At 39.4% G+C, this 72,089-nt stretch overlaps 1 protein-coding gene and 1 pseudogene across 2 annotated transcripts; one reads left to right on the top strand and one right to left on the bottom strand.

Moving 5' to 3' along the window:
* Nucleotides 1-17,383: 17,383 nt before the first annotated feature.
* Nucleotides 17,384-68,054, top strand: PWWP3B (PWWP domain containing 3B). Of its 2 annotated transcripts, XM_075539083.1 has the most exons (8): nucleotides 17,384-17,521; nucleotides 21,259-21,441; nucleotides 26,148-26,283; nucleotides 30,357-30,465; nucleotides 36,725-36,896; nucleotides 57,630-57,765; nucleotides 62,597-62,747; nucleotides 64,060-68,054. In XM_075539083.1, the coding sequence occupies exon 8, from the start codon at nucleotides 64,276-64,278 to the stop codon at nucleotides 66,322-66,324; it is 2,049 nt and encodes a 682-aa protein (XP_075395198.1). In that variant the 5' UTR covers nucleotides 17,384-17,521; nucleotides 21,259-21,441; nucleotides 26,148-26,283; nucleotides 30,357-30,465; nucleotides 36,725-36,896; nucleotides 57,630-57,765; nucleotides 62,597-62,747; nucleotides 64,060-64,275; the 3' UTR covers nucleotides 66,325-68,054. The 2 variants fall into 2 exon arrangements, with proteins under 2 accessions (XP_075395198.1, XP_075395197.1); XM_075539082.1 differs by lacking the exon at nucleotides 36,725-36,896.
* Nucleotides 37,282-37,742, bottom strand: LOC142433692 (protein phosphatase 1 regulatory subunit 14B pseudogene; annotated as a pseudogene).
* Nucleotides 68,055-72,089: the final 4,035 nt, after the last annotated feature.

The raw sequence follows: 72,089 nt of genomic DNA, 5'->3' as shown, positions 1-72,089 counted from the left end.
AGCACAGTAGACGATAAGAGAAGGGGAAAGTCAAGGCAGACCCCTCGTTTCTATATTTAGTTAAGCCTACTTAAAATCGGTTGACTCGACCTGGTACATTGCTGTGGGGTTGATTCCAACCCATAATGACCCTATTGGTCAAAGCAGACCTATCTCACGAGGTTCTCAAGGGTATATCTTTCCAGAAGCCAAGTCTCACGGTTTTCTCCCACAGAGCATGGGACGAGTTCAAACCACTGACTTGTTGCTTAGCAGTCAAGCACTTTGATCACTACACCACCAGGGCTCCTTGAGGTGCTCGTCTGCAACATGCATTAAGATGTATTCTCTGGGTGATACAAAAGGTCAAATGTGTGACCACTGACCCAAAAGTTGGCAGTTAGGAGCCCACCCAGAAAGGTCTTCGAAGACATGTCTGGTATCCTGCTTCCAAAAGGTCGCAGCCTTCACAATGGTATGAAATCGTTTTACTCTGCATACGTAGGGTTTCCAGGAATCAGAACCGACTCTATTGAGATGAACAAGCTTAGGCATGCTCTAAACCCACCTCTGTTGAGTTGATTCGGACTCATAGTGACTCAGACTAGATTTTCCCTATAGGATTTCCAAGGCTGTAATCTTGACAGAAGCAGACTGCTTCATCTTTATATCTCTCCCGTAAAGCACCTAGAACTGTTTCTCATTTAACAGGCTCTGGATGAACAGCTGTTAAAAGGAAGTTAGTTGAATGCATCTACAACTGTTGGTCAGCAGCTTTGACATTTAAAAAATATATTATCAAGTAGTGTCATGTAGTATTCTTGAATGCTAGAAGCACATGGTTAGTCGGAAAGCACAGGACTTTTTCATTCCCATTTAGTTGAAAGGGCAGTCTAAGTAATGAGGTTACCAATGTAGTGTCACTTGAGATGCCTTAGGTTTGCTCTGGTAGGTTGATGCTGGTGTCATTTCTTCTAATCGAATTTAAAATTAATATTGGAAGTATGTGATCCCATTTATGTAAAATATCTAGAATAGACAAATGCATAGGGAAAAAAGTAGATTAGTGGTTCCCACAGTGTGGTGGCGGGGGTGGTAGTGGAGTGGGGAGGAGAATGTGGATCCATTGCTTACAGGCTACTGGGTTTTTATGGTTTCACATCCTGGGGAATGGAATTAATGGCATGTGAACTGGCTAACTTTTGTTATACCTATTTTATAATGGATTATTCAAAAAATAATTTGTGAAACTTCCATAAGTCTTGTAGGGGTTCACACCATTCTGCAATTTAAAAGGTGCACCGACAAAGCTCTTGCACCTGGGCTTCTGCCAACACTGCTTAGTAAGACAATACCATTTTAGCCAGCAAGAAAGCCTTTACTTAAAGATATAGAATTATATCTTTTTTAAAAAAACGGATTACTTCCCTAAAGAACTGCCTCAGAACTCTCTGATTGCTTAACAAAGGATTTTATTGTCATAACCTTGGCTTCACTTTAGACTGTATCTTCCTGGAAGTCTCCTGGGTTTTCTTTTTATCTGGAAGTTGCGTCAGAACAGTAATGCTGTTGGCCATTCAGAAAAGCTGAGCATTGTCAAAACCCCCACCTCCTGTGAATGGTCATCTAAGGTGAAATAATTTGGCGCTCCCCACCTGAAACAGAAGAAGGAAGAAAATCAAAGGCATATGGAAACATTTAGTTCAAAGGACTAGTAGTCCGCATGCGTCATCACCTTCATAAAGCATGTGACTAGCAGAACCAGATAGCACCCAGCTGCCACTATAGACTGTTCTGGTCAATATCACAAAACAAAGTGCTGGACCAAGTAGGAAGAAAATGTAGGAACAAAAATCCAAATTATGAAGACCAGACTTATTTTTCTAATAATATGTATTCAATGCCAGTTGTTCATAGGTTATAAGCAACATGCTGCCATTGCACACATACTCTACTTCACCTGAACACAGTCATGCATGTCTCTAAGTATGAGCATGTCAGAGAGCTCATTCCTAATAATGAAGAATTAATTCGGAGAAACTGTTCTTAAAAGAGAGGACCCACTTTTAATACAGATTCCATTCCCATTTATTACTGCTATACCACAAATCATATAACAACAGCCATTTTATTTTGCTATTATGTTTTGTGGGTCACAAATTCTGAGTGTGCCCCGCATGGGAGATTTCTCTCTGTTCTATGATGTCTGGGGCCTCATATGGATATCCTTGAAGTCACTCAATGTGTTGCAGAATCAAGCAACAAAGAAAGCACACTCACTCACACAGCTGCCGCTTGAACTGAGTACTCAGGGTAGAAATGCTCACCAGAATGCACACAGCAGGTGAACGCTCCATGTGGCTTGGATTTCTTGGAGCAAGGTAACCTCAGGACAGTTACACTTCTTACATAGCAGTTCAGGGATTCAAGGGCGTATGGACCAGAAAGCAACGTGGAAGTTGCATTCATTAATTTTCAGGTCTATCCCTGGAAGTACCCAAACTTTATTAGATGAAAACTGCCACAAACACCACCCCCCAAAGATGGCTCAGTTGTAAGAAGAGTAGCCAGTGAGGCCACCTCTCAGTGCAGGACAACCTGCGTCTTGAAGAGTATGAGGTCAAATGATGTGCTGGTCATTTTTAGAAAATACAGTCTGCCACAATCTGCTCTCTAGAAACTACTCACATCCTCCCAGCATGCAAACCACACACGACTCATCCATGACTTCTCAGAACGCTCACACATTGAGGACATCTGTTCTCCTCCAAGAACTCATAATCTAAGTCAGAGTTTTGGTGCACATGAGGGTCGTTCAGCATGTTTCAGGTATTCATCTCTTTGAGTGTCATTCCTCTCCATCTGAAGTCCTGTGAGCTAATGAGACAAGGTATTGCTCCCCTCCATTCTGAACATAAAATGTGAGACAGATGTAGGAAAATGGCTGCAGACACTCCCTAGAAGCCCATAGCAACCATGGACCATAGTAACTCTAACATCCAACTAGGTACCTTGTGTAGGTCTTTGATTGGATTAATCTTATTCTGTGAGAGCTGTTCTTGTGATTTCTTTTGTTTTGCATTGTGGGATCTTAGTTCTGCTCTCTGCATTATCATTTTTGTTTTTTTCTTCCATAAAAAGCCACCAATGTCTAAGAGTAAATAACTTCAGTTTTCTATTCTCCCATGAAAGTTTGAGGGCCTAAGTACTTGTTTTCATTTTGTGTAATCCCTGACCCTCTCAGTTCAAGCAAAGTCAATTCCTTGAGAACCTTTGTGGATTTTCTCTGTATACATTTATCATTAAGCAAAAACAAAACAAAACAAAAACCCAAACTTAGAAAATTCTTTCATACATAGGGCTTTATGTGAGGCAACATACTTGAGATTCGAAGAGGTGTCATCATTTCATTTGAAGGTTGCTTTTGTGATCCTCAAAGGGCCTTTTGTCTACGGGAGTATCTACAAAGTACCAAGTTCCAAGAGCAAGACAAAGGATCTTGCAGAGTGTAAATTTTGTGATGTGTGTGGGTTGTGTGTGTGTGTCTTGTTAAGGTTGTGAGCAAGTTTCAGCATATGTGAGATTATGAAAGTTTGGTAATTAGTGCATAAGAATGAGTATTGTGAGTATGACTGTGTAAAGCATGAGAGGAAGAGTAGGAAAAAACATGAATAAGGACCAACCAAAATATCCACAATGTTCCAAAATTACCGCCAATAATATGGAATTAAGCCAAACTGCTCCATCTACAGGTAAGCATAATCTTGTTTCTGCCGCAGCATTATTCACTCAGAAGACATCAAAAAGAACGCCGAACTGTTGTGGAGGAAGTCAGAACTGGAGTCCACTTTAGGCACCCCCACTTCCCAGCTGTGGGACCACCTACCCTACCCCACATTTGCAACTGCTTGACATTGGACATATGCCTGAGAGGTTCTATTCTTTTCACCCTTTCTAATGGTCTGTGTTATTCCAAATAGATAAATGGAATCATATTGTGATTTATTGTTTCATTTATTTCTGAACATGGGTTTTATATTTATGTATTTTCCCTTCTAAAATAGTGAGAACCATTATATTTGGCTAACTGTCTGATCTGGTCCAGGATGACTCTTACTCTGTAGGCCCCAGGAGTATGAGCTTGTTTTCATCTTGTTGAGAGTACCCAAGTATAAGAACAGAGGGGTCTCTAACTTTTCTGGTTAGTCACACCAAATACATGTCATAGTGTAGCTCTGTCTCTTGAACAGGGCTATCTTAATTTGATAGACACTATGTTTACTTGTGTATTTTGAGACTGCGTTTAGAAAGTCCTCAACTAATCTATTTATATTTTATTTGCTTGTGTCACCAAAAAATGCCTAGAACAACAGTGAGCAGGAAGTTGCAGCGTCTTTTCTGATTCATGCTGGTCCCATAAGTGTCAGAGGAAAGCTGGCCTCCACAGAGTTTTAAATGACTAATATTGCAAAAATGGATTGTCAGGCCTTCTGAGGCACCTCTGGGGAGGACTTGGCCCTTTGTGCTAATCAGGGGCTCCATTTCGTCATAGCATAATAAGAAATTGACTCATCTTCAGACATTATTATAGAAATGCTAATCTTGTGACCTGTGTGTCATTTTAATTTCTGTTTAAAAAAAAGCGAACTGCCATTGAGTGGGTTCTACCTCCTTGGGTTTCCGAGGCTGTCAATCTTTGCAGAAGCAGAAAGCCTCAACTTTTTCTCATGGAGTGTCTGCTGGGTTTGAATCGTTGACTTGCGTTTAGCATGTCAGCACCAACCCAACAGCACCATAAAGCAATTATGCCTGGAGGTACAGATATTAAGCACAGTCATGCTGACTACCTGTATTTTGACAAGGAATAATTAATGGAGCGACTTTTGCACATATCAGTAGGGGTTGACTGAGTGGAAATCAAAGGCCTACAAGACCTTTTGCAAAGTGTCTCAGATCTCAGGTCCAGTCTCAGACATGCCTCCATTCTCCTCAACTTTGACTTTGTTCTTTGTGACAAACAAGTGTGCTTGGATTGGGAAGCTTCTCTGGCAGGGTCGAAAGTGGTCCTTAAAAGGGACAGAAGTCCATGTCAGCAGTGTGTTCATTGAGAAAGTCAAACCTATTACTCTTCATTTGTGTCCTCCATAATTCAGTATTTGAAAAGCCTTTCTCTGAAAAATATATGTAATTGCTGGTATTGCCTCCAATAAATTATTTACTAATTCATTATGGGATTAGGAGGGAGATAAAATAAATAGCTGACACCTAGATTAAAGGTCTACCACTAATGATAAATTTGTATTCTTCAGTTTCCATAGAAACCTAAGAATAATGTGGAAGTTTATGACAACATTTTACTTTATCTTTCTATTCTTGAAGCAGAAATAAATTATCAGCAAGGAGAAATCCCACATTGCTCGTGGTCATTAGTCATTTCTGTTCCCTTTGGGGATTATAATTTATTGCCAATATAGTGAGGTAGACTTGCAGTGATTCATTTGGTCAGCCAATATGTAGATATTCACAGAATACTTACTGCGCTAGATGTATTTGAGAAAACACTACGGGTTATTTCCATGGAGGATATAATGTGCAAAAAGCCATGAGGGTACAAAATGGTAGAAGGAGTAGCAGAGCCAGCAGCTAGCAGTTGATCTAGTTTAGAGACAGATAGGACGGAAGCAGGGCATGGATGAGCCAAGGAGTTGAGAGTTGAAGTATGGCAGCGAAAAAGAGCCACAGTGTTGTGAAAATGCATGCCAAACTGTTAGACCAGCCATACTAAGGAGTTGTGCCGTGTTTTTTTAAAATCATCTTATTGGGGGCTCATACAGCTCTTATCGCAATCCATCCACCCATCCATTGTGTCAAGCACATTTTACATTTGTTGCCATCATCATTTTCTTTCTACTTCAGTCCTTGTGATTGGTTCCCCCTTTCTCTTACCATCTTCCTCTTAGCTTCCTGGTATCGATACTCTCATTATTGTTCCTGAAGGGCTTATCGGTGCTGGATTTCCTGTTTCCAGCTCTTATCTGTACCCATGCACATGCTCTGGTCCAGCCAGACTTGAAAGGTAGAATTGGAGTCATGATAGTGGGAGGGAGGAAACATTAAATAACTAGAGGAAAGTTGTATGTTTCATTGGTGCTATACTGCACACTGACTGACTCGTCTCTTCCTTGTGACCTTTCTGTGAGGAGATGTCCAATTGTCTACAGATGGGCTTTGGGTCTCCATTACGTGCTGCCCCTCATTCACATTGATATGATTTTGTGTTCTTGGTCTTTGATGCCTGATATCGGATCGCATCAATACCTCAGGATCACACAGGCTGGTTTGCTTCTTCCATGTGGGCTTTGTTGCTTCTCAGCTAGATGGCCATTTGTTTATTTTCAAGTCTTTAAGACCCCAGACGCTATATCCTTTGATAGCTGGGCATCATCAGCATTCTTTATCACATTTGCTTCTGCACCCATTTTGTCTTCAGCGATCGTGTTGGGAAGGTGAGCATCACAGAATGCCAGATTATTAGAAAAAGTGTTCTTGTGTTGAGGGAGTACTTGAGTCGAGGCCCAATGTCCATCTGCAACCTTAATTTTTAACATATAGACATAAGTACATAGACCTATTTGCCCCCTCGTTATATAAAAATATATTTACATATGCCCACTTGCCTCCTAGTTCTTTCCTCTATTTCCTTTTACTTTCCTCTTGTCCCACTATCATGTTCGACCTTCATTCAGGTTTCAGTAATTCCTCTCAGTTACATTGCCCTTGATCACACCCTACCAGGCAGGCATCTCACGACCTTCTCGCCATCGATTTGATATCACTTGTTCCCTTGTCCCTGGGTTTTTTAACACCCACTTCCTTTCCCCTGTTTCCCTCTCTCTTGTGTCTGCTCTGGAATCATCAGTCCAATTTTTTCTCCTCCGGATTTTTTGTCCTGCCTATCTTATCTAGATAGACATGCAGAGACAATAATAAGCAGAAATTGTGCAGTGTTGAGAGCAATAGAGTCTATTGAGGTTTAGTTGTGTACCCCCCCCCCCCACAAAATTTCATGATGTAGGGAGAGAAGTGCTGGAGAGCTGACTTGAGAGCCATGTCATCTGGATGCTAATACCAGCTTGGAGGCCAAGGGATTACATGGCGAGCATCAGTCTCTTAACCTCTCTGGTTCCTAGATTCTCCCTCGTGTAAAAAGAAGAGGTTGGGCTTGATCTTTCCAAACAACCCAAGCACACTCAGGGCAAGTTTTAAAATTAACTCCTGTCTCTCACCTTCTCATTCTTATTTCGGCTGGTAGAGAATTTGAAGAGTATCTTGAGCCCCAGTACAATATGAACTGGTGAAACCCAGGCCCCTCCCAGCTCGAAAGGGCCACGATTTTGTGTCGGTGTCAGCGGGGACTCTGGAGGCACTCTTGTCGTCCTGTGTGAAACTGGATCGGCAGTTGGCCCGAAGGTATGTGCACATCAGATACGGAGGCAGGGCTGGCCAAGTAAATGTCGCCTCGTTTTTTCAAAAAGCTGTATGCCAGTTCTGAGTGAGTCTGGAAATGGAATGGTTAAAACGTGAAGCTTAGGAATGCTAACATAAACAAGTAGGTTTTTTTTTTTTTGTTTAGTTAAGAAAGTTTCCTCTCAGAGGCTTTTTAACACATAATGTTCTTGCCAGTTGTTAAAAACGAAGTTTGTGTCTGTGCAGCGCATCCCACTATCAGAAAATACAGAACAACACATTTTAAGTAGCAAAGGTTGAGACTACATCTGCCTGTGATTCCACATGCAAGTTTTTGTCCTCCAACAATAGTATCTAACAGGGGCTTCTAACAGGAATGTCTGACGCAGTCCATAGCGATGAGAAACAGAGCACTGAAAAACAACTTTTTGCCAGTTGATTTTTTTAGAAACTTAAAAATATGCAAAATATACAGTTTGCCTCTTTCTTAGTTTGGGAACAGTTTTTGTTTTGGTGGGGTTCTTTCCACCCCTTTAACTGTTGCATTTTCCCCTCAAAACGGTAATAAGCATTATTACTATTATGACTTAGTATTTCAGTCATCACTATCATTTTTAAATGCAATACACTTAGACATAGGTTTGCTATGCATCCTCCTATTTGTTGTTATCAGCTGCTGTCGAGTTAACCCATGACTCATGCAACTCCATGCACAGTAGGTTAAGACTAGTTTCCTCCATATGATTTTCATTGACTGATTTCTTAAAAAGTAGATTGCCAGACCTTTCTTCCTAGTTTTTTAAGCCTGGAAGAACCCCTGAAACTTGTTTAGTGTCCTAGCAACATGCATGCCTCCACTTTCAAGAAAGTGTTTCAGGTGCATTGGCTAGGAAAAGAATCCAGGTCTCCCATGAGAAGGTAAGAATTCTTCCCCTAAACCAATACTGTCTTCAGTCATACTTTTATTATAACCTAGATCCTCAGCAAAGTTACCTTAGTACAACAGAAAGTTATTCATATTTATATTTTTACTTAAACTCAGTTTCAAACATCTAGTATCAGGTAGTTCCCAAACCAAATTCCCAAATAAATCCATTTGTGTGGTAACAAGTAAATTTTGTTTATGAACTTGGAATTTTGGAATGCATTAATTGCTCTATATACCCTAATATTTTTTATATGGGAATATCAAGAGTGTTGCTGAACAGATTGGTGGGACACCCTTCGTTAACCTTTAAGTTTGGAAATCAATAGTTCACCATGTAAGATCCAAGGGGCAGCATTTCCTCAAGAACAAAGTTCAGAAGAGTTAGGAAAGAAGGAGGAAATGGTGGGTGACACAGGGAGGAAGCAGGATATGCGAGGGTACACTGAGGGGGTTACAAGGAATGCGATGCAACAATATGTGTATGCATTGTTGAATGCAAAACTGATGACCTCTTGGTCAACTTCACCCAATTCACAATGTTTTTTGTTTGTTTTTTTAATGTTATTTTATTGAGGGCTATTATAGCTCTTTTCATAAACCATACATGTATCTATTTTGTCAAACATATCTGTACATATATTGTCATGATCTTTTTCAAAATATTTTCTTTGTACTTGAGCCTATGGCATCAGCTCCTCATTTCGCCCTCTCTCCCCACCCTCCCATATTCAATGGGAATGAAGACACAGTGGAGACCCAAAGCCCATCAGTAGTAAATTGGACACTGCCTGTTAGAATAGCCACAAGGAAGAGAAGAGCCAGTCAGGGTATAGTACAGCAGTAATTAAACACACAACCTTCCTCTGGTTCTTTAATTCCGCCCCCCCCCCACTACCATGACCCCAATTCTATCTTACAAATCTGACTAGACCAGAACATGAGTTCTTATCTATACCAGTATACATGTTCTGGTCTAGTCAGAACACAGGGAATACAGAACAGATAAACCCCAAAAGACCAATAAGGGGAAAAGTGATACTAGGAGGGTAAGAGTCAGATGGAGGGGGTTAGGGGGAACCCATCACAATGATTGACATATGGCCCCCATCCGAGGGGAACAGACAGTAGAAAAGTGGGTGATGTGAGACCGCAGTTAGTATAAGACATGAAAAAATAGTTTTTTTGTGTGTTTTAAGAGTGCTACTAAACATAATACAAGCCTTGTTATGTATACTTTAACAGTTTCATGGTGAGAAACAACTGCGACCTGATGAATTGTATCTAGATATTAGGAAAGGGATACAAATGGTCCTTTTTACTCCAGAGAAAAATTTTAAAACATCCTTATTATTCCAGGAAATTAAAAAATATATAAATTATTATGGACTTACCTTCTTCAAAACTAGAGTTTCAAGACCCAAACATTCATTCCTATTTTAATGTGAAATCACTCCACCCATTTCCAGGGTTTCCTTGGGTTTTCCAATGTCCCTGAACCTACAGAAAAAAGATATTCATTACCACTTGGAAGACAGAGACTCTTTAGGCAACAGAGTGTCAGGCAATTTCTTGGGTGGTATTTTAAGCATTGATATAAAGTGTAACTCTTGTTTTTTAATGGTAAGTTTTTTTTAATTTAGATTAGATGATTTTACCTTTACATGTGAAATTTCTGTCATGGCCACAGTTACACATTTGATTTAATTACAGCTGATTTTTAGTATTGGTTTGATATTTTTAATTAGCTCTTGAGGTAGGTATGAAGATTGCTCACATTTCATAGATGAAGAAACTGGGGTACACATGGGTAGAAGAACTTAAAGTCATGCAGCTCATATGTGTGCAGAGTTGAGAGATAAATTTGCTTCTGTCAGACTGCCTGTCACATTGAAAATATAAAACATGCCACCGTCCTGCTATTTATTACCCCTGACCATTTATATGAACTAAGCAGTGGATCTGGTGTACAGTTTCCACTACTTGGTATATCTAATGTCATCATCTTTAATTGGCTTTAGTCCCTTCAAAATCATATTTACAGTCTCTTTTGAAGTGAAAATATATTAATGTAAGCGCATGGAAAATTTCAAGTGTTCGTGATTCTGCTGGCTGTGCACATTACTAAAATATTCTGAGAAATGTAATGGTTGCATCCCAAATTGTATAATATGAGCTCCATCATATTACACTTTCCATGAGTTTGATTGGATGACTTGGCATTCAAACCTCTTTAAAGAGTGAATATTCCCTGCTACCCTGAGATTTTGAGACTTGGAGTTAAAAAGGAGAAGGAGGAAGAAGACGAGGGAAAAAAATCTTCATGGTATAATACCACTATCAGAATAATGATATCAACGGCAAGTAATCACAATTAGATTTTTCTCATTAGTCTCATTCAGTCTGATTCACTTAGTTTCATGTAATTAATTGTTATTCCATTTGTCTTGGGTTAGCAGTCTCTCTCTTGAACTGAACTGCAATAGGCCTGGAAATTATGACTCTCCGGTCCTTTGTATAATCCATTGACTTGTGGCTCTAAGGCTACCTTTTGGTGAATTTTTTTTATAAAATCCTCAACTATTGACCAAATCCAATCCACTGCCCTCTAGCTGATTGTGATTCAAGGGTACCCTGTGGACAAGGGAGAACTATGTCTTAGGGTTTCCAAGACTGTACATCTTTCCTGGATCAGACCTGTCTCATCTCTCCTATGGAGCAGCAGGTGGGTTCAACCTGCAACCTTTGGGTCAACAGCCTAACACTTTACCCTTTGTATCATTGAGTCTCCTGAAGTTTGTGATAATCCAAAATCAAACCCACTGTCAGTGAGTAGATCCAGATTCATAGGACACAGTCCAACTGCCTCTTTCGCTTTCCAAGGATGTAAATGTTTACAAGAGCAGGAAGCCTCTTTTTCCAGAAGAGCACCCAATAGACTCTAACTGCTGAGTTTGACTACTAACTGCACACAGTTAGTGGTTCAAATTCATCAACTGTTCAATCATAGAAAGATGAGGCTATCTGCTCCTGTGTAGATTTGCTGCTTCAGAGATGCTATATAAGGGCTCTATCAGTTGCAATCAATTCAATGACAGTGTGAAGCTGTGACTAGATTCCTTAAATTTACATAGGGACAGGATGCAAGGCTAACAGCCTTGGATTAATGGACAGTAGCAGAATGGAGAAACCTGGACTTCCCTATGGAGTCTAATATATAAATTCATGAACTGAAACATTAGTTTTATAACCATGTTGAACCACTTATAAAATATGGAGCACACCAAATATGTTGTTGTTGTTGTTAGGTGCCATCGAGTCACTTCTGATTGATAGCGACCTGATACCCAACAGAAGGACACATGGCCCATTCCTATTTCATCCTCACAATTGTTCCTATGCTTGAACCCATTGATGTAGCCAGGGTATGGATCCATCCATTGCCTTGAGTGCCTGTGTGATAGTCACTTAATCTGGTGTCAATTTGAGGATTAAGATTGTAGGGGTGGAATCTAGCCTGTTAATCTGGAGATACCCAATGAGGTCTCTGTGTGGGCATGGCTTTCTCCTAGGAATTCTGGGAAATCCAATATTCCTTCTTGGAGGCGGGAGACATTATTTCTCTCTCAGTTCACTCCTTTGAGACTCTCTACTAACAAGGCTGACTTTCCTGGGAGATATTGCAGCTGACAAGACACATCGAACTATACTAGTGCCCTGAGCCAGACAAGCCTTATGGATGCAACCAGACCTCTGCAGCTGGAGAAGCCACAGAGAGACCCTGTTAGTGTTGAGATGCTAACAACGCCACTGGATCCAAAGACTTTTTACCCACTGGCTTGTGATCATCCTGCATTTGGCTCCATTGCATGTGTTTCTTGAGTCTGAAGAGGTCTTTATAGATTGGTGTCAAACATATGTGCTAATAGCAGACTTATGACCTTGGACTACACTGGGTTGGGATGTTTCTTCAATGTTCAATTGCTCTTGTTTATAAATCTCTTTCTTATATACATGTGTGTTCATGGGTTTGTTTCTCTAGTCTCCCCAGACAAACACAGCCTGGATCCTCTACTTGATCACACATGATGCTCTTCTGCAGGGCCTGATCTCTCCTGACAAGCCCAACATATGTAAGGCAAAGTTTCACCCTCCGTGCCTCTAAGGAGCACCAGCTGTAGTTCTTCCAAGACAGCTGTTTGTCCTTACAGCACTCCACGGTACTTTCAGTAATCTTCTGCAGCACCATGATTCAAATGCATCGATTCTCTGAAGTCTTCCTTATTCAATCAAAGTCCTACATTTACAAGCATAGAAGGTGATTGGAAAACACCATGGTTTGGGTCAGGCACCCCTTAGTACTCAACGTAACCTCTTTGCTTTTCAATACTTTAAAAAGGTCTTGGGCACAGATATACTTAATGTATGCACCTTTTGATCTCTTGATTGCTACTGCCATGAGCATTGACTGTGGATCCAAGCAAGATAAAATCTTTGACAACAACATTTTCTCCATTTATCATGATGGCCCAGTTGTGAGGATTTTGGTCTTCTTCACATTGAATCATAATCCATACTGAAGGCCGCAATCCTGAATCTTCATCAACAAGTGCTTTTAGTAAGAAGGTTGTGTTACCTGCATATTGTAGGTTGTTAAGCCTTCATCCAATTCTAATGCCATATTCTTCTTCATATAATCCAGCTTCTTCAATTATTTTTTCAACAGTTTTATTGGCATATAATTCACATAGCACACAGTTCAATAGAGATAAAAGTTAACTATGGATAATTTGCATCCAGTTGAGGCATACAAAAGTGCTTGATATCTGGATAGAATATATAAGATATAAATAGTAAAGTCATTTAATCGCCTTGTGAAGGAAATTGTATATTCTAAGATCATTTAAATTTTTAGGTTTTTAAAATTTTTATTTTAAAATTTATTGGGAGTTAATACATATATCATATCATACCATAGTTCAATTATTTCAAGCAGAATTGTACAATTGTTACCATAATCATTTTCTAAACATTCTATTTTTCCTGGACTTCTTGATATTGTCTCCCTAAATTTTCAGTTTTTTAATCTTCTATTTTCTGTTATCTCTCTGTCGCTCTTATTTATTTAAATCAATAGCCACCAGATTTACATTTTGAACTTACACAGCCAGATAAACATACATAAATACATGTTATAAAAAGGTTTAACTTGAGCTTTAAAAATCTAATTAACTTTCTCAAAGTCCCAAAGATGATTAATCTGCCATATTCATTTTACCATTTTAACTAGAACTTTATCAAAAGCAAGAATCTAAATAAAATGATTACATTAAAACATAGTGTGCTTGATGCTCTATGTTTATAAGTTCTGATTTGCTTAAACATTTCTGGATCTCCAAAAAAAAACACATTGACTTATTGTTTTAGAGGACTCAAAATCAACTAAAGAACTTAAAAATTAAATTGAGCTGGCATTAATGAACAGCACAATCAGTGTTTGCTTTGAAATTTTGCTAGCCTCATGCATCCCAAACCCTCATAGTCCAAATGGAATTGCTGCAAGTCTGAAGATTTTGTAGCAGCATGTGAAGTTACCAAGAACCAATCAGTTGGGGGAAAATATGACTTGTCCTAATTCAATTTCGCATTATTTTTTAAAACATTTTATCAGGGGCTCATACAACTCTTATCACAATCCATACATATACATACATCAATTGTGTAAAGCACATCTGTACAATCTTTGCCCTAATCATTTTCTTTTCTTTTACATTTTATTAGGGGCTCATACAACTCTTATCACAATACATACATACACATACATCAATTGTATAAAGCACATCCACACATTCCCTGCCCCAATCATTCTCAAAGCATTTGCTCTCCACTTAAGCCCTTTGCATCAGGTCCTCTTTTTCTTCCCCTCCTCCCAATTTCTCATTATTTTAAGTGTTTAGTGGGAGTAATGTTAGCTTCTGTGAGCAGCAGAATCAGTACATAGGAAATCTAAGAAGTTTAGATTAAGTAATCTTTTATGAGACTATAATCTCAAATCATAGACACCAGGGAGAAAGAAGTCTATTGGGAAGGCTCTGTGACTGTGAGTCTTACATAGCAGAGATCTCCACATAGTCATATTTACTATTATCACCACTGTATAAAATGGTTGAACATACACCCACTAAGAGTCACCTATTTTTATAATGTGTATAATATACTAGAGTACTAGTAATTTCTTATGTGAATTTTAAAACAAATTCAATAATAGGAGCTCATAAGGGAAATCAAAATGAAAAACAGTTCATTTTGAATATTTACATCTCCTGACCCAGTGGATAGGATGAAACACACTGTCTGTGGAGACCATTGCACTAGCGCCACTCGACTGCTTCAAGCCTTGAATGGTTCTGTGCGATTAACCCCTTTATGTTTCACCATGAGGGAACAATGCCAAACTGTTTTCCAAAATATGTAATGCAACTGATGCTCCTGTCAACAATGTACTCATTGAGTCTCCAGGAGCCCCTCATGCTCACCAATTTCCAGCATTTCCAATAGTTTATGTTTATACCTTATTTTCCACTTTTAAAGAATTTAACAATTTTTTTCTTATGGAGGGTATAAGGAGCTCTAGTGGTGCAGTAACTAAGCGCTTGGCTCTTAACAGAAAGGCTGGTGATGCAAACCCACCAGTGGTTTCCTAAGGATTTTTGAGCCTCAGCAACCCTCCGGGCAGTTCCAGTTGAGCCTTTTAGTATTTATAAGTCACCATTAGCCCAGAAGCAACGGATCTGGACTTTTGGTTTGTTGAGAATATATGGTATCTGTATGTACAATTCAGGAGCCCTGGTGGTGTATTGGTTGGCTGCCATCCGCATGGTCAGCAGTTTGCAGCCAGAAGCAGCTCTGTGGGAGAAAGACTGGGCTTTCTACTCCCTTAAACAGTTATACTCTTGGAAACTTGCAGGTGGTCACTATTGGTCAGCCTGGACTCCGCGGCAGTGAGTTTGGTTTCGGTTTATATGTACAGCTCAGTGATGTCAATTGCATTCTTTGAGCTGTACCACCATTCTCCATGTCCTGCTCTGAGCTGTCCATCTCCCCCTGACATAAACTCACTGCCCTCTAAGCTTCCTGTCTGATCTTCCTTTCAAGTTGCTCTACTCCATTGGATCCCACAAAGATGGTTCTTAAAAGAGCATAAAAATCAAGGCCGTCATGTTTCACTAGTTCAACTAAATTAGTTTTTGATTTTAAAGAAGACTCCAAGGGATATTTTTGGTTTCAGGTTTCAAGATTATCTCAGGGCAATGGTTTCAGGGTTTATCCAGCCTCCATGGCTTTCTTTTTTCTTTTTAAATACCAAATAAAATACAAATAATATCAGGAACAATAAAATGCAGCCTCTTGAAACAGAATCTTTTTGTTCGGAACAGCAAGGTTTCTCATGGTCCTACGCTTTTACGGGACAAAGTATCTCAGTTCTTGGTGTTGATAATAAGGCTTCAGTGAGCAATGGCTCTTAGTATTCTGTCCTTGACACACATTAGCTCCACAACTTTAGAGATTTTCATAAACAGGAACTGTCTTTATAAAGAAGCCTAGGCCTGACATGATATAAGAGCCGACTTAAAGTCATATCATCAAAGCCAAAACTGATTAAAGCAATTTGCGAAGAAAACCTCAAAAAGAGCTTATTAGAGTCTCCCCCCAACCCCCACTTCAGTCAGAGTTTCTATTTTTACTTACCTACTAATGTATTAGGAACCCCAGTGGTGCAAATGGTTAAGTCCTGGGCTGCTAACTTCAAGATTAAAGATTGATGGTTCGAACCCATCCTCTGGTTCTGCAGAAGAAAGACCTGTTGATTCCCTGAAAACATTACAACTTGGAAAGCCCTGTTCACCTCTGTTACAAAAGCAGGGACTGTCTATTTATTAATCCTAATTAACTTGGCAGCACACCGCAATGACAATGATGCATTCCCCCCCCCTTTTTTTCCTTTGTACATACTGTCGATTTACATGGTACACAAACATTCACCTTCTAAGTGAGCATACCTTGAAAGTACTGAACAAATTGCTATAGAATCTAGTGAGTAGTCAAAGAGGAAAAGCAGAATGTTGGTTTTATTACTAGGAAAAGATAAATTGCAGGATACTGCTTATTGTAAGAGAGAGATCAGACCAACAGAGCCCCAAGCTGAAACAAAACCACCCATCAGCTCAGAGAACTGTCTCTTTCTTCTGGAAGTAAGCAGTAAGTACAGAATACTGCCCTAATTGAAATGCCTTTCCAAGAAAATAAAGATCAGAATCATGAAAAAAACATTGTGAATTGTCTGCTGTGTCCTTTTCCATAGTATTATTGACATATAATGGCAAGTTTCGGTAGACTTTAGTTTATTCACTCATATGCATGGGAAAGCACTTCCAAATTTGTGGCTGATGTTTAACAGTTTGGGTTGATGGTGATTTTACAGGTGATCTCTTTTTCAATTTCAGTGTAATCAGATTTTGTTTGAGGATTTAAAGGAAGTCCCATGAAGAGCTAAATAAAAGGAGAGGGCTATAATGCCCTCAATTAGAATCAAAATGGTAAAGAACAAATTCTCCCAGAAATCCAGTGTTACCTCCCTGCCTGCTTTTCAACTGCAGCTTACCCGCAGGGTTTTCATTCACCAGAGATAAGGTGCCAGAGAAGGAAGGAGGTGGGGGGAGAGTGGGGAAAGAAGGAATATGTCTACTTGAATTTTTATTGCATGGTTAAGGGATTTGGGGCCTCTTTTTCTGTTGTTTGTTTTCCAGAAAATCACCCACCCTAGGGGTTGAATGGAGATTGAAGGGGCATACGTTGCCATTACCCTTTAAAGTTCTGGAAAAGGAACATTTCCTCCCTGTAACTGTCTTTCGGCTGGAATTGGCGTCTCTCCTGCCTGGAAACAAGGAAAAGGCCCTCCTGCTTTCCCCATCACAGGGCGGGGGCGGAGCATCCTCTGGAAGCTTGGAAGGGAGCGGAGCCTGGCCAGTCTGGGGGGAGGAGCAGCATTTCAGGCGTCCGAGGCTTCCGCTGAGGAGAGACAGCTTGGAGGTTAATGGCTGTCATAAAAGGCAGTTATTTTCGGAGATTTCTTGAGGCTTGAGGGTAAAGGTAAAGACGGGATGACTTTTTGGGAATGGGGGGGGAAGCGGTGTCGGTCTGTGGGAGATGTTGTCACGATGCGGAGATTACCTGGATTATGTATTTCTGCAGAGATGCTAAAAAAAAGTCCACAGTAAGGAAAGTGGTAATTAGATTACACCTGCGGAAAATGCTTCCGTGGCTTGCACACGCTGAGTTTTGATTAGGGCATTTAATGTCTCATCCCAAAAGCAATGGTGGCTGAGAGTGATGGAAAACCAAAACGTGGGAAATGTGATGTGCTCATTTGGGGAGGGGGGTGGGTGTTTTTAATCCTTTTAAACAGAAATTGAAGTTGTTCATTGCGGGGGGGCGTATTGGGTTTTTATATCACTTTAAAGGCTCTGATTGTATTTCTAACAAATCTTACAGTCTTGATGGAGTTTGTGTAGCAATAACCTGAAGTAATAGGTAACTGAAAATTCCAGCACCTATGAGAATTAGGAGTTTGGCTGTTTGTCAGGGGATAGACAGTGTCTCTCCCAGCATTTCCTTTTCCCCCTGATGTACAAGAGAAGAGTTGTGCTTACATATATGTAATATGAGAAATAATTAAAAGATTAGAAACTAAAGAATAAGAAATAATTTCAAATAAAAAAACAGAGAGCAATATGTCTAGTAATAAAAGGTGCCTGGTCATGGGGGAAAAAAAAGGAACCTTCCGCCGATTTCTCCCAGATACCACTTAGCATGTAGTACCTATGTGAGCATAACAGGTAATCATTTAAAACCAGATGGAAAAAGCTTCTATCCCCAAAATGGTGTAATCATGTGTGAGCATGAAAAGAAATGGTAATGTGTTGGTGAGTACATGTAACATCAAATTGTAATTTTGAATAGGGGGAAAGAGACTCAAATGCAAGCAATGAAGGCCTCAGCTTGGCTTGGTGATTAATATGCATTTGGGGCTTTAGATTTTGTGTCGATTTCACCTTTTTAAAGAAAACCTATTGAAGCTGGAAAGAGCAATCGATTTTGCTACAGACATTTAAACAGATGTACACACATACAGCCTGTTGTCTTCAGGCAAAGGTGGATATTTCTGTCCATTAGAGAAAGCTGGTTGGTTGTGCTTTCTTTGCAATCCAAAGTCCAAATTCAGGCTTTAAGGAGAAGATCGTTATTTGCATGCGTATGTACATTTGAAAAGCAACGTTTACGGTGCGTAATGGAGACCATGCATGAAAGGAGGTCCACACTGAGCTCACCATAAACGTAGCAAGGAAAGGTTTTCAGTGTAAACTTTTAAAATAGAAAAGCTGCAGAATGGCCTGTATCATAACATCCTGTGTTTTAGGAGAAAAGGATGTGCGTGCATTAGTTTGATGTATGCAAGAAAAATCTGGAAATACACATGCTAATTAGTAACTGGAAATGTAAGGGGAGATGTAGAGAAAGGACATTTAAGTTTGTATACCATATTGTTTCCATTTTCGAAGGTTTTTTGCTTTAAAGAATAAGCTTAAATGATGGTCATTATGAGAACATGGGATATTAAATGTTAGAAACATGGAAAAATCTTGTGGACTAATTCATAAAAAGTAATGTGGGAAAATATTTGTTATTATGGAAAAGCATTCAGACATACTCATACTATTGGGAGGGATAAAATGGCTGGTTTTGTAAGTCATGCGTGTCTATAAATATGTATAGAAAAATCTAAAAAAAATCATGCAAATGAATGATCTTTTTGACCAGGATGTACTTTTTTCTATAACCTATAGTAATAGAAAAGATGAAGGATGATACATCATATTCGTTAGAGGGTGAACTGGGTGCAGTCTGTGCTGGGTGATGCTGTGATAGAAAGAATGCCAAAATGGCTATAAAAATGAGCACTGCTTCAGCAGACCTTTATGATTTTGCATACAAAGACACCTGTAGCTCATTATCACAATAAAAACATTTCATAAGCCCAGCTTCCACGAATCAATATACCTGCAAAGCTAAAAACTCTATGTCCATTTACTTTTTAAACCTCATTAAGTGTTGGGCCACTAACCATGAAGTCAGCAGTTTGAAACCACCAGCCACTCCATGGAAAAAAAGATAAGGCGTCCTGCTCCCCTAGAGAACTCCAGGCTCTGAAACCCACAGGGGAAGTTCTACCCTGCCCTGTAGGCCCTATTAGGGTCACCCATGAGTCAGAACGGACCTGGTGGCAGTGAGTTTCATCCATACCCCACCTTTGGAATGTGTTATGGTCAGAGCTAGCTTTTACCCAATTACAATGATGCTCAGAATCACGTGGTTTCACCTGCATGGAGCTGCAGTTGGGTTGTTGCCAGTGTTTTCATAGGTGCTGACTACACCCCTCCCCCCCCAATGTTCTGGTGGTTTAGTCACCATATTGTGCTTACTGGTATTTTTGCACCTATATCAATAACCTTTCTCAGAATGAAGTAGTAATGAAAGACAAAGGGGGAAAAATTAAAGGCTTCTACTCAGCTACTGTTAATTTATAACTAATACTGTTGTAATTCCACGTAGCAAGATTTTATTAGACAGTCTTGTTGGCAGTTGTCAAATAATCTAAGAAATATGCATTTAAGCAATTTACAACTCAGCCATACAGAATCTGTGTCAATTTTAATATGTGCTATGGCTAAAATTGATTTTTAAAATTCTGTATAGTTTGGTATGGGAAGAGGCCCATGGGGTGGGGGATGATCCCATGAGTTACCCTGGGTGACACCAGTAGTAGTGACGATGCTGATCTGAGGATCGGAAGTTATCGAAACCTGAATAGAAGAGTCTAGGCGTCTTAAGTTCCCACCATCCCCTAAAAAGGACCTGAGTGTCTGCGGTTCTGGTTCTTCTCGCAAGAGGGCGCTTGTCAAGTGTCTTAAATTTTCTCCAGGAAACCTTTTTTTTTTTTTTTTGGAAGTGGGCAAACAAAGCAATGACACGTACTAGCAGACGGGACAGCTTGTAGAGGAGGAGACAGCACGTACTGTGAGATTACAGTTCTGCTGAGAAATTCCACATGTGTAGCAGTAAATAGGCCACGTGAAAACTGAAGAGAGCATTTCAACAGAAAACGTACAAACCCTGGTCCATCATATAGATGGTGACTGTTAGTTCCTTTCTCTGTGATCCATCCATAGAGTTTCCCTATGAGATCATTTCAACCTAAACGAAACAGCATGCCCATGTCACAGAGCACATTTCAGATTGTAATATCAAGAAGGAAAATAATCATGGCATCTACATGAAATATGAGATTTCATCTGACTCATTTTCCCACATGGTATGCCTGCCAGAGTTTTTAAGGAGCCTTGTTGTATAGTTTGAAACTACCAGCCGTGGGAGACAGACACGGCTTTCTATTCTCCTAAAAAGTTACAGTCTCGGAATCTCACAGGGGCAGTTTTGTCCTGTGCATTGGGGTCTCCATGAGTCGGCATCGACTCGCTGGCAGTGCGTTTGTTTTTAGCCTTGGTTGGCGTGGGGCATATGCTAACTGCATGGGCTACAATTGGAAACCACCAGTTGCTCCAGGGGAGAAAGATGAGGCCCTTCTACTCCTGGCAAGATTTACTGCCTGGGACACCCCCGGGGGCCCTTCCACCCTGCCCTATTGGATGGTCATGAGTCGGAACCAGCTTGATGGCGGGGAAGTGAGGCTAGAGTTTTGATAGGGAGATTTCATTATGCCCTTTTCAGTTAAGGCAACTGAGTTCATTTCCTGTATTCTCTTTGGACAGCTTCAATTAATATCAAAGGTTCCTGTAACCAGATCATCTGCATGTGCATTGTCACCTGAGTGCTGGAAAGGTAGTGTCACTTCAGGCACACACAGGCGGGAGGTGGTTCTGCTGGACAACTGGAGTGAGAATCCGGGTAACTGGCTCACAGGGCCAGGCCCACCACCGTACCTGTGACACCAGGTAAGACTGCCCATTTGATGAAATATTTCATATTTAGAAACATGGAAAACTGAAAGAAGGCCTTATTTTGATTTTTGCTGTTCAGCTGTAGCACTTTTAAATTAAAAGCCACATTTCCTATAAAAATCACAGAAGGTTGAGAATTTGGGGTACAATCATTTTGCTCCCTGTTCTGCACACGTAACATTATGTAATTAAACTCATAGCTGCTGCTTGTGGGGAAACTATTTTGGACCAAAACATGATATAGAGTTACTTCAAGAGGCATTCATTTAGATGTGTAACTGAGGTTCCAACAACAGTCTGCCTGCAAACCTGCAAGATCATCCCAGGTTATCATGACATACTCGATACACAATGTTGTTGTTGTTGTTGTGTGCCTTTGAGTCCATTCAAACTCTGTCGTATAGACTGTAATCTTTACAGGAGCACATCGCTAGGTCTTGTTTTTTTTTCCTGCAGGGCATGCTGGTGGGTCTAAACCACTGAGGTTTTGTTTAGCAGTCAAACTCTTAACCGTTGGGCCATCAGATAGCATGATTAAGCAAATCCGCTTAAGACCAGCTCAAGGTCTTAAACCTCCCTTAGATAGACATCTGTGTACCCTGCTTAGGTAATAGTTTGTCTTGGTTGAACACATTTAATTATTGACCCCAAACCATCACAAATCTCTGACTCCTCACATCATGCTCTTAAGTTGTGTCCTTGAGACTTTGGGAAGATAGGGAAACATGTGTAGCTCGTTCTTAGGTGTCCTTGAGTGAGTTCCAACACAGAGGGACCTTGTGCACAGTGGGGTGACACACTACCCTTCCGTCAGCTTAGAAAGCATAAAAGTGCCATCCCCTATGATAGTCTACAGGGTTATAAAGGGCCCAAATTTTCCAGGACCATAAATAATATCTCTGAAACCTTCAGCCCCCCTTTGTATTATTTAGCAATCATATTAGAGATAGGATGCTGTGTAAGTTATCAGAGTATTTCTCTGACTTTATTTCCTTATGTTCCATGTCCCTGAACTCCTCTGATACTTATTCTACATTTTTTTTCACTTCCTTTTTTCTTCCTCTAGCTCCATTCTCTCCATTCCTATTGTCCACCTTCTTTCCACTTCGGCAAAGTAAATTTCTCTGATCCCTTTTCTCTTCCACCCCCTAACCTTTTTTATTTTTTCTAACCTTGTGGAGTTTTAGGTAGAGAAGGCAGACTACCACTTATAAAGCAATAGAGAGAAGCATCTTTAAAAAATACTGCTTTTCTAGAAAACCTGGCAGCTAAAACCAGACCAATGACCTAAGAACTTTGTCAGCATATTCTGTCTGTATTCTTATGAAGGGAGCACATGTGAATTCAGTTTGCCTGTGCAACTGACTGGTTCTTTCCCTCTCCGCAGTCTTCCTCTTCTACCTGCTCACTTGCCACACACTTAGACTGGTATAAACCATTTTATTATTATTTACCATTTGTACAGTTTCATATTTAAGAATGTTAGCAATTTAGTGACTATGGAGCCACTAGGAATCAAAAAGGAGCCCTGTTGGCATAGTGGGTATGCACTGGGCTGCTAGCCACAAGATCAGCACTAGTCAGGATCAGCAAGGTGAAACCACCAGTCACTGCACAGGAGAAAGACGAGGTTTTCTCTTTCCACAATGAGTTACAGTCTCAAGAACCCAGCGGGCCACTTCTACTCTGTCCTTTAGGGGCACTGTGAGTTAGAATTGACTTGATGGCAGCGAGTTTGGAAGTTGGCGGAATCAAAACTGGTTTGATGGCAACGGACTACTGTCCCAGATGCCTGTGCCCTATCATAGTTATCAAGTAACTGACAGTTTTTCCTCCACTCAGCAAGTAAAGGCCTGAAACCCACGTCTGCCTGTCTGATTGGCTCCCTGTGTAATAAAAATGTGTTTGTTTGTTTGTTTGTTTGTTTGTTTGTTTCAAACAATGCAACTTTGTTGTAATGTCTCTGTGACAAACTCTCACAAGTTAGGCATTGGGTTCTAACAATAGAAATCCATATTGCCTCATCGAAGAACCTTTGCTGTTTTTTATTCCAATTGGTTAATAGAATAATTCTGACCCTTATTGGTTAATGGAATAAATCTTCCTGCTACACTTTCATTGAATAATGGCTTCATTTCCCTAATACAGGCCATTTTGTTTCTTGCTGTTAATCCCAGCAACCACTGTGTCAGAGTGTGGCTTGGTTTCTCTAAATAGTAAAGGCAGAGAGTTTACCTGTGCATGTGATTATGGGGCTGTGGGGTCCTCATCATAGTTACAGAACATTTTATGTTTTTTTAATGTTTAAACTTGTTGGGTTTGGTTAAATTAGTTCCAGCTCCAAGCAATCTGTGTACAACAAGAAGAAATACTGCCCAACCCTGGGTATCCTCACAATTGTTATGTTTAGGCCGATTGCTGGCAGTTACTTTGTCAGTCTATCTCACTGAGGGTATAATATGTATACATTAAAAGGCAAACAAAATGCAAATTTGAATCTCAATTTCTTGCTTATTTTTGAAGAAAATCTCAATCAATACGTATGGAAATATAATTTTCCCATCTTGACTTGTTAATGGCTAACAAAGTATAAGAGAGAGTCAATTGTTATAAACCAAACTAAAAAAATCACAGTGCCAATGAGTTGATTCTGACTCATAGCGACCTTCTAGGACACCATAGAACTGCCCCTGTCGGTCGCCAAGACTGTAACTCTTTATGGGAGTAGAAAGCTTCATCTTTCTCCTGAGGAGTGGCTGGTAGCATTGCAGTTAGCAGGCCAGCGCATAACCACTGTGCCACCAGGGCTTGTAGTGAAAATGATCCTTCTCGACGTAACAAATTGTGTTCGTTCCTGTTCAGGGCCAGAGTTCTGCAGCACAAAGAGACTTCTCTCTAGCCAAGTGAATGTTACTGTAAAGGCAGACACATAGTGCACAAAACATTTTTAAATCTGCGACAAAGATGGAGAGAGTGAATGGTTAAGTATGGTAGTTACTGAAGATCACCAATCTGGGTTTATGTTTACCAATTTCCTCACAACATGAAGGTAAATGCTACCATCTTTGGTTCTATTTTGTAGTCTAGAAGGCAGTAAGTACTGATGGGCAGAGGTTGTGATGGGCTTAGTGCTTTGCCCTCATCCCAACTTTGAGACCCTGGGCATGAGAGAGAGTTCATGTTTCCTCAATCCATTGCCAATTGTTCACTATACCAATCTCGACTTCTTTATCAATAAAATTAGATAGGAAAGTAAGATCGTATTACTGTATATATTTGCCTCTCTTTGATTATTTGAGGAGGTTAAGATTTTTTATGGGTTAGTTAGTTTTAATTTTGAATGTATGAGTTTTGAGGAACCTCAATAAATAACACTTCTTTTTTTCCCATGGAACAAATGGATGTGTTTTGAATTGGAATTAAAATGGAGCCAGATTGTTACCTTTATTGAAGGGAAAGTAAATTGCAGGATGTTGATTGCTATTGCAAGGCAAATAGATCCTAGATTTAAGCAGAATTGCCCAATCACCTTAGAAGCTTGCAGCTCTGTAAAAAAAGAGAGAGATCAGTGTGTTTTCAGTGAATGAACTTGCTTCAAAGGAGAGAAAATATAAAGTTTAAGGGTGATAAATCCCTTAGAACACTGTGAATTGCTTGTTTGTGTTCCCCTCCGCCTTATCTCTTTGTTGTTTATTACTGAACTCTTACAGCTAATTCAGGTTAGAGATGTTCTACTCTCCATGCCAGTTTTGTCAGCTCTTCTTTGTAACTTTAGCTTCTTGTGCTTTTACAATAGAGTGGTTTGTAGAATTTTTTCCCCTGTTTAGATAGCTTTAGATACATACCTGTTTTCTTAAGGATTGCAGTTGATGTTTTATGTTTACAAAAGACTTTAGTTAAAAACCCTTTGAAATTTTCTACTAGATGAATGAAATTAACTTGCTAAAAGAGAGATTTAGCATGTCCCAGGGCCTGAAAAACAAAACTTATAATTCTCTCCAAAATAATATCTAGTTCACCGTGACCACAAAATAGGTCCCCGTTGGTCTTTTTAAGTGGAATTTGCTCAACTAGGTTTTAGAATCATTTCTTGAAAACCTTATTATATGATACAGGGATTTTCTACCTCTTGTTTTGAGGAATTAACTCAATCCTTAGTGGCATAGTAGTTATCCGTTGGGCTGCTAAGTACACATGTAGGTCAGCCATTTGAAACCACCAGCTGAGACATGGAAGAAAGACAGGGCTCTCTACTTCCCTAAAGAGTTTGCAAGCTCTGAAACACACAGAGGCAATTCCACCCTGTCCTACAGGCTCTCTTTGAGTCAGAATTGACTCCTGGCAGTGAGTTTGGGTGGTTTTTTTTGGGCTTGCAGTTTGTATTGGTATTGGTGTAATGGTGCTGACCCACCAACTGTTCTACAGAAAAAGAAGGTGACAGTCTGCTTCTATAAACATACACAGCTTTGGAAACCTTATAGGACAGTTCTCAGCCCTCCACGGTGGCTGTAAGTGCAAAGCAACTGGACCACAGTGGTTTGGTTGGTTGTTTGGGTTTTTTTTTTGGGGGGGGGGGCGTTAAATGGAAATGAAAGGGACATATACTGCTGTTCCACTTTAAGTCCTTTAAAAAAATGAACTTTTCTTCCTGTTTGCGTGCATATGTTTAACTTGTTGATTCCCCCCCCCCTTTAATTGAGGGGAAGGCCCTCCTGCTTTCCCCACACAGGGAGGGGCGGAGCATCCTCAAGAAACTTGGAAGAGAGCAGAGCCAGCCCAGTCTGGGGGGAGGGGTCGCATTTGTCCAGGAGGCTGCAGCTGACAAGAAGCTTCAAGGTAATGGCTGTCTCAAACCAACTTATTCTGGGGGGGATTTCTTTGGGCCTTGACGTGAAAGTGAAAAGAAAACAGAAAGAATACAAATTGCTGACTTGGAGTGGTGGGGATGGAGTATGGTTTAGGAAAAATAGCTGTTAATAGTGATGAAATCCCTTGAAATTTTTGTTTCTCTCGATATTTGTAAAGTCCACAGTCGGGGAATGGGAGATCAGATTACAGCTTCCAAATTAAGATTTCAGTGAAGCGTGGCTGTCCTTGCAAATTTTTTTTGCTTAGTATTCCATGTTTCTTGCTTCATTACAGATTTTATTATATTTTTACTTAACCACTCATTAATCTACATAAAAAATAACTTGTAGGAAAATATAAACATAAAGCGAATGACAGATACAAACATAATAACTGTAAATGCACATGAACATGGAAAGAGCTTTAAAGGTGTCATGGAGTGAGAATACTTGTAAATATATGTATACATTTGTTTCCTTATGAAGAGAAATAGATTTCTATGTTAGTGCTCAAGATCTGAGTGGGTCTGTGTGTGTGTGAGTGTGTGTAAATAAAGTGTATATGTACATATACATGTTGGTTTCACGACTTTTAGAACTTAATTACTTCACTATCATTTTTATATTTAGAAGAGCAAAATGAATGGGAAACAGTGCCCCCATTTTGTTTCAGACACAAAATCACACATACACACAGACACGTGCATACCTACCCCCTGGTCTTTTGTCCTGAGTGGAATTTGTCTTGAATTAAACTGGTAGGTTGCTGTATCACTTACAACCCTGCTGGAGTCCTTGCAAGTCAAACTTTCCAGCCCCAGGTATGGCCTTGGATAGCAGAAATCTTTTTTTTCCCTCCTGTATCTTCAACGTTTTAGAATAAGACAGAAAGAAGATTTAGTTTACTTTCCAAAACTGTTTTGAAAATACATGGAACAACCATACAACAGAATACTGTGGACTGGTAAATAGAATCATGTACCTGTAGTGATTTGAAAAGGTGCTTGGGAAGAAGTTGATGGCGAACTGCAGAATGACAAGCAACCTAAATGGTCATTTAAAGATAAAGTATTATGTGTATTACTACAGTGTGGGGAAAAAACCAGCTAAAATCATATAAGCCTATCTAGTAATCCAGGAGCCCTGGTGGCATACTATATGCGTTACTTGTTGAACTGCAATCCGAAAAGTCAGTTTGAAGTCACCAACCATTCTGCGGGAGAAAGATAAGGCTTTCTAGTCCCATAAAGAGTTGCTGTCTCAGATTCCCATGGGCCAATTCTACCTTGTCCTATACGGTCTCTGTAAGTCAACATTGATTCAATGATCAAATTCCAAACCAAACTCACTGCCATGGAGTTGATGCTGACTCAGCGACCAGATAGGCCAGGGTAGAAATGCCCCTGGATTCTATGACAGTGAGGGTTTTTTACCCTCTGTTTTTGTTGTTATTAATAGGAAGATTTGTATGGTTGTGAGATAGGAGAGTATTTACTATATTTTAAAGTATTCATGAATACAAACTTAGTCACTTTTAAATAACAAAAATAGATTGAGATGAAATATTGTACATTTGGTGGGAAAACACATAAAAAGGATTCATTCTTTAAATTGTAAGAAAACACTTAGTGATATGGAAAGATATTCAAACAATGCATTTGAACAGAGTAAAAAATTGTAGATTAAAATTGTGTAGAAATATGCATTTACACACATATACAAACACATAAACGAGGGGCTTTAGAAAGTTTGTGGAAAAGTCCAATTATCTTTTAATTTCATTTTTCCAAAAACCTTTGAAGCCCTCTTGTTTATATATGAGTATATATGTAGCATAGTTATATATGTAGCATATACATGCATGTGTATATATATATACATGTATGGAAATGTTATGTGTGTATATGCATGATGTTTGTATATGGTATGTGTGCTTATATGGTATATATGTATGTTATGTGTATGTGGTATATACATATATAGCACATGCACACACATAAAACCCACTGCTATTGAGTTATTTCCAACTCAGTGACCCGAACTCATAGCACCAGGGCTCCTTATATTCATACCTATAATATTTCTATAGGAATCCTGGTGGCATAGTGGTTATGTGTTAGACTGCATGGCCAGCAGTTCAAAATTACCAGCTGCTCTGCGGGAGAAAGGCCAAGCTTTCTACTCCCATAAAGAGATACGTTCTCGGCAGCTCATGGGGGCAGTTCTACCCTGTCCCATGAGGTAGCTGAGTTTGAATGGCAATGAGATTTTTCTGAATTTTCAGAATATCACTTTTATTTTGTATCTTCTACATTTTCAGTTACCATGGTGACACACACCCCCCCCAAAAAAAAACAAACAAACCTCAAATTGGGCTGCTATCTACAAGATTGAAACCACTAACCACTCCACGGGAGAAAGTTTGGGCTTTCTGCTCCTGTAAGCAGTTATTCTCAGAAACCCACAGGGGCAGGTCTAACCTGTCCTACAGGATTGCTAGGAGTCAGCATCCACTCGGTGACAATGAGTTTGGGAGTTTTATTTGTTTATGGAGAGTTATTAAATTATCTGGCACATTGAAGTGGAAATTTTTTGGCGGGGGGGGGGGGGGGGGTAACATATAACTAAATTCAACATTTTGAGCATGACTTCTGGTGACCTCCTGTGCATTTCTGAGGATAAAACTGTTTACCGGAGTAGAAAACCCAGTTTTTCTCCCACGGAGCTGCTGGTGGTTTTGAACCGCTGAGCATGCGGATCGCAGTGCTATGCGTTCTGGAAACCAATTTTATGAATGCCAAAATAATGAGACAATTTGCGATAGCAGAGTTTGAGGCAGAATGGGAGGCGTGATTGTAATTTCATTGAAAAATTCCACGTGTATTGCAGAAAAAGCCTTATATGAGAACTGATGTGAGGGTTCAAACAGAAAACATCAAAATCTGGCTCAAAGTAGACATGAATCAATTGTTACTTCCACTATCTCCTGTTGTACCTCCTACTTTTATTGAGAAAGGTAATTTCAAAGGAACCAAATAGCATGCCTGGAAATTGATTACGGCATCTGTATTCTGGGTGAGGCTTTGTCTCAGTCTGGTATTTCAGAAAGACATGCCTTCCAGTATTTGGGGAGAGAAATTTTCTATGCCTGTCTTAGGCTGATTTCGCTACAGAAGCAAAATTAATGAAGCTTCTGTGTGTATCTAGCAAATGGCTTACACAGTTGTAGAAGCTAGCAAGTCCAATTCCAGGCAGATTCCATATTCATGGGTCAGAAGCTGTAGGTTTCTCACACTTTGCCTAGCTGCCCAAGGTTGGCAGGAAGACGAGAGGCTGCAAAGGCAATTGATGGCAGGTAGCAGGTTGCTGAATACTGTCAGGCTTGGCAGCCAATATGACAGACTGTTTGCCCAAGTTTAAAGAACCCGAGGTCCTTGAGCCAGATACATTATTCAAACCAAGCAAAGAGCAAGAAAATATTCCCATAGTGTCCACTTATGTCAGAACCTGGCCACACGTTCAAGGTAATTAATTGTATAAAGGCTGTGACCTGAGTAAGGATATTAAATTCCACCGTAACCTTATCCCATTATGGAAGCTTACAACTGCTTGGCTGTGATTACACTCTGTTTGATCTGGTTACAAGGGATTACTGTATGTTAGCAGCCAAACCAGTGAGCATCTTGGTCCTGTTAAATTGACATAACACTGTAACTAGTACTACACACCTTTTCCAGTGCATTGATTTTGTTTTCTTTCTTTGGTTTGAGTGTTTTTTTAAACAAAGGAATTTATTTTATGAATTAAGGAAAATTTTAAAGAGCAGAACATTGGTTTTCTGCACTCAACAATGGCTATACATTTTGTTGTAGCTCACTGTTGCAACCTCTTCAGTGTTTCATATCACTCACACTGCTTCCTCCCTTTGTTCCCGGTTCTCACTCTTCCTTCTTTCCTAATCTTCTTGTGCTGTGACTTGGGGTAAATGCTCTCTTAAAGTTCTCAGATGGTTGAGTATTCTAAGGTGTGGGCACCTCCATAGTGTTACTGTTTCTCTTTTAGACCTGTATATATTTTGGCTGAAAGTTGAGCCACAGCAGCGGGGTGATTACATTCCTGAAGAGTGAATAAGGGTCAGCATCTTGAGCTTCTTCTTTGCCCTAACTGACCGGTAAGTCTGATCTTTTTTGTGGTTTTGAGTTCAGTTCCACCTTTTTGTCCTCCTACCCTATCCTGATCCATTCTAATGTGATTCTGTTCAGAGCAATATATAGTGGTGACAGGGCACCGTCTATTTCTTGTCTCGGGGTTGTAGAGACTCTTGGAAAGTTCCCATGGGTCACTGGACTAATTATTTCCATGTGGCTTTGATTTTCATCACCCTCCTTTCCTCCAATCAGCCAGGAAGAGACCAATAGTTGCACCTTTAGATGGCTGCTGATAAAATTTTAAGACCCCAGTCTTTATAAGCTAAAGCAGAGTGTAGAACATTATCTTTGTCAACTACCTCACACCAGTTGACTTCGGTGTCCCCCAAGCCCTGTGTTCCAGAGCCCTGTATATATATATCTTCTCTTTGGACAGCCTAGGTCAGCGGTTCTCTACCTGTGGGTCTTGACCCCTTTGGGGGTTGAACGTCCCTTTCACAAGGGTCTCCCGATTCCTAACAATAGCAAAATAACAATGATGAACTAGCAACAAAATTAATTTTATGGTTGGGGGTCATCACCACATGAGGAACTGTATTAAAGGGTCGCGTCATCAGGAAGGTTGAGAACCACTGGCCTAGGTTAATCACACAGGTTCCTATAAACAGATCATCTACATGTGCATTGTCAGTCGGGCTCCAGACACTGGATTAGAATGTTCCATTAATGAAATGTTTTATGTTAACAACACGTTGAGCCCTCAGGGAATATTTTATTTAGCTTCCTGCTTTTCAGCTGTAGCATTTTAAATTAAGCAATTCTAGTGTTGGGAAATAATTTCACTTGTTAAATCTCTATAAAAGAAATTATGCAAACTGGTATGATGATGTCTGCCTAAGGAAGATTTGCAAGCTCCAGCCATCTACATAATGCTCAAGAAATCCCTGATAGCTATATTACTCAATAGGTGGCTATGACGGCTATCCAAATCTCTGACTCCTAAGCTTATCATTTTAATGAGGTCATCACATTGTCAGGATTCAGGAGACATATATCCCAGTATCTGTGTCTGGCTGCCTTGGGAAATAGGGCAGTATTGGTAGCTTTAAAAAAGCTAAAAGAGGATTCCTCCAGAATATGCCTTCCAAAGCCCAAAAGTACTGAAATATTTTAAAAGCATAAATGGTTTCCATGATGTAAATCACAACCCTTCTTCTAAAACATGTCCCACATTCATTCTTTAATATGTAGCATCCATAATAGTGACTACACATTGATATATTATAAAACGACTCCTCTTTTCTTGAAGTAAAAAAAAAATTCCCCAACCACAACACCTGTCTGCTTAAAAAAAATTATTGGCACATAACTCACATTTCATAGAATTCAATAGTTCAATCATATTAAGAAGATTTGTATAATCATTACCACAATCACTTTAGAAAATCTTCTTCTTCCTTGTCCCCATTGTTAAGAGCTCCCCATTTATCCCCTACCTCCCCTTCTATAACCCCCAAGAAACCATTAAGTCAGTTGCTGTCTCTATAGATCTGCCTATACTGGATTTGATATGTAGAAAAATGTACACACCCCCAAAATTTACCCTAACAAGCATAAAGTAAAACAGAAAATTTTCAATCAGTAAAATTAAAAACCTAGAACAACTTTAAAATGGGTGAAAAGGGGGCTCAAATGATAAGGTGTTAAATTTTAACTCAACTCCATCTGCCATAATCTACCTCCTAATGCGCTCTGCATGTCAGCAAGACTATTCAGACCCCTGCAGAGGAGATTTAATGCAGGTATATTTTCCCTTCACTTTTCTTGTTAAACTAAAACAACCTGTAAATGGGTCAAAGGGGAGACCAAATATGATATTAAATTTCAAACTAACTATATGTACCATAATCCATTTGAGAGTGTTCTCTGTCTGGTAACAGGGATAGTCATGTCTTTTGACTATGATCGGAGGGTTGCCACCTGAGGCTTACTCTATGCGTGGACCCTGCAAATGGGTTTTGGGCTGCCACCCTCATCCGTAGCCCGAAAATAAAGCATTCACAATTTAAACTCTGATATCATTCCCTGATTTGGATATGGATTTTATTTTTTTTAATCCTTGGATCACACAAGCTGCTGTGCTTTTTCCATGTGAACTATTTTTCTCTTCATATGTTTGGAATGAACATGTATGTCACTAAAGAAAACAAGCCCACTTCAGTTTCACTTTTTCTCCTTTTTTAGCCACTCAGTCCAATATTTAGGTCTTAGGGGCAAGGAATCTAGAGGGTTTTCTGCTTCTGTTTTTTGATGGAGCAATTTATCTATTTATTTTCCTAATAAATCATCTCTCAATATATATTTTTTACCACTGCACCCCTACTCATCCCCTGGTTCCCTCCTCTCCCCTGGTTTCCTCATAGTCATCAAAGTTTTATCTATTGGTGTATAAACTAAGTTTTTTCTTGTTTTTCCTTATTACAATAGTGATATTAAATATTTATCTTTGTAATGTTGACTGAGTTTGCTAAGCATACTATTTTCTAGTTTTGTCCATGTCTTGCAGTGTTTACGAGAATTATTGGTTTTTTTATTGATGCATAAATTTCCATAGTATTATTGTCCCAGAGCTTGCTTATCCATTCTTATAGCTGGGATTTTGTGGTTGGTTTCATGGCTTTGCTATTGTGAAAATTGCTGCAGAAAATGCGAATGTACATATGTCTGTTCATGGGATATTCTTAATATTTTTAGTGTGTCTATACCCAGTAGAGATATCATAAGTATACTTTAAGAAGTGCTATCCTGATTTCCATAATTGTTGTATAGTTCTACAGTTCCATCAGTGATATAAAATTGTTCATATCTCTTCATATCCTCTCCAGCATTTGTTATTTTCTGTTCTATTAAATTTTGCCACGAGGTAATATCAAATTATTTAAATTCGTATTTCTTATTGCTATTGATAGCGAACATTTCTTCACATAGTGGTCAGCCACCTGGATGTTGTATTTGGTAAATAGTCTTGTGCTCATTGTTTGAATGGATTATTTGTGTTTTTTCTTGTAAAGTTGTCATAGATGTCTATATATTTTGGAGATTAGCCCTTTATCTGATCTATTATTACTCTTTTGTTGTGAATAAATGTTATGTTTTTAGTGGGTCCTTGTTCTGTATTTTGCCTTCTCTAATGTGGATTTTTTTTCATTATGTTCAGGAGTATGGGATTCATATTTAGGTCTTTGATGCCTCTTGAGTTTGTTTTTGTACATGGTGTGAGGTATGGACCTGGTTTCATTCTGTGAATTATGGACCTTTTTTCATTCTTTTGCAGGTGAATGTCTAGTTTTTCCAGTACCATTTGTTGACAAAGCTCTTGCCCATTTAATGTGTTTCAGTTCTTTATCAAACATTAGGTTTCTATAGGTACTCAGTTATATTTCTGGGTTCTCAATTCTGATCCATTGGTCTTCAGATCTATTGTTGTACCAGTACCAGGCTGCTTAGTTTTCCATGGCTATATAGTAGGATTTACGGTCTGGGAATGTGAAAGACCTACTTTGTTTTGAATTTTTAAATAGTGTTTTATTTATCCTAAGTTTCTTTCCTTCCATATAGAGTTGGTCATTAGTTTTTCCATTTCTTTGAAAACTTGTGGTGGAATGTGGCTTGGAATTGCATTGAATTTATAAAGTAATTTGGGTAATAATGACATTTTATTTAGTCTGCCTATCCACTTCCATTTATGTAACCTCCCTTTGGTTTCTTAGAGTAGAATTTTGTAGTTTTATTTGTATGTCTTTGTTGCTCTGGTAAGATTTAGTCTTAAATATTTTACCTTTTGTATCGTTTTTATAAATGGTATTTTTGATAGCTTTTATAGTATCATAATCCTTAATATAGAAGAATCCAACTGATTTCTGTATGTTGATCTTATAGTCAGCTACAGTGAAAATATTTCAATTAGTTCAAGCAATTGTTTAATTGAATCTTTAGGGTTTTCTATATATAGGAGTATGTCATTGGCATATAAAGAGATTTTTATTTCTTCTGTGCCTATGTTGATACTTTTCATTTCTTTTTGATGTCTTATGGTTCAAGTAAAACTTCAAAGAATCTATTAAATTAAGGTGGTGATAAAAGGCAAAATTGTTCCCATTCAAAGGAGGAATTATTTCAATTTTTCTCCATTAAGTGAGATGCAGGCTATTGGCTTCACATATATGGTTTTCATTATGGTAATAAATTTCCCTTCTCTACATATTTGGTTGACTGTTTTTATCAGTAATGGATGTTGAATTTTATCAAATGCCTGTTCTGCGTCAATTGATATAACTATGTGGTTCATCTCCTTTATTTTGTTCATTTGATAAATTTTATTGCTTGTTTTTCTAATATTAAACAATTCTTACATATTTGGTATAAATCCCACTTGATCATGATGTATTACTTTTTGATGCTTAGTTGAAATCTGTTGGCTAGTATTTTATTGAAGATCTTTGCATCTATATTCATTAGAGATTATATTAGACAGGGTTCTCTAGAGTGATAAAACCAGATTGCTGATAATTTTATATATATATTTATAAAGATATATGTATAACATGGGAAATGAACTGTTAAATTATATACAGATAGATAGACATATAATACAAGAAATGAAAAGTTAATTTATAAACAGAGAGATATATAATACAAGAAATGAACAGTTAAATTATAAAGCAGTACAAATAGTTCAGTGCAACTCACTAACATGATAGAGTTATGAGACACTAGCAGTCCCTCAAGTCTTGAGAGTCACCTGGTAGTCCTTTGTAGAGAGAGAGCACTAGGCTATCCCAGCACAGGTAGCAAACAGCAATGGAGGTCACCAACCATCATCCAGGTCACCAACTGTCATTCCCCAGCTCCAGAGATTTAAATTCTAATTGTGTGGTCTTAAAGAGACCTCAACTTACAGCGACACAATCCACAGGCCAGGTGTCCCACATGTAGTGTACCAAGGCAGCCGCACACTGGTCCGATGATTAAAGAGCAAGAGACAAGAAAGGCAAGGCTCACTGAGCCATTTAGCTCTCTGTCCTTCAATTAATCCCACTTGTGTTTATTGACCAGGCTGGCACAAAGAATTATCTCAGAGATATTGATTTGTAATGATCAATTCTGGTGATGTCTGCATAGTTTAGTTATCAGATTTATAGTTGCTTCATAAAATGAGTTTGGTAGTATATTGTCCATTTTCATATTGTGGCATAATTTATATAAAATTGGTATTAAGTCTTCTCTAAATGTTTGATAGAATTCCCTGGGGGAAACCATCAAAACTCAGACTTTATGATGTTGGGAGATATTTTATGACTTGATATATTTCTTCTTGTGTTATAAACTTCATGAGATTTTCTACATCATTTGGTGGTAATTTTGTAAAATAACACATTTCTAGAAATGTATACATTTCTTCTAAAAATTCAAGTTTGTTATAATACAAATTTTCACAAATCTATTGGAACATATTTCATATATCATACAATTAAATCATTCAATCATATCAAGAATTGTATAATCCTTACCACGATCTGTTTTTGAATATTTTTCTTGATTTCCCCAAGATTAAATAGCCTTTAAAATGAGTTGTATAATCATATTGAGTTCCCACCTTCATTCTCTCCCCCATCCCGTACAATCCCTTGCATCAGTTTTTATTTCTATACATCCAATTCTTTTTGTATTCACAAACTGATAAACCCAACAAAAATAATAAACAACAAAAATGAAAGAACATGATAAGGATAAGACAATAGTAATATAAAGTTAAAAATACAAACAATTAATAAAAAAGAAAAGACTACCATCATTATTTAAAAAGCCAGGGTAGAAAATTTTGTCATGGAATAAGCAAGAGATGCTTGTACCTAGAACAAATTCAGGTTGGATCTAGAGGGAGGTCAATTGACCCAGTATCAAGGCTGATCAAGCATAATTAGGATTACAATGATCTATGTTTAATAGTGAGGCTGTTCCAAACCTTTACCTGAGGCTAGAGGGGGTCTGCCAAAACCTGAATCTGACGAGATACTTTGCAAATGGGTTTTGAGCTCCTACTGCCCTCCACAGCCTTCAACAAATTGGTTGTTGACAATTTTAGTATTGCTTTAGTAGAATATTTTCTCCACAATTATATTATTAGATCGCTGTCTGTTACAGATTTTCTGTCCATAGAGTTTCTCTTAATAATGTTTGTAAAGGTGCTTATGTTTTGTGTTGTTGTTGTTTGCACCAAAGGCATATCCTAGCTTTATTCAAGGGGCCACGGCGCAGAGTCAATATAAAAACACAAAAAGGGGCAGCCGCGAACTCCGGCTCCAGCCTCCAGCTGTTTGACTGCCCGACCTGGGCAGGTAAGCCTCCACCCGGTTTACATTTGGATGTAGTCAAAGGAGACAAACTGATTGAGGTATGGCAAACGCATGTCTTCTCCCTTTCTCCACTGTGCTCAAGCTCGCTGCGGTGACTTACTCTCCGCCCCTCTCTTGTGCTTTGTTCTCCAGCAACGCTACTCTTGTTCATCTTGATTTTGTTTCCTGTTAAAACACAGTGAGCTTCGTCTCGCTCATACTAAATAAATAAATAAATAAATAAATAAATAGATAGATAGATAGATAGATAAAAACACAAAAAGTCCCGTCTGTTTAATAACGATTAAAAAAAAACCCAAAATGGAAAAAACTGGGCCAAGGGAGCCCTGCTCACCGCTGCAGGACCCAGCTGCAGGGCCCCCTGGGTATTTTGCTGTTGCTGTGAGGTAAGGGGGCAGTGATTGTCCTGTGGGAGCCAACCTTTCACTTCCTCTGGGGGTCGCTCATCTTCTGCATGCCCCGGATCCTGTTCTGCAGACCAGAGATGAAGGCCTCAGTGGGTCTGTAACAGTCAACCAGCAGCTCCTTGAGGGCCTGGCTGCACGGTGACGTCACTCTCCAGATCTAGCAGCTCGTCTATGTCAATCTCCAGCTCGAGGATCTCCTTTTCCTGACAGTCGGAGAGGCGCGTGCTGCTCCAGCATCGACTCCTCCAGGTTGAAGCATTACTGTAGCTCCCTGCGGTCATACTTGACGGTGAGCTTCCCTTGGAGCCTCACAGGGCCATCTAGGTCCCAGCAACCTAGGCCCTCGCCTGCGGCCCCAGGAAAGCTCTGAAAGTAGATGCAAGGCCCTGGGCCACCACTGCCATGTCCAGGCACCAGAGCTGCCAATGCAGCGCCCTAAGCGGGGCCGCTGTCCACTGTGGCAGCTGCTGGGGCCATGTGCGTGCCCCGGGCCCCTCCCTGAACTGCGGCCTCCTCTGGTCGCCCACCTGCCAGCTGGCTCTGGTCAGCTGGGCTCTGTGGCTCAGGGGATTGGGTGGTGGCCCGGGTGCTCTGGTGGCTGGCGGCTGGGGTACTGGAGCAGCTGCAGCATGCAGAGCCCCTGGGCCTAGCCTGGCTGCAGCCTGCCTTCCCCACCGATCGGATCCACCTGCCCCTTGTCCCCCAGTGGTCGCCCGGTGCTTATGTTTTTTTTTATAAATTCCTTTCATGGTCCCTTGTCTGTAAACGTTTTTATTTCCCCCTTATATTTGAGGTATAATTTTTCTGAATATAAAATTCTTGGTTGCCAACTCTTTTCTCCAAAACCATCTCCTCCTTTGGGGCCTGGAGGTGTTAAGGCCAATTACTTTTGGGGCATAGGCCTGTGCGCTGGCATGTGTTAGTACTCTGATTCTGGGCCCCATGGGAAACACTCACCCACTTACTTAGTCAACCATTTCCCCTAATATGTGCCCGCTGTATTCTGCACCACTTGGCATTAGTCAGTCGGAATCCTCCCAGTCCTGGGACTCAGAGGCGTGAACTGGATACTTCCAGTCCACATTCTCACTCAGCTTCTCCCCAAGTATGCTGGGGGTGTGCAGTTGATTACCAGGGGAGAGAGCTTTGTTCTTACTATTGTGCTCCAGAGAAACTGGTATCTATAAACAGAGTCTTGTCGTGGAGAAACAGAATCCAAGGCTTTCCAAACAGAATCCTAGGCTTTCTATCCCTTTTCCTAGAGCTTTCTGGTCAGTTTCTCCTTCTGGTGCCTCCCTCAGTTGTTCCTTTTTCTCAGAGGGAGTCTGGAACTCAGGCTGCCACAATCTTTCTACTGCTCCACAAATTTTTGTTGGGAGTGTTTAAGACAGACTCTGATTGTGTGGCCAGGTTTGTTTCCTCTCATCCATGAAGATGTAGTTGATGCCTCACTTAGATGGCTACTTGTTTGAATAACCAGATGTTATTCTTTCTGATAGCCAGGCACCATATAGTTCTTTACCACACTCAGCTTTAACTCCCACATCCTCAGTGCTCTTCAGAAGAAGGTGAACCAACAGGGGCATGTCATAAGAGCAGTTGGCACTTGATTCCTTTTTAAAACTGAGGGGTATTATATGGATGTTGCATTCACTGGCAGTTTAATTTGGGATAATTATGAATAACACTTTTGTAAACATCACAGAGCAGGTCTTTGTACATAAGTTTTTTTTTTCTTTCTCGTGGGTAAAGGCTTACCAAGCAAAAAATGTCAATGGATTCTGACCCTTAGTGACCCTATAGGACAGAGTAGAAATTCTCTATAGAGTTTGGAGGCTGTGCAGTTTTACAAAAGCAGACATCGTCTTTTTCTTGAAGAGCAGAGCGACTGATGGGTTGAGCCATTGACCTTGCATTTAGCAGCCCACCACTTAACTAAGTGTATCACCATGGTTTCTTAGGTAAATGCTTATGACTGGAGTTTCTGGGTGGTTTAGTAAGCATATTCTTTACTCTATAAGGACCCGTCAACCTTTCCTAAACTAGATGTGGCGCTTTATATTTTAATTAACAATATGTGAGAGAGCCAGTTGCTCTGCATCTTTTTCAATAAATGATATGGTCACATTTTTGTTTGTGTTTAACATTAGCCATTCTTACAAAGGTGCTGGATTCTCTGATATTTTGTGGCTGTGTATATAAATGTGTAAATATCTATGTATTACAATTACTTGTCAATATCTAACTCCCGTGCCTAATGCTCTGGAGTTAATAGGTGGTACACTCAGTTAACCCACAGCTGTTAACTGACAGGTTAGGGATATGAGTCTACTCAGAGACATCTCAGAAGAAAGGCCTGGTCATGTACTTCAAAAAAAAAAAACACAACAAAGCAGTTTACATAACTTTTAAGCCTTCCCAGGATTAAAATCACTACGGAGCACAGTTCTACTCTGATGCATGTGAGGCTGCCATGAGATGAAATCTACTGGAAGGCAACTGGTATGCAGATGTGGAGGTATCTCCTTGTGCACTTATTTGTACACGCTTAAATATTAATGATGTTAAGTATCTTTTCATGTGTTCCTTTACCATTCATCTATCTTCTCTAATAAAGTGTCTGTTTAGATTATCCATTTTTATTAGGTTGTTAGTTTATTATTGAATTGTAAGAATGTGTCCTTGAAAAAACTATGTAGTCAGGTGTGTGTTTTACAAACATTTTCTCCCACTTTGAAAATGTTCTTTTTCATTTTTTTTGTTGAAGAGCACAATTAAAAAAAATCATTTTATTGGGGGCTCATACAGCTTTTATCACAATCCATACATACTTCCATTGTGTCAGGAACATTTGGACATTAGTTGCCATCGTCATTCTCAAAACATTTTCTTTCTGCTTGAGCCCTTGGTATCAGCTCATTTTCTCCCCGTCTCCCATACTTCCTCCCTCATGAACCCTTGATAATTTATTAATTAATTTTTTCATGTCTTACACCAACCATTGTCTCTCTTCGTCCACTTTTCATACTATGTTACTCCATATATTTCTTAAAAATTTCTCATGAGTCCTTTGATGCTATAGGCATGTAAATATTGTACATATTTTTTAGATTTAGTCTACCTTTTGATTCTCTGTTTTTGAAACTATTATAATTAGATTTTTCACTTCAACTTGCAATCTAGTGATATAGTTAAATTTACATATTAGGTCTAGTAGCTCTTTAAATTTTTGAGTAGATAGATTAGAATTTTCCAGATGGTTGTGTTGTCTGAAAATAAAGACAGTTGTTTTTGTTTCTCCTTTCCAATCTCTATGATTTTATTTATCATGGCTTGTTATATTGACTAGGATATTCAATATAATGTTGAATAAAAGTTGTGAGAGCAGGTATCATTGCCTTGTTTATAATTTTATGGGGAAATAATTCATTATTAACTGTAGATACTTTATGGAGTTGGAGAAGTTCTGCTTCATTTTTACTGTGCTGAGCTTTTTATCCTCCATAAATTCTTATGGAATTGTGTCAAGTGTTTTTTTTTGGCATTAAATTGATTGATTTATACCTTTTAAACCTTCCCAGGGTATACACTTCACTTGGTCATGATCCTTTTTCTACATAATTGTCTATGATTGTGAGTGATACTGGTCTGTAGTTTTTCTTTTCTGGTTTGGGCTCAGTTTATCCTGGTTCATATGACTGACGCTGTATGTGCTTAGTGTGGGACCAGGAATGCCAGAGGATTTTTCTCAATGATCCTTCTTCACCCTAAATGGTGGGCAGTTACGTCATACTTGTGCTATCATAAGGGTCCCTCTTCATGCTCTTGCTCATTCCAGAGTAGTTGTTATTGTTAGGTGTTGTTAAGTCAGCTTCAACTCAGTGAACCCTAGACAGGAAGCAAACACTGCCCTGCCCAGTGCTGCTTTCAAACAATTGTTATTTTTGAGCCCATTTTTTCGGCCATTTTGTCTATCTATTTTGTTGAGAGACTTCCTCTTTTTAGCTGGTCCTCAACTTTACCAACCATGATGTCTTCTTCCAGGAACTGGACTCTCCTGAAAATATGCCCAAAGTATTTGATACACAGTCTCACCATTCTCATTTTGAAGAGCATTCTTGGTGCACTTCTTCTAAGACAGATTTGTTTGTTCTTCTGTCAGTGTGTGGTACACTTACATTCAAGTACCGCCATTCATTTTCTAGCTTTCACGTGTGGTGATTGAAAATATTACAGCATGGGTCAGGCGCACCTTAGTCCTCAAAGTGCTATTGATGTGCTTTAACACTTTAAAGAGGTCTTTTGTAGCAAATTTGCAAATGTAGTGTGTCCTCTGTTTCTTGATTGCTTTTGCCCTGAGTGCCGATTGTTGATCCAAGTAAAATGAAATTCTTGACAAGTTCAACCTTTTCTCCATTCAAAATTATTTTGTTAATTGGTCCTATTGTAAGGATTTTTGTTTTCTGCACATTTATTTGTCATCCATATGTAAATGTTTCATCAAGCATATTGTCATCTGCATATTGGAGATGTCATCTGCATATTGAAGATTATGAATGGTCCTTCCTCTAGTCCTGATGCTGTGTTCTTCATATAGTCCAAACAGTTTATTGTTGCAGCCATTATATCAATCCATTTCTTTTTTTCAGGCTTACAAACTCTTTATTTTTACTTTTCAATTATTATTATTTTTAATCATTTTATTAGGGGCTCATACAACTCTTATCACAATCCATACATGCATCATTTGTGTAAAGCACATGTGTACATTCATTGCCCTCATCATTCTCTAAACATTTGCTCTCCACCTAAGACCCTTATGTGAGCTCCTCATATTCCCCCTCCATCCCTGCTCCCCTCACCCTAATGAAACCTTGATAATTTATAAATTATTATTTTGTAATATATTGTCCTGTCCAACTTCTCTCTTCACCCACTTTTCTGTTGTCCGTCCCCCAGCAGGGAGGTAACATGCAGATCCTTGTAAAAGGTTCCCCCTTTCCAAACCACCCTCCAGGTATCACCACTCACACTACTAGTCCTGAAGGGATCATCCACCCTGGATCCCCTGCATTTACAGTTCCTATATGTACCAGTGCACATCCTCTGGTCGAGTCAGATTTGTAAGGTAGAATTGGGATCATGATAGTGGGGGAGGAGGAACCATTTAGGAACTATAAGAAAGTTGTATGTTTCATCATTGCTGCATCATACCCTGACTGGCTGGTCTCCTCCTGGAGACCTTTCTGTAAGGGGGGGTCCAGGGGCCTACAAATGGGTTTTGGGTTTCCACTCTGCACTCCCCCAGTCATTCACTATTATAAGATTTTTTTGTCCTGCTGATGCCTGATACGTGATCCCTTTGACTCCTCATGATCACACAGGCTGGTGTGCTTCTTCCATATGGGCTTTGTTCCTTCTGAGCTAGATGACTGCTTATTTACCTTCAAGCCTTTAAGACACCATATGCTATATCTTTTGATAGCTGGGGACAATCGGCTTTCTTTGCCACATTTGTTTATGCATCCATTTGTCTTCAGCGATCATATGATGGAGGTGAGCATACAATGATATGATTTTTTTTGGTCTTTGATGCCTGAAAACTCTGATCCCTTCGACACCTCATGATCACACAGGCTGGTATACTTCTTCCATATGGGCTTTGTTGCTCCTGAGCTAGATGACCGTTTGTTTACCTTCAAGCCTTTAGGACATCAGATGCCATATCTTTTGATAGCAGGGAACCATCAGCTTTCTTCACCACATTTGCTAATTCACCCACTTTGTCTTCAGTGGTTGTGTTGGGAAGGTGAGCATCATAGAATGCTGATTTAATAGAAGAACATATTCTTGCATTGAGGGAGTACTTGAGTGGAGGCCCAATGTCCTTCTGCTACCTTAATAATAAACCTATAAGTATGTGCACATAGATCTGTTTCCCCATCCTCATATATAAATATATTTGCATATGTACCTGTCTTTGTATAGACCTCTACAAATACCCTTTGCCTCCCAACTCTTTCTTCTATTTCCTTTGACTTTCCTCCTGTCCTATTATCATGCTCAGTCCCCACCTGGGTTTCAGCAATTCCTCTTGGTTACATTACCCTTGATTGTGGCCTACCAGGCCTCCCACACCCTCCTCACCACCCATTTGGAACACTTAATCCCTTGTCTCTGGGTTTGTTAACACCACTAACTTTCTCCCCACCTCCCCCTCTCCCATATCACCCCGGAATTGTCGGTCCCGTTGTTTTCTCCTCCAGATTGTTTATCCAGCCTATCTTATTTAGACAGACCTGCAGAGATAGTAGCATGCATGAAAACAAGACAACAAAACCAAGCAACAATATACAGCAAAACAACAACAACAAACCAATGACAAAAACAAACAAAACAAAACACAACCAGAAGGAAAAGCTTGTAGTTAGTTGAAGGATTGTTAGTTAGCATTTAGGAGTGTTTTCCAATCCAGTCTGTTGGGGCACCACGCCCTGGTCCCAAAGTCCACTTTCAGCATTCCCTGGGGACCTTGCTGCTCCATTTCCTTGCTGTTCTGTTGTACCCCCTTAGTGTTTTGCCTAAGTGTGGTGGGATCAGATCAAGTGCAATTACTACATTGTGTCTCTGGTGTTGTTCGCTGTAGAGCTATGGGTCAGCAAGGGTCGTCATGTCTCATACTGGGGCTGGCCACGTGGTCCTCTCTGTGAACTGGCTGCTCTAATTGGGAACATCATCCTCAAGGCCTGGTGGGCTTGGATGTGCTCCACATTCTCCTGCTCACCTTAATCTGTTCCTGTGTGCTCCAATCGTATATGTCCCTCTCCCAGGGCTGCAGATTCAATGCAGTCCTTTGAAATAAATTCTTCTGGTGGGAGGAGCAGGTGTCCACATAGTAGTTGGGATTGAGGCCGTCCCCCCACCCCCCAGACCTTTCCACTGGTTCCCTACTCCACGCCGGCAAGTTGCATTCACATCTTGGAGCACTGAGTTGAAGTCTGGCCCCTCTTTCCCTGTGGAGATATAAACAATACCCTCCCCTTGGGTGAGTCAGTTCCCTGTGCCCCCACTATCCATTTCTTTTTTATTATTATTTTTCTCCTTTCCCCACCTCCCTTTTAGTTGTCTACCATGTGTATCGCTGTATTGGGTCTGGTCTCTGCCATATTATCTGGTCCTCACCTCAGGAATGTTTGTATACAATAGCTTTTTTTTCCTATACTCTTTTGCATTTTTTTTAAAGCTTACCTAAGTGGACTCATGTTGTACTTGTCCTTTTGTGCTTGGCTTACTTCACTTAGCATGATTCCTCCCATACAGCGATGTGCTTCATACGTCCATCACTGCTTTATATCAATGCATAATACTCCATTGTATGTATATGCCACAGCTTTTTAATCCAATCATCAGTTGATGAAAATTTAGGTGTTCCCAACTCCTTGCCATTGTAAACTGTGCCGCAATGAACATTGGAGCACAGATTTATGGCCTTAGTTTGTTTCTTGCCTCCTCTGGGTATATGCCCAGTAGGGGGATTGCTGGGTCATATGGTAACTCAGTTTCCCTCTGTTTTAGATATCACCAGATCGATTTCCAGAGTGGCTGTACATACTTACAATCCCACCAGCAGTGGATGAGAGTTCCTGTCTCCCCACAGCCCCTTTAACACTTGTTGCTTTCTGATTTTTGAATTGAGCTATCTTTGAGGGTGTTAGGTGGTACCTCATTGTTGTTTTAATTTGCATTTCTCTTATGCCTAAAGATCTGGAACATTTTCTCATATGTTTGTTGGCAATTAAGATTTTCTGCCCTTGTGAAACTTCTGCTCAGGTCCTTTGACCATCTCCTCAGTGGGCAATTAGTTTTTTTTCTTTTAGGAAGCTAGCAGAGTATTGTAGATTTTAGTAATAAGGCCTTTGTCTGAGGTGTCATTGCTAAAGATGTTTTCCCAGTCTGTGGACTCTCTTATTACTCTCTTGGTGAATTCTTTAGATGTACACAGATGTTTTATCTTCAGTATATTCCATTTTTCAATTTGTGCCTCCTCTATGTTTGTGTCCTTCCCTATTTCTGATAGCCTATGTATTCCCTGTGCCAAAGTTCTCAAGTTGGTCCCAATTCCCTCATTGATGACTGTAATAATTTAGGGTTTAACTTCAAGGTCAGTGATCCACCTTGAGTTTATTCTTGTGCATGGAGTGAGATAAGGGTCTTGCTTCATTTTTCTGCAGGTAAATATACATTTTTTCAGCACCACTTGTTAAAGAAAGCATCTGCTTCCCATTGGATATTTTTGGGCCTTTATCAAAGATCAGGTGTCTGTATGCTGATGATTTTATTTCTGGGGTTTCAGTTCTTTTCCATTGGTCTGAGTATTTGTCATTGTACTGATACCATGCAGTTTTGACAACTGTGGCTGTATAATAGGTGCTAAAGTCAGGTAAAACAAGCCCTCCCACTGTGTCCTTCTTCTTGAGGACTTATATGCTAATTCGAGGCTTCTTCCCTCTCCATATGAAATTGGTAATCAGTTTTTCCATTTCTTTGATGAAAGATGAAGGTAATGTATCAGGATTGCATTAAATTTATATAGTGCCTTTGGCAGAACTGACATCAAGACTATATTGAGTCTTCCAATCCTCGAGCATGGGTTATTTATCCATTTGTTAAGGCTGCTCTTGGTTTCTTGTAATAGTGTTCTATAGTTTTCCCTATATAGATCTTTTGTTCTTTTAGTCAGGTATATCCCTAGATATTTCAATTTGTGTTTGGATATTCTGAAGGGTACAACCTTTTTGATCTCCTTTTCTGTGGTCCTATCTGATGTGTATAACAGTCTGGTGGACTTCTGTTTGTTGATCTTCTATCCTGCCACTCTGCCAAACTCCTCTATTGCTTCCAGTACTCCCCTTGTGGAGCCTTTGGGATTTTCCATATATAAAATCAAATCATCTACAAATAATGATAGTTTCACCTATTCCTTCCACTGACGAATACCTGTGATGTATTTTCTTTGCCTTTGCTCTTAGCTAAAACCTCCAGCACGATATTAAATAAGAGTGGGGACAAGGGGCATCCTTGTCTGGTCCCCCTTTTCAGTGGGATTGTGTTAGTCTTTTCTCCAATGACTACCACGTTTGCTGTTGCTTTTTTATATATAGCTTGTATTGTCTGGAGGAATTTTCCTTCCATTTCTATCTTCTCAAGTGTCTTAAACAGGAATTGGTGTTGGATGTTGTCAGATGCTTTCTCTGCATCTATTTATATTATCATGTGATTCTTAACTTTTTCATGTCAATGTGATGAATAATACTAATGGTATTTTGTATGTTGAACCATCCCTGCATCCCTGGTATGAATCCTACTTGGTCAAGGTGGATTATTTGTTTGATGTACTTTTGTATTCTGTTGACTAATGTTTTGTTAAGAATTTTTGCATTGATGTTCATTAGGGATATCGGTCTGTAGTTCTTGATTCTTGTGGGATCCTTGCCCGGTTTTGGTATCAGAGTTATACTAGCTTCATAGAAGGAGTTTGGGAGTTTGCCATCCTTTTCTACATTCTGGAAGAGTTTGTATAGAATTGTTCTTAGTTCTTCCCGAAATGCTTGGAAGGATTCTCCAGTGAAGCCATCTGGTCCAGGGATTTTTTTTGTTGGTAATCCCTCGATAACCTTGTCTATTTCTTCTATTGCTATTGGTCTGTTGAGATTCTTCACGTCCATCGAGGATAGTCTAGGGAGGGATTGTTTTTCCAAGAATTTGTCCATGTCTTCCAAATTGTTGAATTCATTGGAGTACAGTCCTTCATAATACTGAATAATTATCCTTTTGATTTCATTAGGGTCTGTTGTAATGTCCCCTCTTTCATCCCTTATTCTTGCTATTAATATTTGTTCCCTCCTTTCTTTTGTTAGGTTTGCGAGCGGTCTGTCAATTCTGTTTATCCTTTCAAAGAACCAACTTTTAGCAGCATTAATTATTTTCCATACTTTTCTTATTTTCCCTCTCCTGAATCTCAGCCTTGATTTTTATAATTTCTTTTCTTTTGCTATCAGTAGGATTGTCCTGCTGACTCTTCTCTAGTTGTTGTAAATTTTGTGTCAGCATATCAATCATGAGTCTCCCTTTCTCAGTTGTGCCTGTATTGCTATGAACCTTTCTCTGATAACTGCTTTTGCTGTGTTCCATAAGTTTTGGTACGTCATGTGCTCATTCTCGATGATTTCAATAAATTTCCTAATTTCATTTCTAATCTGTGTCAGTACGCATTCTTTTTCAGTAGAGAGTTATTCATTCTCCAATTGTTTGCTCTTGATTTTTCGTTTCCTTTAGTTGATTTCCAGCCTTATGGCACAGTGGTCAGAGAGGTCTATATGATATCAATGTGCTTAAATTTATATAGATTCGCCTTATGCCCCAGCATGTGATCTATCTTCGAATCTGTGCCCTGTGGGCTTGAGAAGAATATGAATTTTATTTGTATTTGGATGAAAAACTCTGTAAATATCTATCAGGTCAAATTGTCTAATTGTAGTGCTTAGAGCTCTAGCCTCCTTGTTGAGTTTATTGTTCTGTGATCTATCTTCCTCAGAAAGCAGTGCATTGAAGTTACCCACTGTAATTTTTGAGGTTGTGATTTCTTTTTTCATCTTTTGAAATATTTGGTTGATGTATTCAGCAGGTCTCTCATTCGGGGAATATATGTTTACAATGCTTAGTGGTTCTTTGTCTACCATTCCCGTGATTATTATATGGTGTCTATCCTTATCTCTTTTTATGGTTTGCACTTTGAGGTCAATTTTATCCGAGATTAGTATTGCAAACCCTACTTTTTTAGAATTGTTGTGTGCTTGATATGATTTTCTCCAGCCTTTGATTCTCAGCCTACTTTTGTCTGTAGCCTTGCGATGTGTCTCCTGTGGGCAGCAGATTGATGGGCTGTGTTTTCTAAGTCAGTCTGCTAGTCTCAGTCTTTCAATGCCTGATTTCAGGCCATTGATAGGGTTATTATCTCCATCTGAGGACACTGTCATGTCATCTTATACTTTTTGTGTTAGGTGTTTTCCTACTTTCCTTTCTCATTAGTTTGTTTTGTGTGTGTGTGTGTGTGTGTGTGTGTGTGTGTGTGGTTATCATTCTTGACGTCTTTCTGTCCTAAATCCAACGCTATAATGCTATCTTGGTGTTTTTCTCTTTGTTGCCTTCTGGGTTAGGTTGTTCTACATGGTGGTCTATTATTTAAGCTTGGTGAGTGGTGTTCTTCTGCACATACTGGGACGGCAAGCATCTTTTGTAGGGCTGGGTTGCTTTTAACGTATTCTTTGAGATTTTGCTGTCTGGGAAGACTCTTACATCTCCATCTATCTTGATCAGTAATTTGGCTGGGTAGAGGATTCTTGGATTTGCATTGTTTTCCTTCAATTTTTAGAATATGTTACTCCACTCTCTCCTCTTCTTCATCGTTTCTGCTGATAGGTCTGAGCATATTCTTATTTGGGAGAGTTTATATGTGATTGCTTGTTTTTCCCTAGCTGCTCTCATGATTTTATCCTTTTCCTCAAAATTGGATAGTTTAACTATTATGGCCCTTGGTGACTTCTTCTTGGTATTCCGTCTAGCTGGTGTTCTTTCAGTCTCCTGAATGGTTGCCTGGTTTTCATTCATTAAGCTGGGGAAGCTTTCCTCCAAGAATTCTCTCACTATTTTGCAGATAACTTCTTTGTTGTGTCTTCCTCTGGTAAGCCAATGATCCTGATTTTGTTCTGCTTCATAGCATCAGACATAGCTCTTAAGTTTTCTTCAGCTTCTCTGATTATCTTATTAGATTTTTGATCGCATCTGTTAAAGTCTGCTTGGCTGTCCTCCAAGTCACTGATGTGGCTCTCTGCTCCCTCCAGTCGATTCTCAACATCCGTGTTTCTGCTAATGGTTTTTGTTATCTCCTCCCTAAGCTCCTGTATTTCCCTATGGTGTATGCCCTTTAAATTATCTATCATTTCATCCTCTTCCTATTATTGTTTCCCTCATATCCTGCATGACTCCAAGCAGTTTTCTGAAAATTTCTTTCTGAAGCAGTCTGCTTCTTCTGTGCATGTCGTTATGTTCGGGGCATCTTCTGCCATTGCCTTTTGTTTCTCCTCTTTTTTCTTTGAAGTTGTGGCTGCCGGCTGTTTGCATTGCGTTGATTTAGAGGAGCCAGGTGCCATTCTCCAGGGAATCGAAGAACACTGGCTCTCTCTGGGAGACTTGTAGGAATGTTCTTCAAACTGCATATAGCTAATTTCACTATGGAATTAACCTACCACTTTATCCTCCTGTGGCTTCCCTCTCAGAGTATTGCCCCAGAAGGCTGGTGGGTTGCCTGCTTTGGTGTTGGGGAGGTTGTGGACAGAGGTTCTTGAAGCAGCTTGGATTGTTGACAAGTGTTGGCTGGGCTGCCTTAGGGTCCCAGACATACAGGCAGGAATTCCCCAGTAAGAACTTGGGCAGAGTATCCCCTGGTGGAGGTCAGCAGGGCTTTTTCTAGCCTTGGGCTAGCTTCACAGGTTGGAGCTCACGTAGCTGGGTCTGGCACAGGTGTCAATGCCCTAGGCAAGGGGAGTGTTCTGGAGGTCAGCAGTGGAGTGTGTGAAAACAGGAAAGAGACAATGAGGAGAAAAAATTTTAAAGTAAGCCTGCTGATAATTGTGCTGGGATATAGTGAAAAGAGGAAAGCAAAAGCAGCAATGTAGTTGAGTCCTGATCCTGTCCTAGAGCTGCGAGGATTTAGTGTCTGCCCTGATATGGCATAAGCAAGCTGTGACTGTGTTGAGAAAAAGCCCCTGCGCAGTCCTCTAAGAGTGTGGGCAGATAGAGAAAAGAAATGGAAACAAAAGTCACAATATAGCTGAACCCTGATCCCTGCTCATGGACCTGCAAGGGTCCAGACTCTTCCCCGTGGCAGGCGGCCGCAAACTGTGGCTGTGTTGAGACCAAGCCCTTCTACGGGCTTCAAATGGTCCTGGCTCCAGTAGGGACAGTTGCGGGGCCAAGGTGAAACCCCAGCCTGTCTCCATTGAGGAAAGCCAAAAGCCCCCAGCTCCTCAAAACCCCGTGAGTCTTTTCCTACTTATCTTTATAATGCTCCTGCTGTATTCCAGCAGCATTGAATTTCCTTCTAAGCAACTCTCCTGGGCTGAATTCTGCGAAGTCCCTCTGGTATGTGTCATGCCATCTCCATCTTCCCAGAAATCCTATCGAGACTGTACATTTTTAGAGGTTCAGACAGCCTCAACTTCTCCCATGGAGTACCTGGTGGGTTTGAACCATTGACATTGTAGAAGAAGCACATCACCTAACCTATAGCCAAACTAGCTTCTAGACTTATTTGCTCAGCATATAGGTTGAATAAGTATTGAAAGATGCAAACCTGACTCATACCTTTCTGGATTTAAATCATACCACATTCCCTTGTTCTGTTTAAATGAGTGCCTTGTGATTTATAGGTTCCATGTGAGCACAATGAAGTGTTTGGGAATCCCAATTTTTTGCAGTGTGAGCCATAGGTATTTTATTATCCACCTTTGCACATTCAAAAAGACACAAGTTAATATCTTTCTGGTGTGCCATGTTTTCAGCCAAGATCCCTCTGACTTTGCAATGCTATTCATTATTCTACTCCCTCTTCTAAACCCAGCATGGATTTATGTCTGCTCCTTCTCCTTGTATTGCTGCAATCATTTAAAACCAATCTTAAGCAGAATTTACCTGCATGTACTACGTACTATTGTTCAAGAATTTCCACATTCTATTGGATCACTTTTCTGGAACAGGAATAAATAGATTCTCAGCAGTACAATGACCAAATCTTCTAAATGTCTTAGCATAAACAAGTGAGTGTTCTTAATGTTGCATCAGTTCATTTAACTGTTTCAACTGGTATCCCTTCAATTCCTAGGAGCCTTTAAAAAAAAACTAATAACGTCAAAGCACTTTGGACTTCTTTCAGTACCATTGGTTCTTTATCACATGCAATTGCTTGAAATGGTTCAATATTGACCAATTCTTTGCTCTTTTTTTTAATAGAAAATTCAGTGAAATCTTACAGAGTAGATAATCGGTTTTCCATTTAACAGATTCATACACATTGTTTCATCACATTTGTTACAAATCCTTCAATTGAGCATCACCTATCCCACCTCCTCTCCATGTTTCCTGACACCCTTCCTCTCTCTTTCCTATCCCTTCTGAAATTTAACTTTCAGTAAATGCTGCCTCACTGAACCCAAGTACTTGATTACTCTACGGGGTATGTACCTCAATAGTGGATTTGTTCCCCTTAAGAATTGTCTATTATTGTTTGGCTGATAACTGAGCTACAGAGAGGAGTGAAGTTCCATATCTGAAAGAGTCACCAAGGGCCATATTCTTAAAGATTCTACCAGATGGTATATCCAGCAAGCCTGTTTTTTATCTTTTTTCAATTTTATTCATGATGTTTAGTTTCATTCCCCATTTCCCTCCTGATCTTGCCAGGAACTTTTTTTTATAGAAACAAAATTAAAATAATGTTATTGGCACTATTTCACATACCATATAATTCAATCATTCAGTTAGATCAAGAAAAGTTGTACAATCATTACCACAATCAATTTTAGAACATTTTCTTCTTTCTTGTACTTATTGTTATTATTTTCCCTTTTGTCCCCAACCTCCCTTGCCATACTCCCAAGAAACCATTTTTCCAGTTACTCTGTCTTTAGATTTACCTATCCTGGATTTCATATACAGAAAAACATACCCCCCAAAACAAAGAAAAATTTAACAAAAACAAAGTAGAGAAAAACCACCATTGACTAGAAAACAGAAAGTATTAAAAACTAGAACAAATTTAAAATGGGTCAAAAGGGAGATCAAATGATAAGGTTTCCAATTTTAACCTAACTGCATGTGCAGTAATCCCTTTTCTAATGCACTCTGCATGATAGCAAGGCTAGTCACACCCCTAGTCTGTGCTCAGAAGGGATTCTCTAAAAGCTTACTCCAGGTGTATTTCCCTTTCACTTTTGTAAAAAACACTGTTTGAATAGGTAAAAAATGAGGTCAAATAATAAGCTGTTACATTTTAATCTAACTATACCTGCCATAATAGACTTTACAGTGCTCTCTGTCTGATAACAAGGCTATTGACTTCCCTTGATTTTGGAAGGACTTGGTAATTTGATGCCATTCATAGTAGTTGGTGGTGGTACCCAGGAATCATCTAAATCTAGGTACAGAATTGCTGATTTTCACAAATTCCATTAGAGTAATTATTTCCATGTGTTTTCAATTTTCATTACTTGCCTTTGCACTGAACAGAAGGACACCAATAGTTGCACCTTATATGGCTATCCATGAATGTTTAAGATCTCATTTGCTACTCACCAAAGTAGTATGTGGGCTTTGTGGATTGCTTTGATCTTTTGATGTTTCTTGTCACTCACTATTCTAGTGTATAGCAACCCTATAGGGCAGGGTGGAATTGCCCCCATGGATTTAGAGACTGTGGCTCTTTAAAAAAATTAATAATCATTTTATTGGAGTCTCTTACAGCTCTTATCACAATCCATACATTGCATCAACACATTTGTACATATGTTGTCATCATCATTTTCAAAACATTTTCTTTCTGCTTGAGCCCTTGATATCAGCTCCTCTTTTTTTTCCTCCGTCCCTTACCTTCCCACTCTCATGGCCCCTTGACAAGTTATAAATTATAATTATTTTCATATCTTACACCATCCGCTCTCTCCCTTAGACTACGTTTCTGTTGTTCATCCCTCGAGACTGTAACTCTTTGGGGGAGTAGAAAGCCTCATCTTTCATCCACAAAGTGGCTCCTGCATCTTTCAATAGTGCAACTCAAAGCTGGAATTGTGTTCCCCTACTTCTTCCAGAGAAATGCTGAGTGTGTTCTTCACATTCGGTGCACAGTTTATTATAATATTTCATTTTCTGTACCTGCCCTTTGAAATTTATGCTCAGCTCTTTTACTTCATCATCTAAAGTGACGATTGGTGCCCCCCCACCCCTGCCATGAGTCACTCCCTGTACAATCCCTTCTATTGAAGAGTGAACACAGCTTATGACTTATCTGCAGTGGCTATAATAGTACCTGGCACATAAATATGCAGAAAATGTTGAGTGAATGAAGAATATTTGGCAAAAAAAATGAGGAGGTACCATTTTATATCTCAACCCCTCCAGAAGAATTGCTTCCAAAAGGAGAATTTTATTATTGGCTTGAAAACTCGTGTAGTTCTAATCATAACCACACAACAAAGGAATCTGTCAAAATCATTTCCAAATTGTATAAATCAGACTCTAGAAGTATGATGCTTTATCTTTTCTTGATGTGTAAAGGTGTAAATATAGCAAGGTAGATGTAGAGCCAGATACATTCTCTCTTAATTTCCAATGACTTCCAAGAGAAAATTACTTCAAATTCATTTACCTATGCATCCAGCACACTTTTATAGAACATTTTCCTTTGAAATGATGTTAGTACAATGTAGTTCATGTTTACAAGATAGGTTTTATGTTCAATACTTATTGCCACATATTAATTAGGTGCCTTTGTAAAACATAAACTTCTTAAACACTATTGAACAAAATAACATGCCAAGACCTTAGAACAGTGCCTGACAAATAATGTATTTTAGATACTAGTTCTTATCACTACAAAACCTATAATAATCATACTTAAGGCTATAGTTTTGATTGTCATCAATAAGTGCTTCAAGTCCTCTTCATTTTCAGTAACTAAGTTTGTGTCATCTGCATATAGCATATTGTTAATCTTCCTCTAATCCTGACTAAAAGAATTACATTTTTAAATATGGATTGCACCTCAATATAAATAAAACGAAAAGCAACATCATGATAAATGGAGAAAAATGTTTCATTTTACTTGTATCAATAATCAATATCCATGGAAGCATTTTTTAAGAAATTAAATGATCTACATTGAGAAAATCTGATGATGAAACTTCTTTAGAATGATGAGCAGCAAAGATGTAACTTTTAGGGCTATGGCGTACCTAACCAAATCCTTTGTATTTTCATTCAATATATATGCAATTTATTTATATTTATATGTAAGCAGAACAATGAGTAAGCAAAACCCAAGAACGAATTGATGCATTTGAATTGTGGTGTAACCAGAGAACATGTAATAAACCACCCACTGCTAGACTATCAAACTGTTTGGGAAGAAGTACAGTCAGACTACTCTTTGGAAACAAGGATGGTGGGACTTTGTCTCATATCCTTTGGACATTTGTCAGGAGGGACTAATCCCTGGAGACAGACATTGTATGATAGTTTGTAAAGTAGAAAAAAAAGAGGAAGACACTTAGTGACATGGATTGACAATGGGTTTCAACATAGAACAATTGTGAAGATGGCACAGGAACAGGCTGGGTTTCTTTCTGTTGTATATATGGTCATTGTGCATTAGCTATCAACTTGATAGTACCTAACAACAACTACAATAATAATAGACATTATCATAAGTTATTATTATTGGTTGTAATTTTTCTCTGTTAACAAAATAGTGAGATCTGAATCCATGAAGATATTATTTTTCTTTACCTTTTATATGGAACATGGGGAGGTGGTGTAGTATCCTCTCATTTGTATGCAATTCATAATGTAAACAAAACACTTATAAACTACAGCTTTAAAGTAATGACTATTTTATGTGCATTTGATTTTTTTCTTTTTCTAAGCATGTGCAATTAGAAGACAACATCAGTAATATTACATGTAATAAACATAGGACTGGGTATAACTCTTCATTTAAATAAATTCACATATAATGGGTCTTCAGAAAGTACATGGAAACATGGAATTAAAAGATAATGATTTTTTCTGCAACTTTTTGAGGTCTCCCTCATAGATATTCTTACCTCTCACTTACAGATGATCTCATTAGCCTACATTTCCCAATTACAATAGTAGTAAAAATCGGCTGATTATTTTGCATTAGTGACATATATATGGGAATAATGAACACTAAGTTTTATGCAAGAGTAACTCTGGTTGTACCACCTTGACTTGGCCATGATTCTCAGTGGCTGAGCAATTATGTACTGTAGTTTAGCAGTTATTTAATGTAATTTGTAGTCATCCTTCATTTTGTGATGTGACATGATCATGCTCCATTTGTACATAATACTGATTTGTTAATAACAACTCTTTCTTTGGAACTTAACCATCTCAATAAGTGAAAAATGGGTGTGTTACTCTTTTTGTTGTTACTCTTCATAATCTATGTAGTAATACTTTGAAAGCTTGGGAAGGGCTTATTCTCTAATACAAATAATATTATTTTTGTTCATAATCAGCTATTCTACAGCTAGAAAGAAAAAGTAGACAACACAATGATAGCGCTAATATAGAATTTTATTGTTCTATGTTAAAGGGTAAGAGACTGGGGTAAAATGGCCCCATTATTCAGAGGCTAAAGAGCTTTCTTTAAAGTCACTTCTTTACTTCTTGATCTAGAATAGCTACCTTAACTCTGTATACCAAGCTCAGAATTTATAGGGAGAAGAAAAGAGGAAAGGAAAATGGCAGAGCCCTGTCCAGGTGCTGCTGCTAGATCCTCATGATTTTTTGCTTGTATTCTTTGGCAAAATAATTTTATCACATGTTTTTTCAGCAAGGGAGTCTGAGAAATAGATTTAGGAGTTCACATTGTTGCCTTCCAAACAACTGGCCTTTTGCTAATGAGGAATAATGCAAAGTGGCTCTAGAGTAAACTAAATATGTGTTTCTTTCCAAATGATTATAAATCTGACACATGTTTATGAATATAGCATTCAACTAATACCAGATGTCTTTAAAAATTGGAAAGGGAAAATACCTTATAGCAGAGAGAATGCTACATATTCACCAGACTCTGTTTCATTTTATTTCTGGGATAATAGGAAGACTATATCCCCTAGCCTCGGTGACAGGTGGGGCTCCATGCTTGAGTTATGGCTAGCGGACTGCAGCCAGAAGTGATGTTTGCTAGATCTAGTCTCTAAAACATTCCACATGATTCTCCAAGCTCCCTGTTTTTAAACTGTCAGCCAGGTGCAAAAAATGCAGTTGAGTCTTCCAAGGGTGGAGAAGATTATAGAAGCTAGGCTGGAAGAAGGCTGGGTCTCTTACTGATGACAGGGAACAGAACCCTTCCTCATTTTGACTGCTTGGTGCCCCATATTGAACCTTGACATTAGTAAAAGAAACTCTATTTGAGCCAAGCCTCTGGGATTTAGGAGTTGTTTATATTACATACGTCTCACTCTATGGGAGAAAGATCTTATCGTCTGCCTCTGTGAAGACCCCGACCTAACAGATCGCATGGGACAGTGGTCCTCATCCCTTGGGTAGCTCCGAGTCAACACAGGCATGGGGGCACATGACAACAATAATGCAGAGTACCTGACATACAAGCCAATGTAAACACTTCATTGCCAGATATCGGCATTCCCCAATTGTAACTAATGAATTCAAAATTGGACTTTTATTCAATGAAAAAATATTTTGATGATGAACAAAATGTACACAATAGATAACAAAGGAAAAAAACCCACAGAAATACAGATGTGCAAAAAGGTCCCTCATTGAATTGCCCAAGTTAAAACAACGCAAAATAGGAAAAAGACCTGCCGATAACAAAAACTTAGGATTTCCAACACTTTAACTCTTTATAGTAGGAGGGAGTCTCGTCTTTCTCTATCAAGCAGCTGGTGGGTTCGAACTGCTGACTTTTGGGTTAGCAGTCCAACCTGTAGTCCACTATGCCACTAAGGTACCCAGTATGTTATAAGGGCATGAGAAGTGAATACTTGTTTTCCAAACAATTTTTTCCTTAGCCTCTGGTCAGAAATATCTGTTCAGGAAGAAATCTCTGAAACTTTTCTGAATATAAAAGGAGAGATATGCTATGTCTTAGAAACCAAAAAATATTATATATATTACAAAGAAGTTATTCTCCATAAAGTAATGTAAAGCTTTGATCCAAACAGAATAAAAATCCTCCTAGGCATTTTTAAGAAGCTGGACTAACTCAGTCTGACATTCATCTGTAGAGATAATGTGTCAGAGAAACACGCACACATGTTTGAGAGTACACATAGGCTTTTTAACTGGGTCTGATTATTATAAACTAAAATGATTTGCCACTCTCTGTCCCTGTACCCCAAGAAATCAGCCCACCCTAAGGATTTGTAGGGACACTAAACCGACACTTGTTGCCCTTTCACTTTAAAGTTCTTTAAAAGAGAACATGTCTACCCCTTAACACTTCAACAGTTTAATTTAGCAATTCGTCCTCCTCCAATTCAGGGAAGGGCCTTCGGCCTTGTTCATCACAGGGCGGGGGCGGAGCATCCCCTGAGAAGCTTGGAAGTGAGCAGTGCTTGGCCAGTCTTGCAGGAGGAGCTGCATTTCACACAGGCTGCAGCTGACAAGAAGCGTCAAGGTAATGGCTGTCTTAAAGCTAATTCTATTCTGGGACCTTCTCAGAGTCCTAGAGTAAAGATGAGAAAAATAGAAACTGTGTTCTTGGGTGTGTGGTTATGAGAGAATTGCTGGTGTTTTTTGGGAAGAAATTAATCCTCAGGAATTTTTGTATCTCTCAATGATTTACAACTCCACAGCAAGAGAAGGGGTGATCAGATTTCAGTCTCTAAATTAAGACTTCAGTGGGGCATGACCGTTCATGCTAATTTATTGACTTCACATTCAAAGCTTGTATGTTTGCTATAATATTATTTGAATGTTGAAGTGTCTGTTAATTTGCACAGAAAAATTATTGACAGAAATATGTGACAGCATGGGGACTATGGAAACTGAATGACACAATTTTTTGTGTCTGCCACGTGTATGTGGAAAGGGGATCAAATGTATAACTTGAGTAAAAACATTTGCACATAATATATGCGTGTCTATGTGTAGGATTACAAACAAAAAGTGCAGAGTGAAATTAACAGTAAGCATTTCTGGGTGGTCAGGTTATTATTTTTGAAACGTATTTCAGCATATTTTGAGTTGTTTTCATGAATTTTATGATAACAGAAAAAGGAGGTTGAAAATGTACACCCATTTTGTTTGGGCACATAAATACATTCATGCACACACACACATCCTCTGCCCTTAAATGCTGCCGATCACGACAGTGAAATTTTTCTCGGGCCTGATCAAGCTGGTAGACTGGTTGCTTTGTCAATTACAAATGCTGTATGTATCCTCCTTATTTATCAATCTTCCAGGCACAGGCGACCTTGGGCAGCAAGAACCATTTTTTTCTATGTCTTCTAAATTTTAGAGTGACCTAGAAGGTTCCATTAGTTTCTAATCCAAATTAAAATGTTTGAAATTTAAAATATACTCTATGGCATGAGGCAAGCGTACACTGGAATACTATGAACTGGTAAATGGAAACCTGAACCTGTAGTGATTTGAAAAGGTGTCTGAGAAGTAGTAGTTGGTAGAAAAGGCGAATTGTAGAATGTTAAGCACTATATGATCTCATTTTAAGATAAATGTTAATATACTGATAGTATAATATACATATGTTAGCATAATATATGCAACAGACCATAATACATTCTAAAGTGTTTAACAGGATTATTTGTATAATTAGAGAAATAGGATAAGCTGTGCCCGCCTCTATTTAAAAAATCATTAATATATATGTAATCCTTTCTTTTTTCATATCATCATGGAAAATATTGACACAAAATTTTATGAGCTTGATATAAACCTCACTGAAAGTAATTTATAAAAGATCCTGTGGAAGCTACTTACGGCTGTCAAATTATTTTCAATGATTTGAGTGTGGTCCAAATAATATTCATCTATTTATATTTGTAAAAAATTCTGAAATGGTATATAGAAAATATTGATAGTGATTTTTCAAACATGGGTCATTATGAATACAGACCAACTCCTGGCAATGGTTAGTTGGTCATTATTTTTAGAGTTGTACTTTATTTTGCATACATTGTTCTGCATCTTGAATTTTCAATAAGTTTCTAGAGGTTTTCATAGTCAGAAACATTGGAGATGAAGACATTCTGATCCCACACAACAAAACACATAAGTGTAACACAGAAAATTCCAGAAACCTGAAAAGTCTGCTGTCTGGCTGACTGACTGGAATTTCCATCTTCTCCCAAAAGACTTGATAGTGACTAAAAGGGCTTGGGCAAGGATCCTTGGTGGCCGTGCGGGTTATGTACTAGGCTGCTAACTGGAAGCTCTGCAGTTCAAAAACTTTCTGCATAGGATAAGGAGAAAGCTTTCTGCCCGTGTAAAGATGTACAGCCTCAGAAACCAAAGAGTTAGTTCAACTTTGTCTTCTAGGGTCACTTCTAGGGTCTAAATCAACTAGATGACAGGTTTTTATTAAAAAAATAATTAAATCATTTTATTTTACAATTTTTACAACTCTTATCACAATCCACACATACATCCATTGTGTCAAGCACTTTTGCACATTTGTTGGTCTCATCATTCTCAAAACATTTACTTTCTATTTGAGCCCTTGGTATCAGCTCCTCATTTCCCCCTCCCTCCCTGTTCTCCCCTTCCCCATGAACCCTTAATAATATATAAATTATTATTATTTGGTCATATCTTACACCGTCTGACGTCTCTCTTCATCCACTTCTCTGCTGTCCGTCCCCCAGGGAGAAAGTTGTATGTAGATCCTTGTAATCTGATCCCCCTTTCCTCTTCACCTTCCCTCCACCCTCCCTGTATCACCACTCTTACTACTGGTTCTGAGGGGTTCATCTGTCCTGAGTTCCCTGTGTTTCTAGTTCGTATCTGTGCCAGCATACATCCTCTGGTCCAGTCGGATTTGTAAGGTAGAATTAGGATCATAGTACTGAGGGGGAGGAAGTTTTCAATAACTAGAGGAAAATTGTATGTTTCATCATTGCCACAGTGCTCCCTGACTGGCTTCTTTCCTCCCCATGACCCTTCTGCAAGGTAAGGCCTTGGGCAGGCTGCAGGTCTGGTTCTAGTCACAAGACAGTGGCTGTCATATTTCCTAATTTTTTTCAAGCAATCACGGATCCAAAGTGAACAAAAAAAGCAATAATATGGGGGTGTTGGAGCAACAGCAATCTAGTTGAGAGAAATGACTAAAGAGGCTAAAGAAGGTGAGTGTGATGGTAGGGCAGGAGGAAGGTAAAAGGAACCAGGGCATAGATCTAGGAAGCAATCTATAGATAGAGGTATAAGCATAGGTGTGTGTACATGGAAATATATTAATTTATAAAAATAGAGGTATTAGCCTATATACCTATATTTATAAGGCAATACACTGAGGTAATTGACAGACTTCAACCCTCTGCCCACGCCTTCCCTCAGTGCAAGAACACTATTCTAACTACCTGGCATTCTTGACGCTCACCCTCCTGACATAAGGTAGTTAAATAGTCTGTTGTCAGTTTGAGACTTAAGAGTGAAGGGGTGGGGTTTAGCCTGTCAGTCAGGTTGCAGCTTGATGACCTCATTTGGAGGAGCTAAGGAGATAAATAGCTTTCTGGAAGTGGGACACACACTCTCTCCCCGCAAGACATTCTTATTGAGAAGACACATGGAGCTACGCTAGAGCCCTGGAGCTGAAAGAGCCACATGGAGACCTCTGCCAGTGCTGAGATACTCACACTATCACTGGATCCATTAGGCTTTCCACCCACTGGCCTGTGATCATCCTGCCTTCGGTGTCATTGCGTGTGTTGCATGAGTGTGAAGATGAATTCATAGCTTGCTATGGGACTTATGGGCTAATATCAGATTTATGGATTTGATCTGGACTGGGCTGGGCTGTTTTCTTAGTATACAATTACTCTTTATATAAGGTTCTTTCTTATACACATATGCGTGTTTATTAATTTGTTTCTCTAGTCTGCCTACCCACAATCGCTGAAGACAGAATGGTTGCAAATATGGTGAAAAAAGTGGATGGTGCCTATCAAAAGACATAGCATCCTAGGTCTTAAACCCTTGAAGTTAAACAAGCAGCCATCTAGCAGAGAAGCAAGCCCATATGAAAGAAGTACACCAGCCTGTGCAATCATGTTGTGTTGTTGGGACCGGGTAACAGGCATCAGAAAACCCAATATAAACAAACAAACAAATAAATAAAAACCATATTGTTGAGAATGAAGGGGCTTGGAGCAGAGAACCAAAATCAATCTCTAGACAATGGGACATCCCTCACAGAAGGGTCACAAGGGTTCAGTATAGCACCAATGAAACACACACTATTTCTCTGGTTCCTTGAGGCTTCTTCACCCCCTAGTATCATGACCCCAGCCTGCCTTTCGCTGAGGCTAGACCGAAGGATTTGCACAGGTACAGATAAGAGATAAAAGCTCAGGACACATGGATTATAGGAACAGGAATAGGAATAGGTATACCAGAAGGGTCGGGGGGGGGGAGAAGAGGAGAGGAAGAGGAAACTGATGGCAATAATCAACACATCACCAAAACCACCAGTATCCCTGGGGGACAAACAACAGAAACCATGGCGGAAGGGAGACAGTGGTTGGTGTAAGATATGAAAATAATAATTTATAATTTATCAAAGTGTCACAGGTTAGAGGGGAACAGGGAAGGGAAAAAGAGGAGTTGATACCAAGGATTCAAATATTAAGTAAATATTTAGAAAATGATGATGGCAACATATGTACAAATATGCTTGATAAAATTGATGCTTGTACTGTTATAAGAGCTATAAGAGCCACCAATAAAATGATCTTTTAATAAAAAACTTTAAAAAGCATTAACACACACTTTGCATAGGAGAATATGAGACAGCATGTGATGTGTGCTTGTAATTCTATTAAAATTGCATATATACATAGGGAGAAGGAAAATCAAGAAGCAGATGAAGGATAAACTATTGGGGGATTGATTGGTATTTAAACTGTTGTCATCAAAATTGATATTCTGAAATGGAGAGCCCCTCCTAATGGACTATAAAATTGTTGTAAAAATTGTACATGTATAACTCAGAAAACCGCACATAAGGACTGATGGTAGAACTCAAACCGAAAACTTACAAAATCAGGTCCATAATGGAATGGGGTCATTGTTATTTGCCTACTCTTCTGCTCTACTTCCAACTTTTCCTGAGAAAGAAAATTTCCATATGAACCCAATAGCATGCCTAGAAAATAATCATATCATCCACATTGTAGGTGAGATTTTTGTCTGATCCTGTATTTCAGAATGGCATGCTTACCTTTCCAGTTAGTTGATTTGATTTAATTTCCTGTTTTCTCTTTGAACAGCCTAGGTTAATATCAGAGGTTCCTGAAGCCAGACAACCCACAGGTGCATGTCAGTGGAGCTCTAGAAAGGCAGGGAGAAGGCTTTGCTAGGGTGAGAATCCAGACAAGCGGCTTTCAGGTCCAGAGTCACTGCCAAGTCCCGTGAAAACTGGTAAGAGTATGTTCATTCTATGAACTATTTCATGTTTAAAAAAAATGTTCCAAACTTGAGGGATACCTTATTTTTTCTTTCTGTTGTTCAGCCATAGCACTGAAAATGAAAGACCACGTTGCCTATAAAAACCATGTAAAGTTGAGATTTTGGAGTACTCTTCACTTGCTCCTTTTCCTGCATCCAGAATATTCTATAATTAAAAGTCATAAGTCCTCCTTGTGGTGGTGGTGGTGGTGGTAGCAGGGGAGCTGATGTAGAGGTAGTATGATGGAACCAGCCCAGTGGTGTAGTAGGTTATGCACTGAATTGCAAACTGCAAGATCAGCAGTTAAAACCCACCTGGCATTCCATAGGAGAAAAATGAGGCTGTTGGTGCCTGTAAGGATTTATAGTCTAAGAAACCGAAAGCGGCCGTTTTACTTTGCCATATAGGATCACTGTGAATTGATATCGACTTAATGACAGTGACTTATCAGAAGTCCGAGCCTAACTGCCTGATTCTCAAGAAATCCTAAACAGTTAATAACCATAATATCATTTCCCAAATCTGCCCAAGGTAGCTTTTAATGAGCTCATTGTATCATTAGCTGAGTCCAGGTGGTACTCACACACTACTGTTGTGTCAATGCCGACCCGTAGCAACCCTGTAGGACAGAGTAGAATTCACTCTGTGGGTTTCTGAGACCGTGACTCTTTATGGAAATAAAAAGTCCCCTCTTTCTCCTGCAAAGTGGCTGTTAGTTTCAAACTGCCAACATTTTGGTCAGCAGCACAATGCGTGCCTGTATGTCTGGCTGCTTTGGGTGCATAGGGCAACCCTTACAGCTTAAAATTGTGAAACTGCATTGTTAGGCTACTGCTTCTCAAAGAATGCTCCTGGGTGTATAGCGTTAACATCATTATAGATGGGAATTTAGGGCCCATCCCAGATAGCCTTAGTAAAACGCTTAGAATGGGGGCCATAAATCTCATTTTAATGAGTCTTATAGAATCTAGATAAGTCTGAAGCAGGCTAAGTTAGGAGAGCCATTACATTACAAGATGTAATATTAGGAAGCTAAACTACCAAAGTATCCAATACATAGAGTTCCCTCCTACAGCCCCTCCCCACTTCCATGGGTTTGGGTACTTCTTAATAAACATACACTATAAAGCCACGTTCTTGGACCTGTGATGTATGACCATTTCTCTAATTCTTATCCCCCATCCTACATTGTCTATATGTTCCTTAATCACAATTACTCACCTTCCACTTTTGAAAAATAATTTTGTTGACACTTTTTGTTGTTGTTCCTCTTCCCTATTCCAGTGCTGTCGCATTCAAACCACGTGCTAAAGAATCTGTTGGAGATCCAGGTGGAAGACTACAGACCACAGAAGCAGAAGTTGTAAACCCTTTTTATTATTTAGACGAAAGAAGTCTGTTGAAGAGTGTTGTTTGGGGGAGGACCTGCCTGCATTGGCATAGACAATCAGATAACTCAACCCCTGTTAATAACCTGTTGACACACAAATCCAGATCACAATGGATGCTGAGTATGTTTTATGCATCTGGAAAGACCAGTTATGGCCAGCAAAAGTTTTATCCAAATCTGAAGCTTCATCAAATGATCAGATAGATGAGCTATTTCCCCTAGAAGTTCAAATCCTCTCACTAGATGAAAAAATTAAAGTGAAAAGCACAGAAATAAAGAATCTAGATAAATCTCAAATTGAAGACATTTATTCCTCACTAGGGTCAAAATCAGAGGTCAGTGATATACCTAGAGAGGAAACATCCTATCAGAGATCACTGAAAGCAGCACTGGATATTCTGAACGAGAGAGCAAATTTTAGTCAAGCAAGCACTTCAAGTGAAGTAGAGACCCTTACACTCTCCCAAAGTGTTCCACAAAATGAATCTGATGCACCCCCTCTGAAAAAATTTCGCAGAAGTGAAGAGGAAAATGAAAACCCAATATGCCTTTTGGAATCTACAGAGAGTGATAATTCTCTGTGTGATGAGAAATCACAGTTACGCACAAACGAAGGGGAAAGCAAGGTATCACAAACCTCCACTGGGAGTCAAACTTGGGCTTCATTTTCAGAAGATGATGATGATGATGAGAAAGAGAGCAAGAGTAAGCCTGACATCTTAACAGTTATCCCCTTGGATTCTACAGTCAAAGATGAGGAAAAATATGTTAAAGATGAGAAGTTTGATCCAATTTTCCCATCAGATTTTCTCTCTGTGCCCAAAGCTTTTAAGGAGGAAGCAGATGACACTGACCCAGAGCCTCTAGCTCCTTCTCCTGAATGCTCTACCTTTGCAGAGATTAACGAGGATCCTGGGGAGGGTCCCTCAAACCCAGGCATAGCTGTTAGCCAGAACCAGCCTTCCCCAGAATCTGAGATGGTTGCTGTGGCATCTTCTGAGCCTGTTTCAGGAGAATCCCAGAGCTCACTGAGTACTTCGAACCATGGCATGGATTATTCGCGCTATCTTTTGAACAGTAGAAGAAGTCTTGAGAGACTGGATTGTGACGATTTTGAAGAACGTAGAGGCTCATCATTGCATTACACTTCGATTGCTGATTCTATATTAAACAACGACGAGGAAGAGGAAGAGGAAGAACTTCCACGCTTTATTATTCAGTATAAGCCAAGTAATTTTGAGGCAGGAATCCTCGTCTGGTTTAAGTACCAAAAATACCCATATTGGCCAGCAGTCATTAAAAGCATTAGGCGAAAAGAGAGAAAAGCAAGTGTGCTTTTCGTTGAGCCAAACCTGAATCCTGAAAAGCGAGGCGTTCGAGTGTCCTTTAGAAGACTAAAGAAATTTGATTGTAAAGAAAAACAGGCACTAGTGGACAAAGCCAGAGAGGATTACAGTGAAAGTATTGACTGGTGCCTATCACTCATTTGTGACTACAGAGTTAAGATAGGCTGTGGTTCTTTTTCGGGCTCATTTTTTGAGTATTATGGAGCTGACATCAGTTACCCAATTAGAAAGGTAATGAGAAGAGATACCATAAGGGAGCTTTTCCCCAAACTGCCTAATGAAGATACTGCGGAAACTATGGTGGCCACATCGCAGACCAAGAAAATGTCCTTCCAGAAAATTCTCCCTGACCGAATGAAGGCTGCTCGTGACCGAGCCAACAAAAACCTAGTCGACTTCATTGTGAATGCAAAGGGAACTGAGAGCCATCTTCTGGCCATTTTAAAAGGCAGGAAAGGGTCCAGGTGGCTGAAGGCATTTTTGCATGCCAACAGATTCATGCCCTGTATCGAAACTTACTTTGAAGATGAAGATCAGTTGGATGCTGTGGTAAATTATTTACAAGAAATCTGCAAACAAATAGATGAAAGAATGTTGACATTGATTAAAGGTGATAAAATTAAATTCATCTTGGAAGTTCTGCTGCCAGAAGCAATCATTTGTGCAATTTCTGCTGTTGATGGATTAGAATACAATGAAGCTGAAGCAAAGTATCTAAAAGGACCAACTCTAGGCTACAGGGAAAGAGAATTATTTGATGCAAAAATCTTATTTGAGAAGAGGAGGAGACCACCAACAAATGAATCTCATTAAATCTGAGAGTCTAAACCATAATAGAGAGCACTCATAAATATTCCTTTTTTTCACAGAATTTCCTTACCATTTTCTCTAAAATGTAGATATTTTCTGGAACGAGGAAACTTTAGGGAATATGCTCAGTTTTGAGATCTTTAGGACCTGTGGACATCTTCATTTCTTTTTCTTGCGCTTCTTCCAAATCATTTTTAAACACATTTTAGCAGTTATACTTTCCTGTTTATTTCTAGAGTGCATAAATCCTAAATTTTAAGGGGAAATTCTATTTTGCTTTATAACATTTTTGTGTTCATACGGTATAGTTAAATACAGTATGATCCAGCATCATATTAAAAATGCACTGGTATCAAATATGAAGCAAGATAATCAGAATAAATAGCCTAAAAGATACATCACTTATATATTTTTTGCTTACTTTTTATAAAATATTAGGCTTTCTCTTAAGATAGTTGAATTATTTTTCCTGCCATGCCTATTTATTTTTGGAAAAATATATCTCTGAAACATAGAACCAAAGATAGATATGCTTTGCTATATATATATCTATATATCTATGTTATAACTAACTTCAAATGCTTTTGCAAGGAAACCATCTGAAGTTCAAATATAAAGTAAATGGATTATGTGCATGTAGTCCATCAGTGGGCTAATGACATCTCAGCAAGCTGAACTATATTTGGGAAGCCTTAAGCAAGATTGCTCACTCTATTTCCCTGGATTTCCATTTATGGGAGTGCCTACTCTTCAGTGAATGAATGGTGTCTTAAAAGACAGACTTCTGGCTGTCATAACTGACAGTGACTGGATCTTCTTGATAGCCTTCTCCAAGGTGGAAGGGAGCTAGACTCATCACATGCACAGTCTGGCTACTCTACACCTGTATGTCCAGGCTGACTCTGTAAAGCTCATTTAGTTTTGTATAAGCTGTAGGAAAAACAGTGACTTTGTTTTCCTAACTCATGTATCCTCAAAGATGTCTTTTATCTCAAGTCAAGCAAGCTTTATCCTTTGGCTTCTTCAGAGTAGCTCTAACAGGTTCCAACAGTATAAATGCTGATTGGGAAGTCATTCCAGGCTACTTTCAAGAAGAGCTTCAAATGGGTTCATCGACTTGGACCCCTTACTGTGAATTTGTGCTTGTATTTAATTTACCCCAGATATACTGAATCAAAATCTACATTTTTACAAGATCCCTAGTTGATTCTTATAGAACCCCAGGTGATTCCTTGACTACAAAAAGTAGATAGACCAGGTACTGGGAATTTGGAACAGGGTTACAGATATTTTTTTTCAAATTTGGCTAAATATGACAATTATCAGAATGTGACTAAACATAAATAAAAGGTACAGTCTGAAGCTAAGGAAATGGTTTATCCTTTGTGTGAGAACAAGTTTTATAAAAGGCATTTTTACTTTAAAAACTTGATATGGAAATAAGTGCTAAATGTTTAACATAAATTGGATTGCTTCTTAAAGGCTTGGAGTATGTTATATGTTGCTCGTGACCTCTTGCTATGCGTTCATATGACCACGTGTTGGCTTATTGTTTTAATTAGGAAAGTTATACCATTTTCAAAATAAAAACTCATTGTATTTTTCACCTACGACTTCTGAGCCTTCGTAATACAGATTATGTAATGACATAAGTGGTGTCTGTAAATTTAAAAATATATATGTACTTTGGGAGTTTTGCTTATTGTAACTGTCACTGTTCTAATATTAACAAAAAAGTGTTTCTTCGTTCTCAATAAATATTCATGTTCATGCATAATTTTGTATTTTTTATAGAGCATTCCAAGTTACTTAAGCTTCTGATACGACCAAACCTGCTTTAGACCCTGACTGAAAGAAAACTAGAGATTTGGGGGCATACTTCATATATATATATATATATATATAAGTCCACATGACTGGTGTGTTATTTTATTTAGTGTTCTCTCTTTTACCTCTCTGGGTTATAAAATCCATTGCAGTGGCTACACAGAACTCACAGACAAAATTCACGATTAAGGGTTTATTAAGGAAGTAAACAAGTTGTAATACCAGTGTTCTCAGAATTTAGAGTGCTGTACAGAGTTCAGTTAACAGGCCATGTTAGAAAGTTCATTCGGGTCTGCTAATAAATGCCCAAAGGGCATGCCACTCTGTTGTAATTATTTCTCAACTCAAAGTTTAAGCTCTGTGGGTAAGTAAACCCAGCTGTTGGAATCGATTGCCCAGAAGCACCCCACTGCACAAGTCAGTGTCCTGCTCGAAAGCACTTAGCCTTACTTGTTTCATTCCATCTCTCTGTTCCAAACTCTGGTTCCTGGTTCTAGTGCTTTGATAATACAGCTGTCCTCTGGATCCCGGAGGTTCACAACCCTGGGATCAGGTCCAGAGGACAGCCCCACCCTGACTCTTGCCTGTAATGAGATCCTGCCTCCTGTGTCTCAGAGGGCTCATTTGGTACACAGCAGGATGACACTCAAGGGAATCCTGTTTGCAATGACTTACAGGTGAATCCTATCAGTACCTTACTCCACCTTCTTAGCAGACCCAAGTAGGAAAAGGTTTTTTGGTGATAGAGACTTAGGTTAGAATAGCTACATTAAATAATTCACTGCCTTTGCAATTTGCTGCAGGCCCTGAGAAGTTTTGACAACAATCATTGTTACATTATGTGTGCATATTTTGCCTTAGGAAAATATGCTTTAGTTATCTATCACAGTCTGTCTCTCGGATTGCAGTTTATTGCTTAGCTTTGGTTTTCTCATTTAAACAACTTACAAATCAACCAGTACCTTGCTCTATCTCTCCACTCATTCCCTTTTCTCTGTTGTAAAATATTATCTTGTCCTTATCCAAGTTAACAATTTTCCCCCTCTACACTATTTCTTCCCCTTCCCTCTCTTTTCCTCCCACCATTGGTAACCATCAAAGTCGGTTTCTATTAGTATGAAAACCTTTATCTTACAGAGAGAGCTCAAGGAGAAAATGTTTTAGAAATGATGACGGCAACATGTACAAATATGTGTCAGGGTACCTGCCCTAACACATCATCACAGGTCCGGTAGGCGCAATTGTACAGCGGTAATAAGTAAAGATTATAGTAAAGTAATAAAGAGCATGTGAGATAGAAGAGAGATAGAAATAATGGAGTCAGACACATTTCACCTCAGCCCCGCTTGGTGGTCCACATGGAGAGGGGCAGGCGAAGGAGGACTACGGGAAAGGGAACAGGGGAGCAAGGACGGGAGAGGAGACGAGGAACAGACGAGAAGCAGAAAGAGGAGCCCGAGAGAGATATTTTTTATTGCTAACCCAGGCCTATATACCTTTGGGGGAGTGCAAGCTCACCATTAGAGGTAAAGACATCAGTCACAGGAAGGGGTTGCAGTATAGGTTAATCAGCAATGAGAGGGGGACAATGTAGGTATACATGCAATAGGAAGAGGAAGGATTGGGGATATACATGTGACAAGATGGGCAGATCCTAGATTCAGGATGGCAGCCTAACATTGGATGTCACTGAGCTAGTTTGACATGTCTTTGGGGGAGACAAAGTGTGTGGGGGGAACCATTTTATAATCCCACAAATATGCATGATACAATTGATGTATGGAATGTTGCAAGAACCCTCAATAAAATGATTTAAAAAGGTGGGAAATCCTCACAACTAAACCAATAGATAACATCTTGATAAGTAGAGAAAATATTGAACTTGTTGAGAAAATATTGAAGTCAAGGATTTTGTGTTGCTTGAATCTGCAATTTTTTAAAACATTTTATTAGGGGCTCATACAACTCTTATCACAATCCATACATATACATACATCAATTGTATAAAGCACATCCGTACATTCTTTGCCCTAATTTTCTTTTTTTCCCTTTTTGTTTACATTTTATTAGGGGCTCATACAACTCATCACAATCCATATATATACATACATCAATTGTATAAAGCACATCCGTACATTATTTGCCCTAATCATTTTCAAAGCATTTGATCTCCACTTAAGCCCTTTGCATGAGGTCCTCTTTTTTTCCCCTCGCTCCCCGCTCCCTCCTCCCTCATGAGCCCTTGATAATTTATAGATTGTTATTTTGTAATATCTTGCCCTATCCTGAGTCTCCCTTACCCCCCTTCTCTGCCATCCATCTCCCAGGGAGGAGGTCACATATGGATCCTTGTAATCAGTTCCCCCTTTCCAACCCACTCACTCTCCACTCTCCCAGCATCCCCCCTCACACCCCTGGTCCTGAAGGTATCGTCCACCATGGATTCCCTGTGCCTCCAGCTCCCATATGCACCAGTGTACAACCTCTGCCCTATCCAGTCCTGCAAGGTAGAATTCGGATCATGGTAGTTGGGGGGAGGAAGCATCCAGGATCTGGGGGAAAGCTGTGTTCTTCATCAGTACTACATCACAACCTGACTGACCCATCTCCTCTCCTAAACCCCTCTTTGAGGGGCTCTCCAATGGCTGACACATGGGCCTTGGGTCTCCACTCTGCACTTCCCCCCCTTCATTCACTATGATATATAGTGATGTGATATATATATTCCTTTTTTTGTGCATGATGCCTTATACCTGGTCCCTTTGGTTCCTCGTGATCACACAGGCTGGTGTGCTTCTTCCATGTGGGCTTTATTGCTTCTGAGCTAGATGGCCGCTTGTTCACCTTCAAGCCTTTAAGACCCCACACACTATCTCTTTTGGTAGCCGGGCACCATCAGCTTTCTTAACCACATTTACTTGTTCACCCACTTTGGCTTCAGCAGTTGTGTTGGGATGGTGAGCATCGTAGCGTGCAAATTTAATAAAAGAAAGTATTCATGCATTGAGGGAGTGCTTGAGTAGAGGCCCAAGGTCCCTCCGCCACCTTAATACTAAACCTATAAATATAGACACCTAGATCTATTTCCCCATCCTCATATATATACATATTTGCATGTACATGTTTTTGTGTAGACCTCCATAAATGCCCCTTGACTCCCACCTCCTTCTTCCATCTTCCTTGACTTTCCTCCTGCCCCACTACCATGCTCCGTCCCCACCTGGGCTACAGCTATACCTCTTCTCTATACAACCTTACCCTTGATCATTCCCCACCAGGCCTGCCACTCTCCCCTCACTACCATTTTGGGTCCCATGTTGTCCCCTGTTTGTTAACACCACTTCCTAACCCCGTATCCCTCCCCCACCCCATGTCCCCCCGGAACTGTCAGTCCCATTGTTTTTCCTCCAGATAGTTCATCCAGCCTGTCCTATTCAGACAGACCTGTGGAGACACTAGCATGCACGAAAACAAAACAGAGGAAAACAAAGCAACAGTATACAACCAGACAACAAAACAAAAACAAACCACTGACAAAGAACAAAACAAAACACTTCACAAAATAAAAGCTTATAGTTTGTTCAAGGATTGTTTGCTGGTCCTTAGGAGCGTTTTCCAGTCCAGTCTGTTGGGCCACCACACCCTGGCCCCAAAGTCCACATTCAGCATTCCCTGGGGACTTTGCCAATCCATTCCCTTGCTGTTCCGCTGCACTTCCCCACTGCTTTGCTTCGGTGTGGTGGGATCAGGTCAGGTGCAATTGCCACATTGTGTCTCCGGTGCTGTCCCCTGTATTGCCCTTAGTCACTGAGGGGCATCATGTCTCATAGTGGGGCCAGCCATGTTGTTCTCTCTGTGGACTACCCCAAACTTTTATCTTGATTTTTTCCTTTTGTCAAAGTAGTTCCATATTATGTTTGTCTTGTTATTGATGAAATTCA

Source organism: Tenrec ecaudatus, chromosome X (genome assembly GCF_050624435.1).
Source record: "Tenrec ecaudatus isolate mTenEca1 chromosome X, mTenEca1.hap1, whole genome shotgun sequence".
Lineage (NCBI taxonomy): Eukaryota > Metazoa > Chordata > Mammalia > Afrosoricida > Tenrecidae > Tenrec > Tenrec ecaudatus.
The sequence above is the reverse complement of the archived record's forward strand: the minus strand, read 5'-3'. Positions and strand labels throughout refer to the sequence as shown.

Bases quoted from the DNA above. Each gene is read 5' to 3' on its own strand.
- PWWP3B (XM_075539082.1), top strand. From the start codon at position 64,276: ATGGATGCTGAGTATGTTTTATGCATCTGGAAAGACCAGTTATGGCCA.